The 72,089-nt window shown below is 43.6% G+C and overlaps 1 protein-coding gene across 1 annotated transcript; it reads right to left on the bottom strand.

The window, feature by feature from the left end:
• Positions 1-36,762: 36,762 nt before the first annotated feature.
• On the bottom strand, positions 36,763-70,996 carry UACA (uveal autoantigen with coiled-coil domains and ankyrin repeats). The gene is made up of 19 exons (XM_052808078.1): positions 70,847-70,996; positions 55,252-55,385; positions 54,662-54,750; positions 53,432-53,496; positions 52,439-52,496; positions 51,859-51,929; positions 51,646-51,752; positions 50,513-50,694; positions 50,026-50,063; positions 49,532-49,600; positions 48,257-48,364; positions 47,164-47,196; positions 46,585-46,683; positions 46,346-46,382; positions 45,369-45,421; positions 41,251-43,941; positions 40,458-40,610; positions 39,413-39,478; positions 36,763-38,671 (listed from the first exon to the last, which is right to left on the bottom strand). Exons 1-19 carry the CDS (start codon positions 70,901-70,903, stop codon positions 38,600-38,602), a joined length of 4,182 nt encoding a protein of 1,393 aa, XP_052664038.1. The 5' UTR covers positions 70,904-70,996; the 3' UTR covers positions 36,763-38,599.
• Positions 70,997-72,089: the final 1,093 nt, after the last annotated feature.

Genomic DNA, 72,089 nt, shown 5'->3' with positions numbered 1-72,089 from the left:
AAACACCTTTGCACCAGACCCACTGCCCTGAGCAGGCACAGGCTGGAGCATCCCATGGGACATGTGTAGGAGATGCAGCCCCTGGAGACCTCAGGAAGGGCTTCACTTTGGTCCTTCCTGCAGGGAAGGCATGTGCACAGGTCAGCAGAGTTTCTTTTGTTTCAGCATTCACATAAAGCAAATTCAAAAGGGAGAACAAAAGGCAGAGGGGATCTGGGGCTACGAGGAGCTCACCCAAAGAGCCGAGGAAACGGCGCTGGTGCTTTGAACCTCAGCATCACCCACACACCTACCCCAGTGCACGCCTGAACTGGCAGCTCAAAGGTGCAAGGGGTGCAGCACGTGAGCATGCCAGGAGGCTCATTACCCCTGCCTCTGCCTGCCAGCCCCGTCTGGCTTTGTGAACAGGAGAGAGGCTTCCCACAGGCATCCAGCAGCTGACCCAAACCCTGCAGGAAATGGAGCACATCAGGCTGAGATTAACCCCAAACAATCAAATGGGTTGGTTATTTGCAGCACTTGCTTCTATCTGATGGAAACTCAGATTCGGGAGCAACTTTCTCTCCTTGCTACATGCCCGAGCAATACAAGAGTATTACACTTTCCTCTAAGAGCCTTGTGGTAAGGCTGGAGGAGGAGCTTGACTCCCTGAGTGCTCCTCCTGGCATCCCATCTCCTGCTCTTCTGCAGCTCTCTGCTTTCCACTTGCTTTGCTCTCTTCCTCCCTTCCACGCAGCCTGGGCACCCGTGCAGGGAGCGCAGAGGGTCGATCGATGCTAAACAGGATGGCAGCTGCAATGTCTGGCTGCCTCACCAGCCCCCAGCAGCAGGGCAAGCCCAGCTCAGCCCATCCGTCTGGCGCTGGGGCATATGCAGACACGGAGAGCAGCAAACACACACGTCCCAGCTGCGAGGGGACTGAGCCCAGCGGGCCGGAGAGCTGAGCTCCCCGCTGCCCACCAAGCCTGAGCCTTGAGCTCACACCGGCTCGGAGCCAGGTGCCTGCCTTGCTGCACCATCCGTGCAGACGTGCATGTCAGCAGTGCTCTTGCGTGCGTTTTATTTTGCTTTTTAAACATGTCAAAGCAGACTGTTTCCCTCCCATTGCTCTCAGATGTGGTTGAATTGTTTTCGCCAAAACTTCCCAAATACAAAGTTTCAACCTAAAGCAGACATTGCCCACAGAAAGTTTTCCCCCCAAGCTAACTGCAAAGTTATAAGCAAATAAAACTGGATTTAATAATGGGAAATATTCATCATTCTTGTGCATACGCCTCTGAAGTAAAACCACCCTCGTAGAAGACATCCTTCTCGAGTAAAGCAGAGTTTGTGCTGGATGCTCACTGCGTTTTGGACCAAAGCACAGGGAAGACTGGGTTTATTTTCCCTTCATGTGGGCACAATCTCATAGCACTATTCGGATCGCCTTTCCTTATAGTCTTAAAAATTATCAAGGAGCTGCTTTGTTGCAGCCCTTTTTCAAGAGGTCCCCAAGCCAGCCTCTCCCCCAAGACAGCAGAGTCCTCAGGTCTGCCAGCATTTAAAATCCCACCAGTCAGTTCACGGGCACAGAAGGATCCTATTCTATTTTTCAGTCAAAACCAGTAATGAGATGTATAAGGACACCTTAAAGCAGCTGCAGGAGGGCTGTGGGAGAGTAGCGCTCCAGGGCAGCACGGCTGCTGGGAGCCCTCACCATCGCACACACGCGAGGGACAGTTTTGGAGCCTGCGAACACACGTTGTGTCTACTCAGCAGCATCCTCCACTTGCTCTCATCACCCCTCCACGAGACGAGATGGTAGCGTGGAAATTATCAACAGCTGTACAGGCAGAGACCATCCTTGGCACATCCAATTTGCCATCTCCTCATCATTGCTTCCACAGCAAGCAAAGTTTTAATTTGATGTGGTCCTCAACACCTCAGAGCTCTTTGTTCTTCAAATCTAGAAACTAATTAAACCTGACCGAGAAAGGTTTTCAGATTCTGTGTCTTTTTTTTTTTTATTGGAAATCATGAGAGAAATACCATTGAGCATAAAAATACAATACAGTCTCAACAGCAATGTAAACATTGCAAGGAAAGCTTCTCACGACATGGAGTCGTCAGACCTTTACTTAATGCTCATAATGAAATTGCTTTGAATTACACGGCCTCCTTAATGCAAAGCTCCCACGAGAGCAGGGCGCAGCGCCTGAGCCCCGGCGGGCAGGATCAGGCAGCAACATGTGTTTGGAACGAGAGACTCCGGGTTGGGGGTTTGGATCTGCAGTAATTTGTTATGGGACATTGCGCAAGCTACATCGGGCGTGTTTTTCTTTTTCCAGAGGGGACATAAAGCAACCCCTGCTGCTGGTGCTCTGGGAAGGGCAGCCCGAGGTGTGTATAGCCCCGCAGAGCGGGCTGGGCTCAGCGAGGCGGAGGTGCTTTCCAGGCTGCATCAATGCCCGCCCATCCCCATGCCCCTCCATGCCACCCAGGCACAGAGGCTGGGGTTTATTTGAGGTTTCACAGCTGGAGGTTTTCACCAGTGCATGAGGCTTACTGAGGGGTTTTGAAAGAGGAAAAATAAGCAGGAAGATGTAAGTCCACCTCAATCAAGTGTAGTGCACAGACAGATCTCTCCCAGGACGTAAGAAGGGAGGAAAACCAACAATGCTCCAGGTTATTTTTCTCTCCCGGGGATCTGGAGCAACAGAGAGGACCACAACAAGCCGAAACAGCATTGCACACACCAGGTTCATTCCAAATTTGGGACTGAAACAGCAGTTTGCCTCGTCCACGTACAACCTGTGCCTGTTTACCCTGCGCCCTTGGGCCACGGAGCAGTGAGACCGAGGTGAGCAACTGCCTGATCTGCTGGAGATGACACCGGCTGCAGGTCCTCGCCCCCCACACAGACCTAGTCGGGGAGGGGACATCACGAGGTGCAAGGTTCAGCCATGAGGGCACATCCCCACTGACCGTCCCAAACAGCCAGCACTTGCCAAGAGCCCTTTGAAGACACCCAGGTAAGTAACATCCCTGGGCTCCTTTCAGCCCAAAACCAACACCAGAGATGAGAAGACCTCAGCCTGACATGGGGACAATCTCATACAGTTTCATGCGAGAGGACACACATGCCCAGGACAGCATGCACACGCATGCCCAGGAGGGCATGCACCCCAGCTATGGTGAGGAGGAGGAGCAGGTGTCTGGCTGAGAAAGGACAGAAAACACTGCAATTCTGGTTCTCAAACATAGTTTGTCTCATTCTTTCACAATCGCATCCGCCACGCGCTTGTACTCTGCCATTTCAGGGACAGGTGCCTGGGGGAAGGTCATGCTCCATAACCTGACATCAAGGTACCTCCCAAGCCGGGGAATTTATTATTCTCGCTGATAAGCTATGATCCCTTAAAGACACTTCCCTGTATCCTTCCATCTTACACAGCTCTTCTCTGCCAGCCTGGGAGGTGCTTTTAGATGCTGCCTCTAGTTTAAATGGAGGATCACACAGAGCGGGTGAAAACACAGCTATTTGGAAGTGACAAATCTCCCTTTTCCCCAGGAGCATCTGTAAAGCACAAGCCTCCAAGCAAAGCTCCTCTTCCCAGGAAAGGAAGAGAAGGAAAAGAGCAACGCTTCAAAAATCAGAGCTTCCTTTACAGGGATTAAAAAGGAAAAAGATGCAAAACATCCCATAAATTCCCACCTCTCCAAGGCAGAGCTGCAGAGGCAAGAGCACGCAGTCGTCTGACAAGGGCAGCACAGTACAGCACAGTCTTCCACGACTGTAATGCCTTCTCCCCGGAGATTTGAGATCAATTCATTTCCATACTGGAGACAGAGATCGTTTGTCAGCTTTAAGAGGGACAACGTCGTTCCCCCCGCTGTCGAGCCACAGCAAAGGCGGACAGCTTCATTTGAAAAGCAAGCATCCCTTCGGGTTTGCTATAAGTGCTCGCCACATCCCCACGCTCAGCCCTGCTGGTGGGAAGCGATGGAGGTGTTGAGCCCCACGGGGGGCTGGGGGCGGACCAGCAGCTTCCCCCAGCATGCTGCAAGGAAGGGCTGGAAGGTTGAAGGTAGACGAAAGGGCTGGAGGGAGGGGGATGAGCTGGCAGGGTGGGCTAGAGCACCTCCAGCATCCCTCCAGGTTACACTGCTCTGGCAGTTGTACTTAAGGGATAAGGCATGTGACGGCAAGGTCCTGTGGATGCTAGGGCCTCTGGTCCCTCGTTATGTCAAGGGTAATTGCAGGGATGGGTAACACAGAGACAAGCAGTCCGCCTGGCACTGCCGGAAACTATCGCCATGTTTCTGATACTCCGGCTGGGGGAGGCAGGAGGGAGGCTCACAGGCTCACCTCTGCTCCTTGTTCATTTTGCATGCTAAGTGACCTGCCGCAAAACAAGACCCAAGCCATGTAACCCAGCAGCCCATGGTAATGGGCTTCCCCATACCAAAGTTACTCATCTGAAGGACCTGAAAAATCTGAAGGCGAATGCACACAAAGAAAGAATATATTTGTAGAAAACAAGAAACCAAGCCTGTGAATAATGTATCAATCAACAATCTCTGCTTTTGGACTCAACAAGTACTATTCAAAGCACTCAGAAAAAAGTGATTCATCTCTGATGTTATTGTTAAAATCCACACCAATTTGTTTTTAATGGATATCAAGTGCTCTGATGAAGAGCATCAGGAATAAAAGTCTTTAAAAAATTAATATTTCTTTCTAAAGAGTAAGCTGATTTATTACACTTTAATCTTAAAAAAAAAAAAAATCAGAAAGCTTTCTGCATCCCTGCCAAAGCAGCTTCTGGAGTGGCGGTGGCTCGAAGCAGAGCTCCACCAGGCCAGGACGCCGGGCTCCACTGGCAGCACATCTGCTGCCAACGACAGAGCTCTATGGGGGTGGAGTCAGCCACAGGGCCCTGGGGACTACACAGGTACCTGTAGGGTGAAAGCACAGTGGAGGCAGTAGGCACGAAGAACTCAATTAACTGTCCATATGTACCCTAAGCATCCATGGCTGGTGTTTAGTTTAACTGCAGAGAGAGCAATAAACCTTCCTGGCCTCATAACGCATGCATTCAGTTCTCATCATAGTCAGCCTCACCAGCCTGACGGCTGTCCATGTGAAAAACAAGAAGGAAACCCAGCAAAACCCGGAGATGAGTATCAGGAATGCTGCTTACTGGGAGACACCTCTAAGGAGCTTGCACATGACTCGCTGGCAGCTACCGCCATGCCCTCCCAGCCCGGGGCAGCCTCCAGGTCCAAGCCTGTGCCTTGCAGGAGCTCCCCATTTCTGGGTACTCGTCCGTGTAAGGAGTGAGAGGGAGAAAGATGCCAGTTTGTGGTTGCCACGAGCCCTCAGTAACACCCACCTGCTTTGCCGACTGCCAAGCTCCCTGCTGAGCACCGCAGACAGCTTCTTTGCACGGCTCACAACACCGACCCACAGCAGAAAGGGGCCCACGGGCGTTCAGATCCACGAAGTGCTACACATCAGCAAAGGAGTGGGAAATCACTACGTCACTATCCAGGCATTAGGTCCAGGTTGAAGACTGCTCATCAACGTCAGAGAGAGTTTGTAATTAAAAGGCCAGATGATTTGGGAAGAACTGAGGTTAAGGTGATGCTAAGGTGACTTGCAGAAAGGATACCAATGCCTCTATTAAAGGCCTACAACATACCTAGAATGAACACATCCACCCCTGGAGAATGGGGCGGGATGCAGCGATACTCAGCACCGGGAACAGCTGGCATTGAACAGGATCCGCCACCGTTCAGAGCCCAAGAGCAGAAATGCCCTGCGAGTGAATCCCCAGGCATCAGGGGAACAGCAAAGAAAGGTCCCTGAGCACTGAAACAGAAGGTGCTACCACTTGTTCCCCAACACCACGTACAGGACTAAAAGACAAGTTGAGATATTACTCACTCACTCACGAGGAAGACTGAGACAGCTGAAGTGCTTCCCAGGTCCTGCTCCATAACATTGCCTGGGAAAGGAAGGCAGGGGAGAAGCCAGCACCCTTTGCCACGCTGTTTATCTCAGGCCACTAAACGGTAAACACAAAAATGCCCACACCTGATGAACGTGCTCCAGCACTTGCCCCTTTTTGTGCATCCCTGCCAGATCCCCCACGGTGCATCCTGCAGCTCTGCAACGGGCAGATGGGGCCTGGCTGTGCTGCCCTCACCGGTTCCCCTGCCCAAACCTCCACCAGCCCCAGCCGGCCCAGAGAGCAGCGAGGAGGGGGCTGGCAGAGGGGAAGAGCACTGCGTCACCCGTCCTGTTCCCCTGCAAAAACCCACACGAAGCTTAACCAAGCGTCTCCTCGCTGTGTCTGCAGGGCAGGCGGTGATAAATGGCTTTGTGCCTGTGCCCGGGAGACCTTGTCTGGCCCAGCTCAGATCTGGGGGGTGCTAAGCAGCAAGGGAGCTTCTGCAAGCTCTGCAGGCTGCTCACAAGCGCTGCGGCCCAGCTGATGTGGAGGGAGAGGAGGATTGCTCCTGCAAGTGCACCTGGTGGAATCGTGCTGCATGGTGCTGAGCACCAGCACAGCTTGGCACAGCTTGGCATGGCACAGCACAGCGTGACCAAGAACACCCGGAGTCTGGGAGCCAGGCCCCTGACAACAAGGCATTGCAGAAAGTCCTTTATTAACCTTGTCTGTGATCCTCAAGGCATCTGACAGCAAAGCAGCTCGCCCGTGTGTGTGTGCACAAGGAAGGGATGCCAGGGCAGCAATCTCGACGGTTGCACTCTTTCCTCCTCCCTGGCTCCCCCTCCCTGCACAGGCAGCACCAAATGCTAATGCAGATGCCAAAACCGTGTAAAATGCACGCTGAATTCTGGGGAATTAGGAAATTTCCATTTCAATTCAAATACAAATTAAACTCAAAGTTGTCATCAAAGAAAAGAAGAAGATGAGGATCAAAGTGATGCAACACTCTGGGAAAGGAAAAGATTAAAGAAAGTAAATTGAACAAGATTTTAAAGAGATATTAAAAGGTGTTAATGCAAGCTAATGCAGCTAATGAAGAGAAAGGGAGGCTATTCAATTAACATTTGCAGCAAGGAGAGGAGAGCTTTCTACACCTCCGCTATAACATCAAAGGGTGGATGCTACCTCTTATTAAAAGGGAACATAGAATATTTAAAAGGCAGAATAGATTAAAATAGATTTCAGATAATTATGTCTACCTCCATAATGGCAACAGTTTATCATTATATTCCAAAAACAAATCTAATAATATGTGCCACATACTGTGGTTAGAAACATTCTTTGAAGTGTTTCAGAAAAGCAGCAATTAAACTAAAGTACAGACGGGTCTGTGGTTTCTCTGGGTAATGGGAAACTTGAAATGTCCAGCTGAAGCTGGGAACTTCGCCCTTTGCCCAAGCTCATCCTCCCGGCCTCCCCCAGCCGAAACGGCAGGCCGCGGCTGGGCGAAGGGAAGGATGCTCCACACGAGAGGCACGAGCTGCGATATTCCCCGCAGAGAGGAGACTCGGTGAGCCCCGCTGCGTTATTAATAAGAGATGACGGTCGCACGCTGGCAGCCAGAGCGAGCGCATGCTCGCAGGGACCTTCAAGTGAAATTAAGAGACGTGTGCTATAGCCAAAAGGACCAACTGCTCAGCTTCCACCTTTGATCAGCACACCCTGCCGTCCTCCCCGGGCCAAGCGCTCGCCCTGGCACTGTCACAGCAACACCGCCTCTTTCCTCGGAGCTTCACCGAAAGGGGATGGGGAAGGCGGGGGGTGAAAACCCCAGCGAATGCAAACAGGCAGACAAAGGAGCCTGACAACCCACAAGAGCAAAATGACAAGCCAAAAGCCTCCTTCTAATCGACCCTCCAGGGTTTTGGTCCTGCTGGCAGTGAGGATGCACCGCACATCGGCACACCGCAGCGCCTGCCAGCCAGCTCTGCCACGGAGCCCAGCGCTTTAACGCGGCGGGGTTTAACATGGGAGATGTTGTTTGGTTGGTTTTAAGCAATAATTAAAGATAATTTTAGTATTTGCAAACGCCTCAAAACCAAACAATGAAGACCAAGTACAGTACTATCTCCCGGGATCGCGGTGGATGCTTATGCAGATTGATGTGTTTTTACCAGCAGGGATTGCTTGCGGAGCTCTGCACTGCCACCGGGATTTTATTGTCAGAAAACAAAAACAGGAAAAGAAGTGGAAAACCTGTGTCTTGGGAAGAGCAGAGGGATGCGATGCTCCCACTGTGCCAGGAAGCACCGAAGCACTCAGGACCCAACACAAGCACAGCCAGGGCAAGGCTGGAGACCATGTGCGGGAAATGGTGTTTTTGTTAGCTTCAAACTGGAATCTCATTTAGAGCGTATTTCTGCGCAGAAGATGGGCCCTGAACGGCCTGAAGCGATGCCCATGCCAAAGTCCTGTGTCCTCATGCCGTTTCTCAGGGCCAGATCCTTTCTTGCTTTTAAGACAGTTCTGCGTTCTCCCCCGGCAGCCCCTCGCTAACACAGACCAGCCCGTCCCTCCAGCATGCTCTCACAGCAGAGATGCTGCCAAGGCAGAAGCAAACACCAAAGCTTTTTGAAAGTTATTTTCCTTCTAGTTAAGGGGGAAAAAACCAGACACTGCATTAACCCCTGGGCAAGATGTCTGAGAATGAAAATCGATGTATTTTTAATTTCCTCCTGAGAAGCTCAGCACCATCCCTGGCTCCTGGGGGCCGGCGGGCTGCCTGCTCGCATATCCCTGGGTGCGAAAAAGCCAAAACCACCTGAACCAGCCAGGACTTGGGTGTTTCAGGAGACTCGGACAAAACTGTCAAATGCTGGAGCCATTGCTCGGTATCTTCAGAGATTCAGGGCATTTTCTCAAATTTGGCCAGAAAGAAAAGCAGGCAGCAAGGAAGGGTCCTCTTTTGTTCTGTTTTCGGGGTGGGGTTTTTTTGCTTCATTTGATACAGATAACAGAACAGCAGCATACGTCAACATGGAGGGAGGTACTGTAGGCAAATGCCACCCAGAGCTGGTGGTTTAAAGATGCTCTGCCCAGCTCGAATCTTGTTCTCACGCCTGATCTCTGGTAACATTGAGCAGCAGTTTGCCTGCTCACGCTGGGGGCACAGCCCCCCAAGCAGCACTACAGCTGCAGGAGCACATCGCCCACATGAAGGCGTTAAACATAAGGGAGTGAGATCTGACACTGCAGCGATGAACCAGCTCGTGCTGGTGGACGTCAGCACGGCTTGCGTCTCCTCCTCACCCTTCCCTGCTCTGAGCCGTACCCGGAGCCGCCCGGCCCCAAGGCTGCCAGAGGCACGCACAGCTCTCGGTCCCACAGGACACCCCCTTCCCTGAGAGAATTTCTTCTCTCTCCTGTCCTTGAACATTTGCCATTTGTTGATCTTGCCACTGAGATGATCTACTTTGTCGAAATCTCTTCTAGCCTTCTTGAGTAATACTCCTGCCCTGCAATTTCTGTCTGACTTTGAGCTGCCTCCATCCAACAGGGAGGAAGAAGAGGTGGAGTTGTGGTCCAGACTCGGTGGGAGCCGGGGACCTGCTCCTCACAGCAGGGTCACCACAGACTAGGCACAGACCACCACACTCTCCCCACGCCAGGCAGCGCTTTGGGCAGCGCTTTGGGCAGCTCCTGCATCTGCTCCTCCTCTCCCTCTCCTGCAAGGGGCAGGCCAGGGAGGTGGCTGAAGGGAAGGACCTTCCCCAGTCCTCCCAGCACTGCCCATCCTCATGGCATTGCTCGGATCCCAAGCGGTAAGGAATGGCTCCCGCCCTACGATGGGCTCCGCTGGTGGGAGGTGTCACTCCCCATCTCATCCCGCTCCCTTGCCCTTCTCAGGGCAGCCCAGGACCTGCCTCCGCACGTCACAGCCACTCGGCCACGGACGTGTCCCCGGAGCAAGAGCAAATCTTGCCCTTGAGCCATGGGAGCGTGATGAGATTAGGAAACCTCACCACTAACTCCAGCCAGGTGACATGGGTGGGAAATCCTCTCCAGTGCGTTTGATTTTTTGTTCCTTTCTCCCTGGAAATCACCACAAAGTCCAGCTGAAGCCCTGTGGGAGGGGTGTCTCGCCACCGCACAAGTGGGTGCTTGTGCAGATGGGGCTCTCCAGCAAAGCAAACCTTTACTTTGCAGTAATTGAGCATTTCGTTGAAATGGAATTAGTGAAACCCACAGGTTTCGGGATGGACCGCTCAGCCTGATGAGTGGAAGAAAGGCAGGATCTCTCCATCTAAGCAAGGGCATATAAAACACTGAATTAGCAGAGCTCATTATTTCAAGTGCCAGAGGATTTCACTGAGATGCAGCAGCTTAATAGCACAGCATTAGCCTGGTGACCCGCTCACCTCTGCCAAAGGAGTGTTCAATCCACTCCTTCTCTCCTATTAGGAGCAGCCCAAGTGGGTCTGGTTAATGACACACCTGCGGATGCCCCTGCCCACCCCTTGCTAACCAGCAGATCATCTGCAGAGCCTGTTCAAACACACAGAGTGGAGAACCTTCTCACCCCTGTTTAGAGAAAAACCCAGGTTTTGGGATTCTTTCACAGGCAAATGTCAGCTCTGATGAAACATTTAAATTTTCCCATGGGAGATGTCTAAACAAAACATTAACATTTTGACTTAAAATGTCATTTCACTCTAGTTCTTCAATTAAAAACAAAATGACATTTCAAGTCAAAACATCAATTTGAAACTTATTTTTTTTGTTTTACTTTAGAAACCAAAATTATATTTCAAAGAAGAGAGACAAGATGAAAGGCTTGATCAGGAGCACTGCTTTCTCCTAGGTTACCTGAGCAAACTCCCCAGGAAACCCAAATTCTGTGGACAACCAGTTTTAAGAAAGGTTTTTTCAGTAAAAAATTTTCTGCCGGGAAGATGCTAGTTCCCAAGCTAATTCACATCATCCCATGAAGGCAAAGGAAAGCTCACCAGGCCATCCAACGGGGCCAGGATTGTCCCCGTGTGTGTCAGGCTAAGCTCTCCATCCCACTCGATGCAAGGGCTGTGCGGCTGGGAGCAAGGCATTGCGTGCCCACAGGATGCTCCACCCTGCAGTCCCCTGCGCTGCCCACCCAGTGAGAGCCCCCACCCGCAGCAGCACTCAGCTGCGCCAATTTTCACCCTTGAGCCGCTGGAGACCGCGGGCAGCCTTGGCTCTTGGTCGAGGTGTTTGCTTGGCACCTAACACCGTGATCACGGTCAGATTTTTCCTCCGGTAGAAACAAAGTTGAACAAAAATTCCCTGAGCAATTTACTGGAGGAATTTAACATCCTTTCCTTGCCTGTTTTGTTCTATATATATAAAACATTATTTTATGCAGTACAAAAATACTTTGAAACCAATTTATCCTTAAGCGTTACAAGGCCTTTTTCTTCCAGCTGCAAAAACATCTGGGAGCAGGTTCAACTTTTCCCCCGAGAGAGCCGTGGCATTGCTACACGGTACCTCGTGGCAAATATATAAAGCAAGAGGAAGATTGCAGACTGCGTTACAGCGTCACAGGGAGTATCCTCTGCTGTAATTTAAATACCGAATAAGCAGTTACCAGAACAAGTAACTATATGTTAGAACCTGGTGAAATGTTCACAATAAACTTAAAACCATACAAAATTCTCTTGGTTTTGGCCCTTCGTCCAGACTCCAATCTCAGGTTATATCCGTCGCGGGGTGCGCAGGGGCTGGTTTGTGAGTGAACTCAGCCTGTTGGTTTTATTGTTGGATGAAGATCGTGAGAAATTCCACTTTGCAGTGTTTTCACAAGAAATTCAGTCACTGCAACCAAGTTTGCTTGGGGCTTTGGGCCTGCCAGAAAGTGGCAGACCCACAGCTGTGATCCCGCTCCCAAGCAGCAGCACGGCCGCCTCACTGGCTGGGCTTTCCTCTGCTCAGCAAAAACTGGCACCAATGCACAGCTCAGGATGACTCTAGGAAATGAGAGGGATGGAAGGATGGACTTTGGGAGCACCTCTGGGTCTTGCTGGGCCGCTGGTTTGGCTTATCTAGAGCTTTAGGATGAAAGAACACATTGATGCATAAAGACATGAAGTTGTACCGCACGACCTGAAAATCCCCAGTGCTTCCAGAGAAGAGACTGCACACCCTCGAGTCACGGGAATGAGCCTGCTGGGCAGGGAGAACGCACGAGTACTGAACAGGCTGCTCTTATTATTCCCATTGCAATGCACGTGGGGCAGGGGAAGCTCACGGGGCTCCCGCCGCAGCCCTCCTGCGCACATCAAACCGACAGCAAAGGCAGGGCCAGGCAGGATCTGCAGAGATGCTCCGTAGGCAACGCCAAGGAGAAGACCACACACAGAATTTGCTGCTTTGAGCAGAGGCCCCCATCCCAACATGCAGCGCAGGCAGTCCTGAGTGGAGGGTCTCAGCCAGGCTGAACACGCGTCAGGGCACGGGCTGGAGCCAGGGCTCCCCTCTGATCCCCACACAGCTGAGACGGGGTCAGTCTCTCTGGCCTTGATCACATATAATTATTTCTTGCAAAGCGTGACCTTTTCAAGCAGGAGACTGAAGTCATCTCAGGCTGGTACGCCCAGCCTCTGGCTGCCCCAGGTGCATGTGGCAACCTGTGGTTAGTCAGAAGATACCTACCTCCTTCTGCTCTCCCAGAAGCTGACCCAGATGGCTGCTCTGGCCCTCATGGATCTTACTGGACTGAGGTCCCTGGATATGACAACTGAGGAACACTTAGTCTGTGCATCCCGAGATGGAGGCAGACACAAGCTATTCAACACACGGAAAACTCAGATGTGCTGGGAATAACAGGTAGTGGGCATCTTGGTGCCTAGGGACCCTGCTGGCAGAAACACACATGCCAACTAGACTTTACGGTCCTCCAGGGTTAGATCACACATGAACGAGGACTTACATTTCAGATCTGGATGCTCACAGGAATAGTAAGGCAGTATTTAGATGCCCAAGTCATTTTGAGAAGGAATGTACATGGCTCCAAACAAGATCAGAGCTCTACTGTGGATACACACAAACATGTTTTTGCTCCAAGGAGATTACTTATAAGCCAAGGCTGGCAAAAGAGTAGAAAAAGCGGCCTAGGGTTATGGAGAAATTTGCTCGAAGCCACACCAAACCAGTGCCAGAGTGGAGAACAGCATCCAGGTCTCCAGCTCCCACCTCAGGCCGTCGACAACCGAACCACATCCAACAGCTTCCGAAGATGCAGCCAAACCAAACCACAGACTTGGGCAGCACTCACGTCTCGGTTTGTCTGAAGCAAACAAAAAGACGGTGAAAGTAAAATCCACCCTCTCCCTTTGGTCCCTCCCAAACCTTTCTGCCGAGGAGATACACCAGCAAGTCGAGCCCAGAGGAAGGGAGCACGGGCTCAAGCTAGCAGCACTCTGCCATGCTCCAGTCACTGCCTCCAACAATGCCTTTGGAGGCAGACGGCACCCCACATCCTGCTTCCCCATGAGACCTTCTGCACCGATCCAACACAGCTACAGCCCGCGTCCCACATCCCCAGCAACTGGCAGGGCAGATTGCCTGCTTGCAATGGCGGCTCTAGGAGCCTGGCGTTCACGTCCCTCCAGACAAGGCTGACGAGGCAGCTGAAGGACAGCGCGGGCTGACGGCTTCACCCAGCATCTCCTCCACAACTTGTCTCCACCACCACAGGCACTGGCAGCGAGGAGCTTTGCAGATTTCCTGCCATTACATGGTGTTCCTTCCCCATGCAGCGAAGGAACTGTCACTTTGCTCTAATTAGCCAATTAGGTCCCTAATTAGCTGATGTAATTACTCCGAGGAAGTGATTTCATTTAAGAAAAACCTTACTCCCGAAAGCAGACGGAGCCAGCCTGTCATCAGCAGGAGCGGCCGGTGACTCCTGACGGCGGTGCGGGGACGGTGCCCAGGCTGCACCGGCTGCCTGCCGGGGCCGGCGGAAGCAGCTCGGCGCGCGGGGAACAAACAAAGCGTCATCCCTGCAGCCGGAGCAGAGTCAGCACCGGGCGTGCTTCGAACCCACAAAGATAGCTTCCCATCAACAATTTGTTCTTTAGAAAGAGATCAGATAATCTAATCAGCGCGGCTCCATCTGTCGAAAGGACGAGGAGAAGAAAAAATAATACTGCTTATTTACATTTTTCCCCTTTCTTGATGTAACTTCTAGATCTAATCAGCACCAAGCTGTGCTTTAATTAGAAATATATAGCAGACATGCATTTCCCTGCAGCTCATTTGTTTCTTCAGCACAAAAAATCGTCAGTCAAGTGGACAAGGCGGCACTCAGCATCCTTGTACCTGGCCTGAGACGGGTCCTCCTGCTCCCGACGGGAGCTGGGGCCACCCCAGGGACAGCTGAGTCCCCACAGGGCTCCTTCCTGTGCCTCTCAGGAGCAGGAAGACGGAGGTGAGATGCTGGGAGGGACTCGGTCAGTTGAATAACTACCAGGCTTGCACCATGCTGTTCAGGGGGAGCTCTGGAGGAGATCGTGTTGCCATGACTTTGAAGCCTCAGATGAGCCCCACGTTTTGACTTGGCGTCTGCGTACCCCATGGCAGGCAAAGGAGCCCAAGAGCAAAGCATCCTCCCCAGAACAAGAAAAGCTATTTCTGTGTGACGACAGGAATAGCTGTTCTCTGCCGAATGTGACTCGACAAGCATAGTATCTTCCCCAGCCCTCCAGCAGCTTTAGCTGTAAAAGTCTATGCAGATATTGTGACCTTTTAAGAAGGCACAGATCTGTGAGGTTTAAATAGCACGCCACAAAGACTCCCAGGCAGAGCCTCTGCCAGACAACTCACATACAAAGCACTCACAGAAACAATTTCCAGGTCAGCAGAGATGAAGGAAGAAGAGTGACCCTCCAACAGAGAGGCACAGGGAGCGCGGATGAGCCAAGAGCCCCACAACCTCAGACAGATTGTACTGAAGGTGTTGCCGCCTGGAAGCAGAGTGACAAATAGCGTGAATCCAGGTTGTCAGTGTCACACAAATGGGCACAATCTAATTTGCTTCCGACAGTTTTGAGCTGCAAATTAGCAGCCAAAAGCTGTTAAGTGCTTGAATTCATCCACAGTAATCAAAAGAGGGATCGGGGACAGGGACGAGACACCCAGTCTGCTCCCCAAAGCTTCATATTAAGGCAAACAATAATGCATGTATGCAAGTCAGGTCATTAGAGGACAGAGATGTTTGCACTCCTCCTTTCCCACAGCCCTGCTGGTGGCTAAGCTTGAAAAATCCCCAAGATGGGCAAATGCTAACACACTAAACTGCGGTTTATGTCACCTAGAGCATTTTGCAAAGTCTCAGTGATCTGCAAATAATTAAAGGAGAAAGCAATCAATCTTGTTGTTCAAAACAGTGATTAGCCTGGGAGAACCCAGCATTGTAATTCTGTAGGCACCCAGGGGAAAGATGCTGCATGCATAATGATAGCTGCTAGTCCTCACAAGTTCAAGGACCACGGGGTGTTCTCTGGTTGTGATGGGAATTTCCTATCCGTCTCTGAGGCTGTGTCATCCTGTGTTTCACAAGCACTTTGCCAAAGGAACAGAGAAACAGCTTTGCCGCTTGTCAGGCACAGCCCAGCCCCAGTTGCCATGAGTACAAGTGCACTCGTACATGGCTTTTTCCAAGGGCATGACCCAGCTGTGATGCAGAGACTGAGATGCAGGAGGTACAATAGCCAAAGCATCACCAGGCCTCCAGACAGGCAACTGCTAAAAGCTGTCCACGTGTGTAGCGAGAGACAGCTCCGGGGAGAGGCCAGGAGAAGGCTTCACCTGGACAGGCGTGACTGGCAAGAGAAGTCCTGCCCCATTTCAGAAGAGCGTGCAGAGATGGAGTGCCTTTTTCACACAGGGGCTGAGATGAGCCCCAGTCCCGTGGATCCTACCTGCCAGACTGCCCTCCCTCAGGGCTTGCAGGATATTCAGGGACCGCGACAATTAAAGCTGTGTCCTGCCTTTGCCCCCCATGCGTGACCAAGGTGAAGCCTGCAGAGGCGCACAAGCACAGTCGAGGGCAGAAACCAACCACCAGCACTCACTCCACCTCTTCGAGGGCCTGGTTAGCCAACCTTCATCCAGCCTCATCCGTTGTTCAGCATTTCACTGCATGGCCAAAAACCCAGCAGATCCATGCACAAATACAACTCTACTTCTCCCTGATTACTCTGGGCAAAGAGAAATAAAAAACCCTCCGCAACCAGGAGAGACCAGCATACACACATATGTAGGTCTGCGTAGCACTTCCTACCCACCTTCTGTTGTGCATTTGGATGTCAGACTTTGCATCTGTGGCTAAAGCAACCCACAATGATTTAGAAGTGATTGCACAGCATTTTGTATGGGGTTAGGTGGAGATTTCTGTTTTGTGTATCATTACGGCAAGCAACAGCGGTTTCTCAGGCTCGGATCTAGCCTTACCACAAGGTGAAGAGGAAATTGCAATTATTTGTTGATGGTTTTTCAAAGCCCTCATCCAAGCACAATGCACACACAGCTCCCCTGAACCCATCACCAGGCAGCCTATAGACTTTCCAAAAGCTGCCAACAGAAGCTCGTTGTCTCTGCTCCACCGCTACTCACTTCACCATGTACCTGCTTCTCTCCAGCACAAGGAAACACCCCTGCCAAGCCAATTCCCAGGGTGGCTGTGGGAAGATGTGGCTTGGAAAAAAGTAGTATTTCAAAACCAAACATGAAAAAAAAAAAAAAAAAAAGGAAAAAAGATAGAAAACGTTTCCCTCAGCATCCCCACCTCCACAGCCCAGAGCCACTGTGACAGTCAGGAGGCACCAGCCTGGAGAAAGGAGGACTTCCCAGAGGAGATGAAGTTTTCTGTGCCCAGAACCAAACTCCACAGAAGTCATAAGGAATTTCTGCCAGCTTTTCTAGGGCAGAGACCAGGCTTTTCATCTGTCCCCAGCACACCAGTGTGCTGCCCCAGGAACAGAGCAGTAGATGCTACAGGAATACGTGCATAATTGCATTGAACTTGGAACCAGGTCTCACGCTTTCATGTCCCTGTGGGGACTTTCCTCACATACTACAGCATTTGCTGCTGCCAGAGTGTCCCTGTTAGGGCAGGAAATATGAATAAAGCAGGCAGCACAGGCAGAGATATCTCTGGCACAATGGAAAGAGTCTCCCCATGATGGGTTCCTTCCTTCTGCTCCACAAGGGGACAATAAGCCAAAAGAGATCTTTACCCAGAAGAAAGTTTTACTTCCTGAATGTCAAGACACAAGACCTGGATCAGATAAGGGCTTTGGTGTGCTGATGCTCAACACAGCCCACCTGGCCTCTAGAAGGACCTGCTGGTTGTTTCCAGCCAGCCCTGAAGGTAACACAGACAGAAGACTGCCAAAGCTGACCATTTAATGCAGGCAACCCAAGAACACGTGAGTTTTCCCTGGAGCGCAGTGCTTGTGGCTGAAACCCAGCAGCCCACCACGTGCACAGGGCTGTTAACACAGACGCATGCAGCGTCAGACCCAGCAAGCAATGCAGGAAACAGCTCTCAGGCAGCAGAGGTCCCAATGAGCAGAGACTATGAGTCAGCTCAAGCTCCACCACGAAGCTGTGGCCCAACCTCAGAGCTACTCAGCACTCTTTGCCCCGACAGTCCCTGGATCAGTCCAAAAGTTTGGGTGCAGAGGTAGGGTGCAGGCACTGGTTATCACACAGCTGCCTTCAGGGAGCATTGCTAACCTCTCACCAAAGCCAGACCCTGCTGCACAGGCACTTTGCAAACACTCCCAGCCAGGGCGGGCACCCGCTGCCCTGCATGAAATGCAAAGAGGGATTTGCATATGTGGCTGAAACTTGTGGAAGCAGCGCTGGTATTTTGCACGAGGCGATGAGAGGGGCCGTCCAAGCAAGAAGAGCTCAGTTACAATTAGGAAGACAATTTTCTGTAATGTTTTTATTGGGAGGGTTTCACATGCCAATGGTCTCCAGGGGCAGAATTCATGCCTGTGAGGTTTTGCTTCTCAGCCCATCCCTTTATGTGATACTTAGCTTAAGCTGTATCTGAAAGAATCAGTCTCTCTTATTATCAAAGCCACAAGCCATCTGGTTCCACTTTCCTAGGGAAAGGGAATGAGTGGAAATCTGGCTTCACTTGGGTTTTCCTTCCCTGGGTTATGGTTTGCTCTATGTTTAATGTTGTTACTGCAATATGATATTTGGGCAGTGGGTGGCCTGTTTCCCCCATTTGAAACTAATTTACAGCTTTGTCTGGCAAAATTGTTGCTTCCAATCAATTAGCACTGACACAGAAATTAAAGCATCCTGGGGTCTTGACACATAAGGAAGCAGGTCCTCATTTGTTGGAAGAAATTCTCTGTTCAGTGGGGAATCTGGTGGCTCACCCTTCCTCTGTGTCAGGCTGGATTTTTAAAGATCCAGACTGCATTTTTAAAAGAGATTTAATAGGCAAGATTGGGATCCATCATGGATGCTATTTTTGTTTTACAGCCATGACCTTGTTAAGGAGATGGACAAACAAGCCAAAAATGGAGTATTAATAAATAAAGCCTGAATCCATCAAAACATCCACTGCCACCTCAGTCATTTCTTCTCTGAAAACACACTGAAGAGTTGTCCAGCACCTTCCTCTCCACCATTTCCTACCAGCCTGCTCAAAGGACCAGCTCCCTTCCCATCAGATGCCACACACCCAATGCATATTTCAGTTTCTTTCCCAGGGCTTTGGCTTGGTGCTACCTGCAGATGGTACAAAGGGATTCACCATCCACCACTCCCCTGGGACAGCTATCTTCCTTCCAGAGCACTGGATATCGACGACGAGCTTCAATCCAAAGCAGGACTCCAAACCTCTGTGCAGGGTCTCAGCTCTAGACCCAGGAGCTGAGCACAGAGACTGAGTACCCAGGCCAGTGCTGAGCACCTGCAAACCTGGGCAATTCATGAGTTTGCTCTTTACTCCCTGCACAGGGGCATACAGCTGAGGTCCTGGGTTACACACATTACAGGACAAGGCTGAGATTAGGCTTGGTGACCCTGAGCAGGCTTGCTTTCTCACATCACTTCTACTAGTGCTATGACCCTCCTTACGTTGCTTCCTTTCCTGCACATGTTCGGATAGCTCCTTGAACAATCCCATCCCAATTCGAGGCAGGGCATCATGGACTATCCATCTGGTAACTGTATTTAGAGCCATGTCAGGAGCTCATGTCCTGGTCAGGCACATCTCCGGTCAAGGCTGAAGCTATCCAAGCAAAGGAGAGCCATCCAGGTCTGCTGCAGAGCCACGCTCAGCCCAGCCTGTGCTGCTGGGACAAGGACAGCATGGCAGCAGCCTCCATGCAGAGGAGCAGCACAACACCCAGGAATGCAGGGAGCTCTGAGAAACCAGCATCCCCCTGCCTTCACCATGAAACAGCCAGGACCTGCTATGGACCCTGTGGCTGGGGCTGCCTTTCTGCTGCAGCTGGAAGAGGGCACATACCACCATTTGCTACAGCCCCTTCTGGTGGCAATGTGCACTGTCAGGGCGTTGGGTGGAGGAAAACTTGGCCACAAGTGCTTTGCTGAACACCAGCCTTAACTTGAGCCCTTTGCTCTTCTGAACCCTCAGCCTTCCCTGCATGCAGGCTAGCACATGAGCCTGTGCACTGCTGCTTTGAGATGTTGCCATAATGGCACTAGCACTGCACAGACACCTCCTGCAATAGCTCAGCAGCAGCATCTCTTTCCCCAGACCCAGCAGCTGCTAAGAACTGGAGTTCCTAAACTTTCCTTGAGCATTTGGACCCTCAGCAGTGCTGCAGGAGCATGGATGGTTTAGAACAAGCAAACAAATAAACAAGCAAAATCTAACCTCTCTCCCAACAGGAAGAAAAATATTTTTCAAAGTATTGAAGTTTTTACAGCTGGTGAGAGACAGCAACAGGGAAGGCTGGAGGGCAGTCCTGGCCAGCAAATACTAGCCAGAGTAAGAGCATGGGAGAATACTGAACCAGATAGAAAGAAAGGAGATGAAGAAGTGGAGATAAAAACGAGATAGCTGACAGTCTGGTGCCTATGGAGAAGGGCACCAGGGCCTCGTAGCTGAAGATGCACCAGCTATAGCTGGGAAAATTCCCTGGCTTTGAAGACCATGTCTTCCTGGAGACAAACAGCTCTAATCCACACTCCTGAGTAATTCTCTCTTTGGCAACACATCATACCAGCATTGATTCAAACCTCAGGGCAGCTGTACTGGCTTTAATCTAGGTTTTATTTTTGTAAACTACAGTTTCAAGGAGAATGCTTGCAAAGTGGATCTGGGGATGGGTGGCAGGGAGCAGAGCCAGAATCACTAATGTCTGCAGTGGAAACACTTGAGCTTCTTCAAGTACAGGGACCAAATGTGAAAAGCTTTGATCCTAAAAAGCTAACAGCCCTGTCAGAGAGAAAAGGGGTCAACCTCTTCCACTTTTGCCAGGGCAGCTCCCTCTGCTGTCTTTGCTCACCAGCTGTTACCCAAAGATGCAGGTCAGTTCCAGATGGGCTCACAGCAGTATTTCATCAACATGTGGTCATTAGTCTCCTCTGTAAAGTTATCACCTATGAAGAAACTAGTCTCCACAGAAACCAAACTTGAAAAGGAAAATGCCATCCCTGCTACCCCATTCGGCAGCCAGCTGGATTGGCCACAGAAAATAAATTACATCCACAGGCTATCACAAAGCCAGATAAGAGTCAGTCCCTGTCTCTAACTAACATCCCTTTCACATGTGGCCAGCTCAGTAAGGATTCAGCAGATGTATCAGCATGGTGGAAACATGTGGCATGGCAGGAACATTGCCAACAAGCATGTTTGACTAAGAAAGCCAAGTCCACAGATGCTGGTTGGGTACTACGCACAACCAGTTCACCCAGTGCCACATGCAGCAGCCATTTGGACCCAGCTTCCTTCAAGGATGCTGCTCCTGGACATCAGTAGGAAGAGACCATGGTCTTGGGGGGCACGGCAGGAGGCTACACCTCTTTCAGAAGAGAAAGATGCATCCCAACTCTGTACAATCAATGCTTCCCTAAGAGATTGTGCTCAGCTGAGCAGGTCCACTGGTTCCAGTATGAACAGAGCTCTTATGCCAGGCTTGTGCTGGCAGCAGACATCCCCTTCAGCAGGAGAACCCAGGGATTTCTTTTATTAGAACCTGTAGTTGACCCCCAATTCTTACCACTACAAGTGCTTTTATCAGGAAAACAAACAGTCAATCTGACATCTTTGGAAATTAAGAGATCAAGTATTTCAACCTTGTGATAGCTATGAACCATGGCAGATATACTGCTGCTCTCCAGACATCCTTGTTTTATCAATGAAAGATTAATTCAATAGCCTGCCTGACTATCCTTAGGTTTTTTTAAACTGTGTTAAATGCTCTCAGATTGAGAGATTAATGAAAATGTCTTCAAGGATATTCAGAACCAGGGGAGATGCTCATGGAACAGCCAAAACACCAGACAGGATGGATAAGCGAGCTGGTGTGCAACCTCTGGCACATGAGGCCAATAGTGGATGTGCACCTCCTTTAGATATTCTTCTTTACAGGGCATTAAAGAGCAAACCTTGCTGCTTTCTTTGCATCCATCATCTTTCACTGCACAGACAGGGTCCAGGACCAGCCCTAACTAGTGCTAGAGCAGACACAATGCAGAAGAATGATGAAGCTATAAAGAATTTTTTATAAAAAGTGGGGGACCTTTTCCACATCTTAGTGTTGTTTTTAATGCTTCTCCTGCTTCAAGGTAATATTCTCAACAATCTAAAGCAGTAGGTTTTGTAACAGCTTTCCCTGAACTTTGGAACACTCTTGGTACAGATTTCTTCTCAATTTCCACTTACTTCTCAGTATTACCTTCGTATTACCTCTGTGCCACCGAGCACAGTATTCCCCCAAAAGAAGCATTTGGGCAGAAAGCGATGCAGTAGCAACCAGCTTGCTCTTGTCCATGTCTCTGGCACCATCTGCAGGTTGCAGTGCCATCCGCAGCCCAGGGCTCTTGCACCTCCCCTCCGCAAAGGGGCAAGCAAAGGGTGCATGGGAAGCAGAAGAATCTTCAAAATCGTGTGTTTAACCACAGAAGAATAGCACATGTCTGATAACTCAAAGCCCAGCCAGCACAGAGGAATGCTGCAATATGCAATGTAATAGTCTCTCCTATTAACATGAGAATCACTCCATTGAGTTCATTCAGGGAAGCAAAAGAAAACTAATAAGAGTATATATGAAAAGGGCAGCATGGTGCTTAGAGATGTCAGCAGAGAGCTCGCTCTCAGCATTAGCCAGTCCCAATTTCTATTACACTCAGTGTTTCACAAATCTCTAGTGTGTTTATCCTCCCAAGCCCCTGGAGAGACACAGCAGTGCTTTTATCATCAGCACACAGACAGAAAGCCGAAGCCAGGAGAGATTTGGGGACCAAACCAAAACCTGCCTGCAGTGAGACCAAAAAGCCAAGCATGTCTCCCAGCTTCTCAGCTTACCACACAGAAGTCCTTTGTGATAGCAGAACCAGGACTGCCCATGCAGATTTTGCAGCACAGGGTAAATAAACGTTTTCAAAGCTTGTGAGCTTATGATGACTCCTAGGAGCCGCCTTACAGGACTGTAGATCTGATCCCACGTGCTCTTCGGGACATGCCCAGCTCTCACTAGGGTTCAGTAGAAGTGCTCACAGGCCAAAGCAAGCCCACGACAGTATTTATATGTCAGGGCTGACAGATGCCCCACAAGGTTCAGTCAGCACCGGGAAGAAAGAATGTACCAATTTATAAAGTCTGAATTCTCCAAATCAAGCCCAGTACGCTTCCCCTGCCCCCCTCCCCCCCTCCCCAATACCACACTCTATTCTCATGTCCAAACTGCAAGTAAACAGGCCAAGTATTTATACATGGCAGGAAGAAAACATTTTGGGAGTGCCTGCCCACTATAACCCTCCCTTTGATCTGTCCACCAGCTGCACACCCCATGGCCAAGCCTCCGGGCAACAGGTGGACCCAAGCACATCACCACAGTCCAGGGGCCCCCAGGCCCACTCCATGCTCCCCTGACAGCTTTACCTGCTCCATGGCAGATGCAGGGTTCAGCCTCTTCCATGAAGATGGGATGAGCTTTCCAACACTGGCTAGAAGCATGTGTCACTCCCTCCACAAGCTGCCGGTTCACTCGCACCATCGCCTGTCATAGTCCCTGCTGACAAGCCACTTACCAGCAGTTATCAGGTTTTGGCTGGAGCTAAGGGAGTTTATTTCTCATTCTTTGGAAAATGAAACAGCTGTGATAGTTACGGGGAAGGAACTGTGGTGAAAAGCAACCACTGGCACAGGGATGAAGAATTCAGGAGGTCGGAAGTGCTGGAAACCCTGGTTTGCTCAGGAGATCAGTGCAGCAAGGCTGGTCTGATCCAGGGCACCTGGCTCCTTGCCCACCTTGCACAAGCAGGGAAACAGCCTAAGGATTTCCACCTCCCATGGGAAGCCCAGCTCCCTAGGCACTGAGCCAAACCCATTGTGGAAGGCAGATTTTTTACAGCGACTTGAACAGGCATCAGTTCAAGCTCCCATACCATGCACTTGGGTGGGAGTGGGCAAGGGGAATTCTTCTCACTCTTTGGCACAGCTGAGGCTGGCTTATCTAACAGCTCGATGTCAGTTAACCAGCACTTCCCATAAGGCAAAAACAAACAAGCAGACATGCTTCTGAAGAGCTTTTGGCTCTGATTTTATCATGGAATGTGCTGAAGGTTTAACATTTCGAGTTCTGCTTTTCTGAACACCTGTAAGTGTTTCCTTAGGTACATACTCAGCATAGCTTAGTACTGATGAAATTCCATATCTGAGACCTTCACCAAGCCATCCTGCTCAGCCATCCTGGGTCTCCACGACACGTATTGGCTTTAGCAGCATTTAAGTTATTATTCTGGTGCTGGATACCAGCCTTAGAAGAGGCAGAGCCCAAGCATGGAAATGGAAAAAGCCTTCATTCCACAGACTTTATCACCTAAGAGATTTCAAACGTAACATTCCCAGCACAATGAGAAATGCCACAGGACTGGCATATTTCCTTCCTGAAGATTTTGCAAAATATACTTTTTTTTCTGCAGCAAAATCAAAGCCAGACTCAGCATCAAATGATTAAAGGTTAACTAAGACTTCAAACAAGTATCATACGATGGGTCATTCTCCTAAGAATTATGGAACATAAACTAGGCTTCGGTTTTAATATCTGCATTTAATTATGGCCATGTCTGAAGGCGATGAGCAGAAAAATACAAGCTTTGTTACAGATGTGCAATTCGCCCTGGAAATTCTTCGGAAAGAAAAATATTGCTGCACCTGTTAGGTGCAAAATGCTAATGATTTCTCAGCACTACAGGGAAAGTGTCCTGAGTTTAGGGCAAAATGAAACTGGAATAATTTTAAAATAAGCAGAAGATTCCACTTAAATACACTACTTTTTTATTCTATAGGAAACAAGGTCCACTGGCTTAGGATGTGAGAATGCAAACATAAAACAGGTTAGAAGGAAACTTCATAAAGCATGCTGCACTGCAGCTAGGTTTCTCCTCAAGAAACGTGGCCTCTAGAAAACACGAGCAACTAACACAGCAAATAGGAAAGCAACACACCCCACACTGGAAACCAGCATCTGCTTCCAGGCACATCCTTTTCACACTTCTCTCCATCCCTCACTGAAGCCTAATCACAGCAGCCTTTTAATTAAAAGAGGTGGCTCAATGCACCTTTTTCCTATTGATCTGGAGTCAACAAGAAACCATAAACCAAGAAATTAAAATAATAATTTATAGCCTTTGGCCTGGCTGCCTGCTAGCTCTGTTTGCCATATTGTACACAATAGTTTCCTGCCTCTGCCAGTATATAAACTTGATACAACTGCTCTGAAAAGAAAAAAAAAAAACCAAAAAACCCCCACCAAACCCCACACACACAACCCTATAAGGCTTCCTCTAAAAAACTAGCTCTGAGGATGGTTTTCAGCTCACCCTTTGTCTGATCTGGGGCCAATCCTTGGTTCCAATCATAACAGAAAACAGAAAAGATGAAAGGCCAAACTGTTTCTTTCCAGCTTGAGCCAGGTGTACAGCTGGCACCAGCAACCTTCGATGGTAACATGTTCCAGTGAAGACATGTTAAAGCAATAAAAAGAAAAATGAGTAACATGTGGCTAAAAACGTCTATTCATTTCACTTATTTTCTATAAATGAATTTTCCCAGGGCAGTGTTTTGGGGTTTCTTTTTAACAGTGTTCAGTTCCATAGGCATTACAGGGTTTCCAAGACAGTGTGATCCCTCTGAGAGGTTTGAAATGCCAGCAAGCATGTCTCTTATAAACTAATAGCCTATTATTTACAATTGTGAGTGGCTCAAATAGCTGATTTAAAACCTTCAAATGACAAAAATTCCTCTGAGGCAAGATGCCAAAGTTGAGCAAACAATTTGTACGGTATGTTAAGTGTAGGGGGAAGCCATAGAGCTTGCAATGAAGCCATGTCTTGTGTTTCCAATCAGAGGCAGGCAGGACTAAATGCATTACGGCAAGCTACTGAGTAGAACAACAAACCGGGGGGGGGGGGGGGGGGGAGAAGGGGGAAGCAAGGTTGGATTAAAATATTTTCTGTGGCTTGTTGAACAACATGACGTAGTTATTCCTTGGTATGGAGAGGATAGGTGCTTGCAAAGAGCACAGAGCCATCTGCTGCTCATCAGATTCCAAAGCAGATTACAGAATCCGGGTGTTTTGATTATTTAAATTTTTTTTTTTTTTTAAATCGCTTTTATTTCTGTTGCTCTGCCTATACAGCAACACCCACAAGGACAGCATGAGAAGATGTATTGAGGTCATCCCCCAGGTGACACTTCAGAGCAAGTTTCAAAGAACAGTTGATGTGATGGAGATAAATGGTAAAGTGGAATAGAATCACGCAGAGAGCTTTCCCCCCTAGCAGATTGTGCGAGGCTGCCCCAAGAGGGCTGGTTTTAGGTGTGCTGCTCCTCCAGACAAAGGACAGTGGTGAACCTCAGCTGTACTTCCAGAAGGCACCTGACGCCATACTCCAGAGAGCTACCTACTTTTGATGTTGCCTTTTCCATCAAGAATCCATAAAAGAAGAGAGAGCAGGGAGCAGGCATTAAAGTGGCTGTATCAGACTGCTCCTGGCACACACCGGAATCCTTCAGAGATCAGTCTGGGAGATCAACAGGAGTTAACAGAGAGCAGGTTGTTGAGAGCATACTCAAGACACTGAGGAGATGAAGTTGTGTCACTGCCAGTGCCCAGGGAGAACAAAGTTTCACAAGTCTGGAAGAGCCTCACCACCCAAAAAGCACTGGACTGCTATTCAGAAGCACAGAGATATAGAGACAGTAAGCACTGAGAATGCAGAACAGCATCTATGCTGAAGGACAATATTGGTATGAGACCAAAACAGGTACAAAGCTGGCCATGAAACAGTTCAGGCCAGAAGCGATGAGCACCAGAGCCACACAAGCAGCAAGGCTCTTCCTGAGACTGATTGACAAAGGCATCCAACCTGCTCCTGCTGCAAGGGAGATCATCACATTGCCAGGCATGCCAAAATCCACACCCCAGCAGGAGCCTGCACAAACTACTTGCAGTGGCAAAGGTGCTAGAAACTGCTCTTGCAAAGTGCCTCTCTTATAAGCTCTACCCACACAGGCAGTTACCCATGTGAAACATTCACATGAAAACTGCACATGGAACAGGGTCAGGGAGGCTTAATCAGAGCTTTAAGGAGTTTATTGAACAGAATTAGAGCCTTCAGCCTTGAGATCCTCCCAGCAGTATTTCCAGGGTTTGTGGGAGTCCAAATCCCCGTCTTGGGGAACGTGTCAGAGCATGCACAATTCAGCTGTTAGGTACATGCCAGATGTTAAAAACCATGAGTAATCCCAAAGCATAAGGTTTCTCGTAGGCCTGAGCAGCTCTGCTTCTGCCAAGTCAGTGCACAACTACCCCTTCTTTTTCAATGAAATCCAATCATATCAGGATAGGGCAAGCTCCCTTTATATTAGTATTAATTGCAATGTCCTCCCCTAAGCATAAGTACTCAGAAATCCTTCTTTCCCTAAATTGCTTATTTATGGAAATTCTCATTTTGAGGTAAGTTTTAGAAATACTTATTTCTTTTAAAAGAATGCATCTCCCACTTACTTTCCACCTTTCTCTTCGTGCCATGCAACATTTCCACAGCAAACATGGGAAGCTTTAAAGAAGTGCCCACACAAGTGCTCAGAGAAGAATTGTCTCTTCATAATATCTTTTGACCAGCTGTACAGAATATGCCGTACAGCAAGCATTTTTCTTCCTACATAAATACTTCTGCCTAAGAGCATTCATCTCCTATTCATCCATCCTGGATACTGGTAAAAGTCAGGACACCTGCCACCTTGTTATTTGTCCAATATTCATATCAGGCAATGCTTATAGCACTTCAAACCACCTGGCTTTTTTCAGAAGCTTCTAAGCTAGGAAACTGCCTGCACAGCCAGGCCTTCACTAGTCTGAGCTTCCCGTGACCCGCAGTTAATGAACATAAGCTTTTTTCCCTTTCCTCTTTCACAAACAGTATTAACATACGATTTTCAGGTTTGTTTTGATGGCCCAATAGTTTGGGGTATCCTATTAGATTATGGACTCAGTGGCAGCACAGGGTAGCAGTCCAGACTGCAGAAATCTGACAGTTTGAGCATTAACCTGTTCCAGAAGAGCATGGATGAGTCGCAGTCCTGCAGACAAGCTGCAGCTGGGCCAGATCCAGGCTTGCATAGGGAGCAACACAGGGCAGGGTGCTGTGCAGTTCAATACCTATCAGTTCCCTGGTATTGAGCCTCAGGGCATTCTACATTCAGCCACAAGACTACATATCAAACATTAGCCCACCTAAGAATTTAAAACTCTGTCTTACTGTCCAGCTCTGGACTATTTGTGGTGTTCATTTCTTCTTCTCCTATCCCTCCTGGAGCACATTCCCAGGCTTTCAGGACAGTTAAAAGACAGTCACATACATACTTTGTCCTGATGAGGCAACCCAGCTGACATATGTAACATATTCCTTCTTGTAGCCCAAGGAAAAGTCCATCTGCAGCATTTTTAACCTCTCCTGGGCATCTCTGTTTTCAACAGAAACACAAGAGCATCTCATGTCTGAGATGGGAATATACCAGATAAGCACATTCCTGGGTGTTTGGTATCAAGGTAGAGCCAGAATCCTCTCGCCAGTGTTCCCTCCCCCATAACACTTGTTATACAGCTTATATGACTTGCTTTATCAGTGCAGAGTCAACACTGTCAATTAGGAAAGTAAGCTGGCACAGAAAACCTCAGAGCCACAGGGCAGAACATCGTCTTTGCCAGAGCCTACAGGCACAAAAGCTCTGTAAGTACACTGCAATTACATGCATTTGAAACTAACAGCGGAAAGTATGCATCTTTCAGAGACAAATCTGATAAGAACCTTGACTGACAAGCAAGATGCCTTCTCCCCCCCAACGGTCCAGCAGTCACTTGCTGAAATAGCAGTTTTGCTACTCAGGGTCTACAGCCTCTTCTAGTTCTTCATCTTGCCTAGAAAACCATACAGCCTTCCTCCTCTCTCTCCCCAGCCTCCTCCTGGTCCCAGAAAGGATGCTGAGAAGCTAGCTCTCCATTAGCATAAGAAACTGCCATCTGAATAACCATGTGGCCAAACCCAGACCTACACAGAGAAAACATCATCTCCAAATCTCACCCAGCTTCAGGAAGAGAATAGGAATAAAAACAGCTTGCAACACAACAGCTAGAGATGCACTACACTGGAGACCCTTTTTTTAAAGTGTTTTAATTGCTTTTCAGCTCTGAGGTGTCTGGTACAGGATGAAAACATACCATAAGCATGTAGCCCAGAAGTGCTGATCCAGTATAAACTCCCTGAGCCAGTTCACACACATTCCAGCAGTGTTGGCACATCAACTTTGTCCTGGCAGGCTCTGTGCCAGATCAGGTAACCTCTGTCCTCAGCCTAGCTTTATCTGATTGCAGAGAAGAGGTTATGCCAGAGCAGGTACCATCTGTTATCCCACAGCTGGCACAAAACCCACAAAGCCAGCATGAGCTCCAGACTGCCTGTTCTAGCTAGTCTGACAAATACAGTGACAGGATCATGCTTGAGGTAGACAAATTTGTACTGCCAGGTGATCTGATGGCACACAGGCACATTGTTAATGATCACTAACCCAGTCAGAAACACTTGGAACACAGCCCACAGTGCAAAGCTATTGCTATGAATTCTGCCTAATCCCAAGAGACATCAATAACAAGCATGCACATCACTGAATGGTGGACCTCTCTGCTACAGAGCCAGAAGGCTAAGAGCGTGGTTAGATTTAAAAGGTAGGAAGACAAAGAAGAGCAGATCAGGTTGCCCTGACCAGAATGATGCCTCTCCCATGGGCTTCCCTTCCTTCCAGGCTAGCAAAGGACAACTGCCAAAAGTGGTTCTGAAGAGACTTTTCCTTGCTTGCTCTTGGCCAAGCGCATAACCATGCACCCCACATCAGCTGGCACTAGCTACCACCAGAACTCAGATTCTGGGGTACAGCAAAGCCTTTTGCGAAGGAGTCATTGCAATGTCCTTACCATTGTAGATGTCTGAGCAGGCTGGCATAGATTAAAAATAGACATCTCCTAAGCAGACACCCACATCACTGGGGTGGGGGTTTTTTTGTTCAGTTGTTCTTTTGGTTTGGGTTTGGTTTTGTTTGTTTTTTTTTTTTAAGGTCAACTCAATTAGAATGAATAAAAATACCCTTAAAAAACCCAGCAGATAGTCAGTGTTTTCAAAGGCACAAGAGCACTTTAGAAGCAGATTGGTTTATTTGTTCCATGTAATTTACTTTAAAATGTGTCCCTGGATTCCCCATCAATTGCATTTGAGATACTGCAAAGGTGACCTGGGAAGTTTTTAAATCACATGCTCTATCAGATGCCACAAGCAAGCCATCAGACAGCCAGAGTTTGGTGTGTGGATTAGGGGCATGGGGGTTGTGCTGATGTGTGTGGTGGGGGTGTTTAAATAATCTCACTTCAGCTTTCCAAGGTCACATTTCTGGCAAGGACAACAGTGAATGCCTGCAGCCAGCCTTGACTGTTTGAGATTCAGAGGAAGCATCTATAAAGTGGAACAAGACAGACATGTGCAATCTGAAGCTGGTGATCTGTTGAAGCGCAAATAATTTTAAAGCTCTACATCACCCTTCCTTTATCACCAAAGTTCTTAGCTCTAGAACAGCTCAAGAGAATAAGCAGATTAAATACTCTAACATTCACAAAGAAATTAATACTCAGCTGAAGCTCTCCCATGCAATGTCACATCTCTGTCCTCTCCCTTACCCCTCCAGCCTGATTCACTGTAACATCCCTTGTAAAGGGGCTTGTGAGCAGCACACAGCACTCCTCCATCAGGACTGAGCCATGGCATGGAGCACCTCCTCTGTCACATGGAAAAGCTGTCACTGATGTCCCAATGCAGCCCTTTCTCAGGATGGCAAGCTTTAGTCAGCCACAGCTGAAGAAGTCTTTCCCAACAGCACCTCCCATAGCAAAATCAAGAATTCAGATGCTAAGAAACAAGGTGAAAGCTCTTTTGTTCTGCTGCAGAGAGGAAGTTCTCTCAGCCATCGAGGCCCTCCTGAAGTTTCAGCCTTCCTGGGAAGGGCCAACCCCTGCACTGCCAACTGCCAGGACCCTGCTGCCAGCTCCTGCAGTCACCCTGCTCTTGCTGTTTACATACAGGTGGACAATCTGCTCCTGCTCCAGCAAACCAGGAGCAGCACAGGGAAATGCAGTAGGTCTGAGCAGCAAGACTTCATCCTTTCAGTCAGGGTAAATCTTTAAACAGAGTGCAGCAAAGTTAAGTCTCCTTCCTTAAGGACCCTCTTGGAGAGGTGAACAACTGTCTGTCCTTCCATCAGCAGCCCTCTCACTGTGGGTACACAGGGGAACAACTCTGGAATCTCAAGAGCCCTCTCCTGTGCACAGGGGAATTGTACCACCCTCCCTCAGCTCTTTTTATACCCTCATTCAGAAGAGAAAAATATAGCAGAAGACTGTCAGGATCCTTCAAAGCTTCCCAAATTAATGTATTTTTGCATTTCCCTCACTCTCCCCAGTTAAATCTGAAACCCTATGAGAACCCTGTTACCTTTTTTTCAGACCCTGCTCTGCCTCCACCCTAACCTCCTGCAAGTTTTTGCTTTTTACCAAAGAACTCCCTCTTAACACAGCGTGTCACTGCTTAAATGCTCACTGATTTTCTTTACCTTTTAGCAACAGTAGGATGTGAGAGACTTAACTGCCTGAGGCTGGGAGGAGACTGCTGGAATATGGGTTACCATATTTCTGCCTCAGATTTCTCATACAAAAATATCCATGAACACCAGAGGTCCCATGTTTTCCAAGTGCATCACACCCACTCCTTGTATGTGTGGAAGATAAACACAGCACCTCCAGAAAAACAGAAAAACCTCTGACAGCTTGAGAATGTCAGACTTAAGAGCTGAGATGAGTACACACAGTTGTCTTTTATTCAGATTTATAGAAATTTGACACCTCTATTGAGCTTCAGATCAGAGCAAGCTGCCAACAGTCCAGGATTCTTAAAAGGAGACAAGGTCATTTTCTTCAAGGCAGAAGACAACATGAATATCACCATTTGAAAATCCAAGTCCTTCTGCAGTCGATGCTGGAATTCCTAGCTCCTGTAAGGTCAGCATTTAAAGGTCTTGTACTTATCACTTACACTTTAAATTTGCACTTCTGCAGCCAAACACTTCCCCTTGCAATCCACTGCAAAAGCTTCAAATCTCCCGTCCATCCAGCAGCAAGTAATTGTTGTTCTAGATACCTGGTTTCTGTAGGGGCATACAAGATCTGAAAGCAGCTCCCTCTTTATCAGTATGCTTTCTCCCTGCTCTATTTCAAACTGTAATCTGCTCTTCAAATTTCTCACCCATTAGAAGGCATGATAAATGCACACCCTGCTGCAAGAAGCATTGCAGACATGAGGCAATTTGTGCACTGCAGAACTGCTGCAGTCAGAGAGGGGAGCTCTGTGCCTCATCAGACAGCACAGCCACTCAAGAACACATCTCCAAGTAATTAAGCTTGCCAGCTTTGTGCCTCAACCAAGCACACAGCATGATGCAGACTGATTTGTTCTGTAGCTGTTTTCAATATGTGTCATACTAGCATTAGAAAGTACTCATTCATATATCATTTCAGCATCCTCCTCTGAGCAGGAGCAGATATGCTGCAGTAATTTCACTTCAGATACGCAATATAAAAGGCAAAAGCTTAAGTACTTCCCTGTCTTACTGAAAGAAATTAAAGACTTCACTATTTCTCTATGTATTACTGGGTAAGACTCAGCTGAGTTTTACCATGTTTTTCCAGCTTTACCACACTAGTAGCAATGTTGCATTTTCTCACTAGACAAGCCAACACTGTGTCCTGCTCCAAGATATGCAGGCTGCCAACTTCTTAAATACAACTTGACAGGTTCTTGATATCTCCTAACTCAACCACTACCAACAGAAATCAGCACCTTCACAGGTTCAACTCAGCTGTGACTGCACAGAAGCAGTCAGAGCAGGAAAGGCCCACTATCTTTTAGTTCATTCTTGAGCTAAAACTAAAACTTTTCAAAATGTGATGAACTTGCAAGAGTCCACCCACAGACAGCTCTCTCCTTACTGTAGCTTTCAAGCCCAGAGGACAATGGCTCTCTCTGATTTTAGGCCATGCACTGGTAGCTTTAATATCATACCTCACCACCCATTCTGCCATTTCCAGTATATTCCTGTAACAGCTCACCAGCTGGAACATATTCCAGTTTCATAATTTCAAGACAGGCCCATAAACACTTAATGGGTATTTCTCAACCCATTTCTTTTAAAAACTTGTCCATTATTCTTGCTTCCACCAAGTACTCCTTTTAAGTCCTTGGATTCCTATACACACACACACACGCAAAAAAACCCCACACCAGCTTTGGCTGTTTCTCTGAAGCTCAAGCTATTTTCATATCCTGGAAGGGTTTTTATTCTGGTGTCACACAACTGGCACTTTTTTCCCTGCCCCCAAGTTTCTGTTCCTCCTTTTTCCTAGCTAATTTCTCATTGAGAAAAAGATGATCTATTTTACCTCTCTCATCCTTGCTTTCCCTCAAAAATTCCTTTGCTACTACTTTCAGAGGAATTTGCAAGTTGGACTACATCTGCATGGTCAGATCACCCTTTTTCATCGCTGTGATGTTTATAGACAACTTTTTAAAACCAAAGGCACAAGTATTCCTACCTATCAAGCCCCAGAGCTGCTTAAAGACAAAGTCACTTGTCCAAGTCTGTTGTGACCAGATCACACTACAACTTTACTTGATCTATACTCATCATCTGTAAGGTTATCCATTGGTACACAAGTCAGTATCTTACAACACCTAAACTCCAGCAAGTACTATGGCAAGACAAGACACCAACTAGAAGTGTCTCTGCACCCAAAGTAATTCTTATGCTACTACACCTGACCCTCAAGATGAGAGGAACCCTTAAAAAGATCCTGTCTTACTTTGAAGTACCACCATTAGATTACAAAACTCTAACTTGATGCCCTGCTGAGAATTTTTAAAGTCTTCTCCACTGTATTCTAAAAGCATATAAGCAAAAACCCCAACATTTAACGAAGTGTAAAACTAATTATGAAATAAAACTAGCTGTTCACAAAGTGGAAAAACATCACATTTTCATGTCCTATTTTCCTCTAAAATGTATTCCCTTCCCATCATCTAGCATACTTTGCAAATGTAAAAATAAATATTCTTCACAGCAGAGTGCTGGCTTGAAGGCTACGAGTCCAACAATAAAAAGCATCACAATTTAATGGCCCTTAAATGCTCAACATCTTTTTCACTTAATGTAAAATCCATCTGATCTAATAGCTGTGACTGAACTACATGTATGTTTTTTCTATTAAAAGTTAATTTTCTGAGTTGGCAGAGCAATACAAGCATTAGATTAAAAAAAGCAGTAATCTCTATAAACTTTCCAGGATTCAGAGATATTTCCAAGTCATCTACTCAAAACAAAAAAAGAAGTCACATACCTACTTTAAAAAGTGCTATTACATAATAGGAACATTGTGCCAACAATCAATTATAAGCTGCATTACCTTATTAATGTTGCTTTACCATTTCACGAAACAGATCACAAAACACCTCTTGTGAAGCACCCCTCAAACCTCTTAGATGCATTTCATTTACATTTGACATTTTTGTGACCTCCCATTTCTGCCTTTCACTTATCTGCAATGTTTATCCATGAATGTATAAGTATTGAAAGCTTCCTTCACTAGGCAGGTGATACCTCATGCTTGATTTTACCAAACACATGGATTATCACTGCCACGGGAACTTCACTGATAAACAGAAACAGCCCAGATTTTACCTTCACCTTCGTGAGGAAATTGAGCCAAAAAAAAAAAAAACATCCCAAACTTATACACAGCACTGCCAAGGGACTTGTTCATTCAGTTTTGAGCCTGGAGACATCCCCACTTGCACAGTATTTAAACAATCCACACCTATTAAAACTCAAAACATTAAGCTTACTATAAAATCATAGCATGCAAGAAAGTATCACCAATACCAAGGTAACAACAAGTCTGAGCTAGCATGTATTACATGAAATATTCAATTAGTGTTCCCAAGGAAATTCAAATTTAGTTTTTCATTTCTATGGCATTCCTTATTGTGCATTTATTTCTGAAGTAGGACCTTCTTCTGCCTACTGCCACCAAGCTGGCAAGAGCTCTGTGGGACTGCTCCTCCAAAAAGAAGCCATTTTCTGATGTCAACTGAAATGTTACTACAGAAGATGCACAATTGGGCTTGGTGGGTTTCTCTCCCCCAGCAAGTAGCAACTTCTCAGCTTAATTATCTCTTTTAGTATCATATTAACAGGAAATACAGAGGAGTATTAAGGAGACATTTTAAATAAGCAAAAACAAAAAAACCAAACCCAGGACACCCCCACAACTTCCAACCCCAGCCACCAATCCACATTTCGTAGAAAAGTGGTAATTTTAATTAGTCCTTTAAAAACAATGTATGTCCTGCAATGGATGAAGCCAGTAATCGTATTCATGCTTCAAGTAACATGACACTGGGCTGAAGCTGCAAAAGTGACCCTGAAGTCATTTAACATAGTGAGAAGCCTCAGATCTATGCCACTTTAATTCAGCTGCTGGAACAGCAGTTAGAACAATCAAGTCTCAACATAAGAACTTAAAGTGTACAACCTCAGCATTTCCAGGTATCTGTTCTGGTATGGGTCAAGGAGTAGAATAACAGTATTTTCAACTAGCAGCTTGCTTTTGAAGATGTTTCAAGGCTGGTGTTTAAGTGGCATGTTAATCTCCCCCACACCCCCAAAACAAAGATGGCAAAAGTAAAATACTCTAACAGAAAGAAATTACTTTGTCTACTAAAAAATAAAAGAGGATGTAAATATAATGGAAAAAGCTTTTAAATAACTAGCCTCACTCTGCAGAAAAAACATGGAGATCAAAATACCCATATAGTACACCTGAGAATATACAAAGTTATCAGAAAATTATCAGTGAAAAGCACTTCACGATACCCTGGAGATTAGCTGACTCAGTAAAGTTGACAGAACATATCTACTGGCAGAGGGAAGGTTTAGACATATCAAATCTTGAAACAGTTCTACTTAAGTGCCAGTTCCTCTTCAGAAAAAAAAAAAATCAAATGTATATATATTCATATACTGCCCCCCGCCAAGGTCAAATTAGAGATTTACAAGAACCCTAAAGAGAACTTCTGCTTACTAACTCAGAATACAAACATCCAAGGAAGAAACCATTGTTCCAGTCACTATTTAAATACAGTAAAGTTTCACTTATACTGTTGTCATGTTTAACACCTGCTTGCTGGCAGAGCATGGGAAACTGAAAAATCCTTAACTTAAGATAAGCACTACTTAGCAACAACTAAAACATCAGTGTGTTATCAACATTGTTCTCACACTAATCCAAAAACACACTGTACCAGCCACTAGGAAGAAAATTAACTCTACCCCAGCCAAAACCAGGGCAACTGTTCATAACTTCACAACCTTACTCGTTTCCACGTCCCACTGGCTGGACGAGATAATCCAAATAACCAAGAATTAAATTAAGCTAATGGTGAAATGAGAGAGTCCTTCACTTTCAAGCCACACCAGATGAATGGACTTTGGTAGCACCAAGAACTTATTCTGCAAGGATTGCTTAGCTTACCCTGCTACCTGATTTCATGCTATTAAGTGAATATATTTTCATTAAAAGCAGTAGTAAAACTTCACTGGCTCACCCCCAAACCTCATGAATAATGTAACAGACAGCTTGCCCTGTTTGGTGTAGGAGTGGCCAGAGTCAATTTACTCTGAAGAACTAACTGGTAGACGCTTTGAGTCTCAATCAATGTCACCAAAATTTTACCAACCATAAGCTCTGGAAATAGAAAAACCCAATAATCCCAGCAGACATCTAAAAACCAAATGTGTTACCTGATAATTTGAGAGCATTCAAGTGAGTTCAATATCCTTCACTACCCAGACTATTTTGCCAAACTATTTACATTTCTTTACCTTTTACAGAATTGACCACTGCAATAAAACAAAGAAGAAAACATTTTATTGATAATGTAATATGGGAGAAATTTAGAAAAACATACATAGAACTCCCTTAATAAGGAAACATACAATATCAAAATATGCCAGAGTTAGTATATCAAAACAAATTCTCTCTAATAAGAGTTTCAAGTAATGCAATCATAAAAGAATTTGGCTAAAAGGTAGCGTATATATACTGAGATGTTTTCTGTAATAGTCCTCTAAGAAATTAAAGGAAAGCAGCAGTAGATCTGTTTAACTACAGACACATATTTAGTAAATATATTAAGTGTATTTATATAATAAAAACTGCCCTGCACATTCATCACTATGTCTGTATCCTCCTCCATGTGGCAGTTGTCTCTTCAATTCTGTAACAAGACTCTGCCCAAAAAGGGACAAAAAAGGAAACAAACATAATACTACTAAAAAAACAACAACAAAAAAAAAGAGACCTAAGCCTGTGAGGTACAGCTTGTTGGGAAGCCCAGTTAACACGAAGCAGAGAACTCTGCACTCTGACTTAAGTCCTTATTTTTCAAGAACATGGAAGAGGAAGTTTGTCTTCTCTGCATCAGGTTGCCAGATTCCTACTTGCTAGTTGTAAGTAAATGCTTTCAACCAAGTAGACTGAAGTTAACACGGCTACTGATAGCACTTACACTGTTTGCTCTATTAAAGCAGCCACATATGTTATCAGGCTCATTTTTCAATTACTTCCTTTGAATAGTCCCAAATTTCATGTTTTCTTTCATAAAACTTACTTATGGGAACATCATCCTTCAGTTAAAAATGAAGCCCTGTCTTGTTTAATAGGTAGATTCCAAGCAAATAAAAATTCTCATTTCATTAATCCTTACTATTTGCAACTTTCCCCATAAATAAGATTATAGTACATAATTTACAGTTAAGAGGAAAATACCTTAAACTTCCATGAGATAGTGTTTGAAAATCCAATACCTGAATTATCTAGTGTACAGCTTAATGAGCTGCTCAGTCTACACCCATATGAGGTCTAATGAAGAATGGAATTATACAGAAGTAGGACTATTGCATTTAGATCAAAATGCTGCTCTACAAACCGTGACACTCCAGTCCCACTATTTCAGCCTACAGTAATCAATACTTCAAAGCATTAATGAAAAGCCTTGGGGGAGGGGGGAAGAAATGGCAAACATAGAAGTTAGTGTTTTGATGGAAAACCTAATTTTTAAGTCTTGCAAAAAGCAAAGGCACTACATCTTAAGCTTTTATTTAAATAAAGTCTGTAACTTGGCCAGCCAAGTTACAACATATACCCAAATACCTTTCATCTACCTTTGCAGCTGACTTACTAAGCATGTTGTAGTATGTCTTGATCAGCTTATATAACGAAATAGCCACTTTCTCATAATCGTTAAAGGAGATATACAGCTACAATACTTCGCCAAGCTCATTTGAACACAGTTTATTTTCAACCATACCATGAGAGTTTAAATTATAGGATAAACTGGAGTTTCTGGGTATAAGCCTTGCTTTAATAAGTGGTCAATCAGACATGAAAATAATTTAACTACTATGTCATCATTTTGACAGTCAGCTTGTATACCAATTTTAAAAGACGTTCTACATCTTTTATTAATCTAAATAAAGAAGTGTCAGATCTGAAACTCAGTAGCCCTACTTTACTGTTTTACAAGAAGAAAATATTTCAGCTTTGTAAGTTGTTTCATATTTGGAGGTTCTAATTGCAGCTATACTATCATAATTATATAAATCTCATTAAGGTTATCACTACCGTAATCACAGCACACCTACAAGATGCAGCAGCCTTCAAGAGCAATGGCACTAAAGCACGTCAGCAAACAAGTCCCTGTCTCATTCGAATGATCTGTAGTAAAGCAGCTTGGACATCTTCATCCATGTGACCCTAGAGCAAGCAAACACTTCGTTAAAAGAAAAATTAAAAATCCCATAAAGTGTCAGCCATCTATCACTAACATTAGGAGATTCTTCAAAATCACCCAGAAGTCTTAACCCATTGCTGTACTTTCACCACCCTCTGGGAAAGTCTCAAATACTTTAGGAATCCTGTTATTTTTTTCTCCTGAGAGAAAGAAGGGTCTGCCTCTCTGACATAGCAATTTCCTTTATGAAAATATGATGCGGGAAAAATTTACTGTTCCTATCCTCTGGACTCCACAGCCTGCTGCTGCAGTAATGGCCCATCTTTTGCATGCTCAAGTATTATCTGAAGTCATAAGACTTGAATTAGTTGATCAGCTCTTTGTTCAGTGGGAGCCACTGGATAAGTCTGCATTAAAGTTTCCAACTCCTACTCGACTTCTCTCTAACATTACCTGGGATGATGCAGAATTAGTAACATGCTCACATCACCAGACACCATCACCCTTCAAAGTAGGTTATTGTTACATATAGTTATGCATAGACAAATGGTAATAAGAAGATGGCACAATAAGACTACAGTTGTGGTGTATGTTTGCTTTTTTGTCGCATCAGTGCATTCTAAATTAAAACTCTCCACTTGAAAACAGGTACTTGATGCTAGTTTCAAGTTTGAGGTCTTCCAGTATGGCAGTTAGAAACATGTCTCAAGAATCTCTACATTGACATGACAGAGTAAAACAATGTGAACTTGGCACTATCATACCTGTACAGCACTAAGAAGATGTGTCCGATAAACTGAAACTACCTCTTGATGCTGCCTTTTAGCATCCTATAAAAAGAAGACAGGAAGAGGAGGTGAAGCCATCAAGTTTTTAACATCTACTCTTACCTATTTCCAACTTTGTGGGCTTGGTTTTGTTCCTTATAGGTTAGCCACAGCAGAATTTCAAGGTTAAATTTAGCTATATCCCCTCCATTAATCAAGAAAAAAAAAAAAATCACTGCTTCACTTTTTTTATTACTTAGTTGTAGCAAAGCAATTTTGCTGAAAGGCTGAAACAGGCTGATCTAGTGCGTCAGCCCAGGTGCTAAGATTAAAAACTTGTTTCATCAACAGCATTAGCTATTTGTTTAAAACCACCCAATTTAAGAATGCTTTGCCTTATAAAGGTCAACCTTGCAAATACTATTAAAGATGTATCCTACTTCTGTACAGATTTAGAAATAACTAACTTTGCTCACATACATAGCTTTCATTATGAGCTTTATTGAAGTCACAGGGGCTGCAAACATGTTTGTGCACAAAATTACAGCACTTACCATAAAGTGTTCCCCTTTACTGTTACTACTTCATGATAAGCAACACACTTCACAACATTTGCAGACAAAGGGACACAAAGTCAAATCCATTAAGAAAGGACCACCTCACTTGCTTTCAAAGTGAGAAAATAAGTGGCTGGTGGTTTTTTGTGAGAAAATATTAATGTGGAACTTGCATACAGAAATGGTCTTGGCATGAACTATAGCCGTATATCTCATAAGCACAAATTCTCTCTAAATTTTGTCCTTTTTATCTGGAAAAGTTCCCAAATGTTGCAATTCCAGTGTGCCGAAGGAAGCAGACAATTTTACAGAGAAGCAAGCAGTTCAGGGGGAAAAAAAAAAAAAATCATGAATACTCTACTTTAGAAGTCTAAGCCTACAGTCAACCCCAGTGCTCCAGTGGCCACATACGTATCTCCTTGTCTATACAAGAAACTGTAAGCAATGCTACTGCATTTCAGACAATACCTTGCATGACTACTTACAGCTAGCTGCTGTTGCAGTGTTTTCACTTGGTTCTGGAGCAGTTCAACCTGCTGGTTCTGCCTCTTTGAGGGAATCCCAGTGGTGTATGTAAGCTGAGACAAGCCATTAAGAGCTTGTTTTAACCGCTCTACATCATTAAGCAGCTCTGTTATCTTTAAAAAAAAAGCACACAAAAACTACATTTAAGGATGTCTCACCAAAAACTAATATTCTTTAACATTCTTTAAAGACTGATGAAGACCAGCAAGCACTGAAGGGTCTTCGTCCCAGCTCACCACGACGCTGGCTAAGAGACTTCACAAAGATAGATGACTTCACTTTCATGACATGCTATCACTGGTTCACATTCTGCTTCCTAGCCTTGAAATTTGTAAGGTATGGACCCTGGAGGTCAGCCAGCAAGGTAAATGACTTATGCTCAAAAGATATTCTAGGCCTAATTTCTACAAGGAACAATGAACCACCAGAAGGCAAGCCAGAGATGCTAAGTAAATACAGCTCCAATGGAAGTATGAGCTTATACCCCCAGAGTCTAAAACCCAGCTTGAAAGTTTTAAAGTTTAAATACAACATACAATGCCCCAAACATACAAGGAATTAAAAAAAAAAAAAAAAAAAACTTAGTGTAACACCAACAAAACCAGGACTTCATCTTAGCAGACTTAGGCCAGTCCTGGGTACCTAATGCACAGCACACAAAGTTGTGCTTGAATACTTAAGTAGCAATATTTGAAGTCTAGTTAATGCTCCTGACATTTTCAGTTTAGCAGTAAGGAACTGTCTGCATCCTACCTTGTTATCCTTGGCTTCCACCTGCTTTGCAGATTCCTGTATTCTCTTCTGCAAGTCAATAATTGTTGTCAATGACTTATCACACCTTTCTTTCTGGTCCTTAATTTCTTGCTCAATACTGCAACTCCGTAACTGAAGCAACTCCTTTTCATCCTTTAAAGAAAGCTCACTCTTTTTAGCTTGCAAAGCCTCCTCACATGCTTCCTCATACTTTTTATTCACACTGGACAAATTTTCAGCTATGCTATTAATCTGGGCCTCCAGAGTACTTTTCATGGATTTGTATTCTGATATGTCAATCACTTCTTTGCTCTCCAGGTCTGTTAAAGCTTGCTGAGTAAGCTGAATCTCAGACTGCAACTTCAAGATTTCTTCATTTTTAACTCGGTTTTCTTCTTCCTTTTCTTTCAAGGTGTTTTTGATTGCCACAATTTCTTGTTCTAGCATTTCCTTCATTTGTGTATATTCTACCAAAGGTATTGAAGACTTTTTTAGACCTGACAATTCCTGTTGTAGTTCTCCTACTTTTAGTGTTTCTTTGTCATAACATTCCTTCTTACTTCGGAGGGCTTCCTTTAGATCCTCTATAGTGTGACCAAGAGCCTTCTTCAAGGCTTCAATTTGTTCTACTGAAAGAGGCTGAGCCTGCATAGTTATGGGCTGCTGGGTACTCTCTTGCAGCTCATCTTTCTCCTCTTTTTCACCTGTGTATTTCTGCAGCAATTCTCTCAATTGTTCATTCAACTCCTCCATTTTGCTTGCAAACATTTTTTCCATTTCATGGGATTTCTCAGCAAGGATATAGTTCTGCTGCAAGTCATTTTGGATGGACAAAACACCATTTTTGAGCTTTTCATTCTCCTGTTTGCACTTCTTGTTTTCCTCCTCTCTTTCTCTGCACTTCTGCACCTGTTCCTGCAACTGTGCTCTTAATTCTTTCACTGTGGCTTCAAAGCTTTGTTCTCTGTCTTCAAAGGAGGCAACTGGGGCATATTTTGACTTAATGCATTCTTGAATTGTGTCAAGTTCCTTCTTTTGGGCTTCAATTTCTGCATGCAACTGTAAAATTTCTTCTTGACCCCTCTTATATTCAGCCATAATTGCAACATTGTTCTCCTGAAGTTCTTGCATGCCTTTATTTAAACTAGTCACTGTAGTTTCATGATCTTTTAAACTTATATACTCAGTTTGTAATTGATTCTGTAAGAGTGTCACCTTATTTTTCAAAGTTCCATTTTCTTCATTTACCCTCATGAATTCTTGCTTTCTCTCTTCAGTCTTTTCCTTCAGATCTGACAGCTCCCTATTAGTCTTTTCTAGTGTGTTATTCAAGACTGTTTTAATCTCTTCATGTGTTGTAGCCAACACATACTGATCCCTGAGAGTCTCTCTTATGACTGTATTTTCAGAGACTAGTTTGCACACTTTTGCTTGTTCATCATCATATTTTTTCTGAAGCTCAGCAAGCTGCTTTTCAAGTTCAATACCATTAGATTTTAAAGCTTCCACTTCTTTTTTGTGCTGCTCTGGAGACAGGTACACAGCTTGGAAGAGGCTGATATTCTCATTTAAATTATTGTTCTCTGCCAGCAACTTTTCAGTTTCTGCTTTGCTTTCATTGTACTTCTTTGTTATTTCAAAAAGCTTTTTGGTCAGGTCACCAACAGTCAGATCATTTGTTTTCTTCAATTCTTCGTGAATTTTTAAAGGCACATTCTGGCTTTTAATTTCAGTTTTTAGCATTTGGATTTGCTGTTTAAGCATCTTGTTATCAACCTGCAGTCTATCAAGTTCCTTCTGCAGAGTCTGATTTTTCTGTGATAATTCAGAAATTGTCTTCACAAGTTCCTCATTTTTTTTCTCAAACCCACTCCTCATTTGTTCATGGTCTTCTGGCTTTACATGCTGAGCAAGTTTAGCTTTCTGACTCTCAGATTCCCTCTTTAAAAGCAGAATCTCTGCCTGCAGTTTTTCATGCTCTCCTTCCATCTCTGCTAACTTCCTTGCTTTCTCATTCACTTCATTTGATAACAAACTCTTCATGTTTTCAAATTTCTCTGAAGTTACAGAGTGGGCTAACTTCACTGCTGTTTCTTTGAGCTGCCCTTCTAACTCTACAACATTTCTTCCCCTTTTATCTCGCTCCATCTCCAACTTAACAAGTTCCTTCTGCAACCTTTTATTTTCCTCCAGTAGCCTTCCTTCATCTCTCTTAAATTCTGCCACCAGCAATTCATTCTGCTTAATCTGGTTCCTTAGTTTTCCCACTTCAGCAGAGGCTCCTTCATACTTCGTTTTCATTTCTTTCAACTGATCCTTCAGCTCCTCTGTTAGCTTAGTGTTTCCCAAAGCAGCTTCATTAGTCAGGTGATCTTTCAGAGCAAGAAAGTGGGTCTGCATTTGCTTAACTTTGCCTTCAGAGTCAAACATTCTTTTCTGTACATCTTTTAAAGCATCTTCCAGTTGTTTTATCTGTCCATCAGATTCCGCCTTGGTTCTTTCACACTCTGATGCCAAAGCTGTACATTCAGATACCTTGTGAGACAGTTCTCTCTGCAATTTGGTAATTTCTTCTTTTGCTGCTCCATAGCAGGCCCTCATGTTGTCAAGTTCTTTCTTTAAAATTTCTTTCTCTGAACTGGATGATTCGTTAGGCAGGGAGAGCTCCAGGGGTCTCAGCATAGACCTAGACTGAAGATAAATTAGCACAAAAATGGATACATGTTAACAAGTTTGACAAGTCATAGGCATATGACTTATACACATAACTGTCTTAAACCTATGCTGATATGAGCATAACATTTGTGCAAGAGGTCTCTTATCTTAGAAACACACCAATCTATTCTTGCCCATATTACAGAACACATTATTTCAGCTTTTAACAGTAAAAAAAAAATCTTGAATATAGCTCTACATCACTGTTTCCCAATCATCAGACCCTAATGACATTAAAGTACAGGTATAGTATATTCATTTCCCTTGTTATTCATATTTAATCACTCATCTGCTAGTAGAAATTTAATTTCAGAGATTTCTTCCATCCCTCAAGCACATGAAAATAATTTTAAAAGAGTATGTCAGAGTATGTCATAGTTAACAGAACCTTCCCTCTGAAAAGGCTGAGGAAAACAGTCATTTAATTTACTGTCTGCTAAAAGATCTCTCAGAACAGCCAGTTTTGCCCTCCTGCTATGTGGTCTTCACTACCAACCTTCACCACCAGCCATGATGGCTATTACATGGCATAGGCTTGCTCCAATGATCTCATTCATGTTCCAAGGACCAGAAAGCAGTAGGTAGCTTCCAGATATGACTAGCTTAAAGCCACTTAATTCCCTCTTGGGACATGGTTTGGGTTTTTTTGATTGGTTAGCTTTTTGTGCCCAGCCACTCCCCCCCTTTTTTTGTTGTTTTTTTTTTTTTAATTGCACATCAACTCACTTTAAACTTCAACTAAGAATAAAAAAAATCCTAGGACCATTGGGATAAGGTTATGTAAAACATGGCAGAAGAGAGTGGATTTTTCTGCGTTAGCAGCAGAACATACAAAATACATGTATCAGTGAAATCTGGCAAGAAAGCATAGGATGTACGGATTTATTTCTAGCCATCACTCACTTCTAGAAGCATTACAGCTAAAATACTCAAGTGTAAGAACAGTTTGTCAATTAGGAGCAATCCCTATCGTATATGACTCACTGCAAGGGTCTGATGGACCTTGTCTATAATTGAATTGTTGCTTTAAAAGGTAGCTAGCTGTCAGCAAACAAAATTGACAGGAAATTATTGTATAGGTGGCAGAAAAATAAAGCCTTCTAAATTTTAGCTGAATTTGAAGTAGAAAAAAATTACGGAGATGAAAAACCAATTGCAGTTTACACTGACTGTTGATCCAGTAGTCTGTTGATTCAGTTTTAAGAATGCTCATTACAGATCAGACCATTCAGCATCCAACAATTTCACAGCATTTAACAGTCACACATGTAACTCTAGAGGGCACCAGCAGTTAAAAATAAACATAGCGAAGCAAGCAGTACTGAAAATGTTGCATTTAGAAGCAATGTCTAATATACATACATAACTATCTTAGAACTCTCCCAAGTGGTAAAATATTTTACCTGCGATTCCACAGCAAACACTTGGCCTTGTTTAAGTAATAAATCTTCTTTTCCTAGATTTTTCAAAGCAAACAGCATTTAGTCTCTGTTTAAAAACAGTCACACATAAATCACAAGAACTCTGATTTTCCTCCCTAATTTTATTCTGTTCAATGGGACTGTGCAAGGCTACAGGTGGTGTTTAAGTACTTGGTATTAAAACAACTCCCCCTTAATTAAGTCACATAGGAAGTCTGGACAAACTCCTCCTAAGGAAAAAATACCCCTACTATACCAGGCTAGGTAAATTGTTCTGCAAAACAGTCATGAAAGCCACCTTGAGCTAGCTGCATGTCTGCACATAAACACACCAAGGAAAAGCATCCCCTTGCACTCCAAATAAAAGATCCTTCCTGACAGGCAGCCGACCAGCTCTCACAACAGCTCATGACAGATAAACTAACATTTTAAGTTACACAAGTGCAAGACAGGCCTGTAACCACATCAGATGCAAAAGACTTCAGTTTCTGGAAACAGAATCATTTCTAATAGAAGTGTAAGCTGAGGTCTTGCCTGTTTAAAGCCGCTTTCAAACCTGCCTACACTCAAGCTTTCACAAGGACCATAGTTTTTTTGTCACATACACATGAGTGTTTAAGATACGAAGAATGGAAAGGGGAAGGCTCAATTTGAAGCACAGAGCTTGCTCAGCTCGTTTTTCACGTTATTAGAAGACATAGCAGAGTGGCAATGCACATTTCACAAGACCAGTCACTTGCAAGCAAGACTGATCAATAGTGCCCTAGCACTCGCATACAAACACAACTGCGATGAGCTGACTGTATTCTGAGGTTTGAAGTGTGGACACACACACATATTATGCTTGGCTATAGTTAAGATCAACAAAAAAAGAGAGAGATGCCAAAAAACCCACCCTTTGTCTATGTATTCTAACACTGCATCATGCATGGCAAGTTTTAAGAATTAAATACACTTACTGTTACCAAAGTTACTTCCAGATGCCACAAAGTCAACCTAAAACCAAACAGCAAGAAACACAAAAATAAAGCTGAAAATTAATTTCAAATTTTTACTATATGTTAAGCTAGGGATTAAAGGGCAGGGAAAACTTTTACAATGAGATAACCATTTAAGACCTTCAACAATTTAAAATTGCTTAAGTATTTACTACTGCAAGTATCAATTGCTATATTACATTTCAAATCAGTTAACATACTTCATAGTATTTGAGTTTAGCTTTGAGAGCTTCAATAGTTCTTAAGCTTTCTTCCTGCTGTTTTTCCTTGGTACTTAGGATTTTCTTCAACTCATCTTTCTGAAAGAGAAAGAGTACAAATAGGCAAAGCCACAAGAATGGCCAGATTTGTAAGGTCTTGAGCAACATTTTAAAAAAGTTTAGGGCAAACTTCAACCAAGATCAGCACCTAAATTTTTGGTTCTGAAGTTCTTCCACAACACTGCTCCTCTACAAGAAGAGTCTTGAAGAATGAGTCAAGGGAATATGCACCAACATAATTTGTTATTGTTTAATTTATTCACATTAGTCTTGCATTACTGAAAGTTACTAAAGAGATACTTATAATAAAGTCTACTTTAAAGGTGCCATAGGCATTACATATACTATTTGTAGTAACAGAAAAGCTATGCAGCTGTATAAACAGAGTACATATAAATGCTAAATGAAATATCTACTGCTAGCTAGCTTTTAACTATAGTTATAAATACCATTACTTAAATGTGATAGTCACTTCCCCTATTTGATAGTTCTGTTACACTTTAAGGTGATATATCGTACCTCATTTTCAAGATCATCTGCAAACATTTGCTCCTGCAAAAATAACAAAAAATTCCCCCACAAATCATTTTTTCAATAATGGTTAAGGGGCTTATACACAGTTCATCAGTGGACAAGTCTACCCCAGTTTCTAATGCTACATGCTTCTGACTGTTCCCCTTTCATTTACCTTCTAACCTCTGGCAAAATAAATAGATGAACAAAAGTTAAGGATGTTGGACAGAGCAATGTCTCTTGACATGCATACTAGGAAACTGGAATATCTTTTCAATTATCTAGATCATACACCTCTCAGGCAGAACAGTACAGTTTCTCAGTGTGGGAAGTAAGTATGACTGAGTGAGTCTGTGGGTTTTGTTTGTTTTATAAAAGCAACGCTTAAGACAGAAGTTCAGACAAGCCCATGATTCCAAGAAGAAATATTCTTTCTATCCATGTGCTACATTTAGGGGAAAGCTGCACACTTTTTAAATGTACCTCTACAAAAATACAGTGAAAGAACAAATGTGAGCTCCCACAAAGCAGAAAAAAAAAAAATCCTGTTTTTATTTTCTTCCTCAAACATACCAGTCATATTTAGACCTCTAAGAAGGAACTTTAAAAACAGAGTTTTAAATTTGGGTGAGAAACTCCTTATTGAAAACCTTTGTTTCTGTTTTTGCCAACTGAAGATTTTTCTCTGTGTTTCCACTTACAGTAACAGCTGGAAAATAAGCAGTGGTTATGATAAAGTAGTGACACACAACACCTACATTTAATTGTGCAGATGAAGTTTACTCTCCAAATTACAACGTGCCAGAACACCTTGTGGTTCACATTACATTGCGAAGTATAGCCATAAATGTTATTGCTCAAATTTATGAGTATCACTGCATGACATTGTAACAGGTCTCCTTGCATTTTGAGTATAATTACAAGACCAAAGGCTTTTGCAGCAGAAGAATATGACAGTGACACATACAGGAATAATTCACAGGAAAGCAGTGAAGACCGCATCTTAATTACACATGCTTTCCTTTCTACTTCAACCAGCCTGTCAGTGTCAGGTAGTTATTACAGCTTTCAAGTCAGGTTATTCCAATACTAGGTTTACCTCATTCAATTGTAGCTGTAGCCCGCTGATTCTATTCAGCAGCATCCTTTGCTCCTCTTGCACTTCTCTCATTCGATCTTTCAAATCTTGATTTTCTAGCTCCAATTCCTTAAAGTAAGTAAAAAATAAAGTTAAAAACCACACACCACCACACTACACACACACACACTGGGAAAACTAAAGAATCCGAACCAACAATTTTAACAGTCAAAGACAACAAGCCTTGCCTAACAAGTCCCCTAATGATTTTGTGGCCTTACTCCAGGTTTGTTTCATTCTGAAGGTTTATATAAGCACAAGATCCACAGTCTTCAACCTTTTCAGCTCTAGATAGTTCATTCTCTTGTAAGTGTACATACAGGTTTTGAAAGTATGAACAGAGTAAGATTACATTCAATGCTGACAGCACTCAAGAGGCTGCTTATCTGCTGTCTGTTAACAAGTAAAAATAACTAATGCTAAAACAGTTCCTGCAACTCAACCACTGCAGCCAAAGGTGTAATGAAAAAGCCTCACCAGCATGAAGCATAGCAACCTTTAAATGAGCTAACTGTTCCAGCAGCCACAAGAATCACTCTAGTAACATCTAATAAATCCAAGACATGAAAATTATAGGTCTTTGCACCATCAATCAGTCCAGTGCTCACATGCAAACAATAAAGCATGTTTAACTCTTGCCTGGTAATCGCTGCCTTAACCGTGGTAACTACTTTAGCTCAAACCAGAAGTTGCATTTAGAGATCTTTATCCTTTTATTACAGAGCATTTCAGAACGAAGGCCTTAATTTTTCAGTGGTTTGTTCCCCATAGCTTAAAACATCGTTTACCTTTTTGAAAACTGTAATGACAAAGTAACAAGATGAGAAAATTAATACAAGTTATTAGAACAGTTATGATACAAGCTGTTTTTAGCAAGACACTTAAACATCTCTCTTGAGAATGTTAAAAAAATAAATCTTCCTGGTTTGTGACCCTATGATTTTACTGCAGGCAAAAGTAGTAGACAGAAGGTTAAGAGATGGGCAGGGTTAAAACATGAAGAGACTTGCAACTATTTGTTACACAAACAAGTGCTTTTTTCCTGAAGTAGTTTACAGCTTATCTGCTTAATTGCCACATTACTTAAAACTTAATTGCATGACTGTAAACAGCAATATATATGACCTTTCTTAATGGCAATGCTAATGCTTACTTTACAAGCACATCTTGTCTTTAGTATGTCTGGTTTATTATGCATGTGGGAATATTCAAGTCATGGAAATCCTTCTTGCTTACCTGAGCATTATATTCCTTCTGATACAGCTTGACATTCACCTCCTCCTGCGCATGCAGCCGATTCCACTTCTGTAACATATTAGTAATCTGTTACTGCAACAGTAAAGTATTAATTTATATTCCTGTTGTGTTCTGCAGACATCCATTTCTGGGAACAGTGGGCTGCTCTCAGCCTCCATTTCAGCTTCCACTGGGGGGCAATACTACCAACACTCCCATTTTGACAGATTGCTTCTCAGCAAGAGGTCACTCATCTCATCCAGACAGCAAATGGGATGCTTGTCAAAACTCTAATCCTGAATATGCACATCATCGAATATTTTTCAAATAGAAATAGCCACACCATCTGACTAAAGGGAATCTTCTCAGCTACATATGAAGTTAAGAATTCAAAAAATACTGAACTAGTTTTGCATCATAGCACAGTCTTAATCCCTGTCTCAACAATACCAGCGATATACTGCCTTAGGAGATACTTAGTATAAGCAGCCTACCTTTTGTTCAGGTTGCCCTTTCTTCATGGTATCTCTTGCTAAAAAAGCACCACAAAAATAGGAATTTAAAAAATGCACTTCAAACTCATGCACCACATTCAGCTAATTCTAGCTATTTTCAATCTTGGGAGGACATTTCAAGAAATAGATTCACCATCCCTCCAGTTAATCAAATATGGAAACATTCACAAGTACAAAGTTTTTCTATAAATAAGGCTAAATAACTCCTATGATCAATACTGCAACACCAGGTTCAGCAGTGTTAATACCTTGAGTCATGAGAGCCTGCATTTACTTTAAAAGCTTTACTAAAACCGAACAAAACCCAAAAGCCTTCTTTCCCCTCCCAAACAGGCAGTTTATCACCTTTTTGTTTAAAGGACTACAGCTGCCCTCCAAAAAACAGTTCCTGAAGACATAGCAGTGGGAAGATACACAATTCAAATGTAAGAATAACAGCAAGCTGTTATAGCTGTGTTCTCCATACCTTTGCTGGAATCCTCAACGGCAGCTTTTATTAAAGCCAAAATGTCAATATTGTCACCAATTCTGGCATAGTAAGCACAGTCATGACCAAGGCCATCAGTCAAACTAACATCCGCACCATTTTTGAGCAAAACTTCTACTGCATCCTTGCAGCCATATTCACAGCCTAACATTAAGGCAGTCCTGAGGATGGGGAGAAAGACTGCATTCAGAGACTCAGGGATGTCACGCTTTAATGGAGCAATCACTTACAGAAATAACCCTTTGTACACTTAAGTCTAATCATGGAAACTTGAGTCAAGGAATCTTTCCTCTATCAAGAGAGCAAACTAAGCTTTAAAAAGTCATTTAGTCAACGTTTAAATATTTGTTAAAAAGCAAACAAAAACACTGTAATAGCAGTATTTTCATGAAACCCAGCATAAACCCACTGCCTCTGAGAGAACCACCCAATGTTTTGAAAACTCCTATGACTTCAGCTTCCTCTCTAGATACAAATCTCAACAGACACAACAAATACATGACAAGAAGTTTAGACAAAGTTTGGGGAGGCAAGTGCTTGGGAGCCCTGGCAATACCTTCCAAACACTTGCCAGCTTCAGAACATGCAATGCAAGTACCCATGCTTTGTCCCATAGCAGCCTCACATCCATTGGCCACCAGGTAGCCATCCTCCAAGAAATAACTGGCAGAAGTAGCAGCTACAAAGAGAAAACCCCTCCCCTGATCCCCTGCCATGAATATAGAAGCAAACTTCTCAAGGCCTTTAGGTCCCTTCAGAACTCCAACAGGACCTAAGTACTTCTTGGCAGTGTACCACTTTTGTCATGACCCATTTTGCATATTGATCCCAATGGGTGCAAGATCCAGCTTTGGACGTACAAACCCTTAAAGAACCAACTGCAGTTTCTCTGCTGGCAGTAACAAGCCTATATGTATTTTAGATGCAAGAACAAGCAGTAAAAAAAGGCCACACCTATCTGCGTTACTGAATTGGCACATCTGCTTCTGAACTAAATCCCACGTCTTTTTCCACTGAATTTAGTATATTTATTCTGTAGCCTGAAAGTCAAGGGACAGCTTTCTACCCTTTAAATGTCAGCAGGCATTCTGACAATCCTCTGCAAGTGTTACCTGTTTTGTTTGTCCCTAGCATTAACATCTGCTCCTCTGTCTATCAGAAGTTGACAAACCATCGGACGACACATCTGAGTGGCCAGCACTAGTGGTGTCCTCCCATCCTGAAGAGAAGAAAGGGGAAAGAAATAAGGAAAAGGAGAGAAAGCAGAGAAACCACAAGAACTCCAATAGGGTTTGTGCAGGAGAATGCTATAAGCAACAACTTACTCCATCTTTTGAATTCACCAAGGCCCCATGATCACACAGTAGTTGTATGCTAGAGGAACAGTCTGACATAGCTTTCAAGAGAAAAAGAGCAAGTTATACTGCTGAAAACAACCTTTGTGAAACCCCAAACACCTCCTTGAGTGTATTTGTTTCACAAAAATTCATGCAACTAAGTTAAAGCAAGACAAGGCTCTGTGACTTAGTTCTCACATGACCACCTCAAGAGTACATGAAAAATCAAACGCTACTGTTCAAGACACTGCATAGCATAATGAGGATGCAGACAACCGAGAGTAAAGGTATCTTAACCTACTAACACCATTGCTCTAAAACACTGCTCGTGATATTTGCTGAAGATTTTACTAGACAATTCATGCACATCAGAAGAGACTTTCAGACCTACAACCTCTGCTAAGACTGTTAACAAATTTGTTACTGATGACAAATGTCATGACAACATAAAACTTATTCTCCTACTACAGTCACCAAAATTAAAAGGAGAAGAATTTGGCCCATCTGAAAATCAATCCATTAAATCTAGATTTCATATTACAGTTATCAGAAAAGCAAAACCTTTTACCTGCATCATGAAGAGCAGTTCTTCCTTGAAGATCCACATTCTCTGTTGGACAATTGTACTGTTAAAATAAGTAACCCTGGTTATCAATCAGGATTCAGACTGCACTTACAAAACGTGAAATGTTTTGAGGGTTCAATTAAAACAAAAAAAATTGATTTAAGGAAAAAAAAAGTAAGTTTGTAGTTTCTAAATATAGTGACATACATGAAAGAGTGAGCTATGGGTACATGCACTTTAGTGCTCTAAACACACTGATCAAAAGTTGTAGACATAAATTAACACCGTGCAAAGAAAATGTGCAATTCACAGACTTTTCACAAACACTTTCAAATGTTTGTTCACTATGGCTAAGATTCTCCACTACTTGTCTCACTCCTTCACTACCAGTATCACTACTAGTTCTGGCACTCCACAGAAAATGTGCCATTTATGTCTGCATGGAGACATGCATCAAATAAACAGAAGATTAAAAGAACCCATTAAAAGTTAAAAAAAAATTCAAATGAGCATAAGCTGACCAGGAATAAAGAAAAAATAAATATCACACAAACCTAAGACGACCCCCAATATTGTTTCATTAATGAAAGATTATGGATATAAACACCCATCTTTTGAAGGAAACACTACTCTTGAGCAGACCTTTCAGTATTACTGTTTGTAAATGCAAATGTATTCAGAAAAGGAGCACTAGTCTTTAAAAGACACACAGCTCCATTGTCTTTAAGAGGTAGAAAACTACAACCTGATTTTATTGCCTACATGAAGAGACAAAGTGTTTATTTTATTTATTTTGGCACTCTTCCAGCCACAATCTCTTATTTAATATGAAAAGGTCTTTTCCCCATGACTATCTTATTTTTTTTAAAAAGAATGTAATTGTTTAAGAAAGGAGAGAAGTGGCATGTCCCAATTTTGAATCAGTATATTTAAGAGTACCTTTCTTCCTCTCAAGAATAAAAAAAGTGACAACAAACAAGTTGTATTTTTCAGTACCTGCAACAGCTTCTGCAAACACAAAGCATGTCCATATTTTGCAGCTAGGTGCAATGCGTTTCTACCTAAAAAGAAATATCATCAATTCAGGATCTATTTTGAACATGCATTAGAAATACCACACGCAACTTCAACACGCCTATGTTGTTCCTCAGAAAGTCTATTACTAATCATAAAACACTAATTCATAAGAACTTAATTTGTACTTCACTAAAGCATTGGCATAGTTTATTTCATCTGAAGAAAAAACTGTCATCGTCCTCCTCCACAATTCTATACACTTCATTACTGCTCATCACTAGATGTATGAAACTTCAAGATACATATGTGTCATTAGACTGCTAGACTGATTTCAGGACAAGAGACAGTTCAGATCAATATTCGCATGATTTTAGATACAACAGTCCCTGTCCCCCCCACCAATTCCATCAGTGCTATAACTAAGTCATCTCTCTTGTTTATACTTCACTATTTGTTACAGTCTCTTCTTATTTTAGAGAAGCTGCAACCAAGGGTTCAAGTTCACTACTGAAATTAATCTCAAAATACTGCAAATGACTCCACATAAGCATTTAAAAAAATAATCTGTCACATGAAAGGAGGAGGCTAGGTATTTCTGTAATGAAATTGAACACAAGAGAATATTCATTAACCATGTTAAATTATGAGGTAAACAGTCTGAGGCAAAATTAACAGCCATTTTTAACTACCTCTTCAACAAGACCTTCACACAAACTCTAATATCACACCTGCAAATCAAGAAGGTAGCGCAGACACGCTCTGAATTTTTGAGGGCTCAGTATGGGTGCACAAACACCTACTATATCATTTAATTTGAATCCTCATTGCATACAGTACTTTACAAGTCTCAGTGAAATACATTTAGTATTTAAATGAACACAAATTCATTTAAAACTGTTCTTACACTGTTATTCTCAACCAGAAATGCTAATCTCACCAGTGAGTCCAGAGCAGACTATATATACTGTTATAGCAGCACAAAACCAAAGTTCTTAAGTTCTTCTGCATTCATGAACTTACATGACAGGGCATGACCAGTTTCCTCACAAGTTCAGCAACAAGTCACACAGATAATCAATTTTTTTGCCAACTACAGGAAACTACAGAAAGGAGGAAGATCTATCTTGTAGTTCAGCTTAATTCTACTCCAAAATAAAAACCAAGCTGAGAACTTTTGCAAGTTGCACTTGGACATTTGAGGAAGCCTACCTGCAGCATCAGTGGCTGTGATATCAACTCCATGAATAAGGATGGTGTTCAAGCAATCCAGGTTTCCCTTTGATGCTACAACATGGAATCTAAAAATAGAAAATACCTTGCTTGAGCACAACTGTTTTATACACAAAAATGGTAGCATTAACCAGGAAAGTCAAAGCAAATAGCTGTATACTGAAAGTATTATACAATACAAATGCAGCTTTGGACAGCATCCAAATCCAGTTAAGAGTTTTGCAGATATTACTTTAAGGAACAAGACAATGATTACTTCAAGAAAGTTATTTACCTTCAATCAGTGAACCAGGTGAGAAACTAATACGCTTTCTATTTCTCTTTAATATTCAAATCTGGCAGGAGCAAGTATTTAAATACTGATCTGCACTTTGAAGTGAAGATTGTTTGAGAATTTCACATTCTAGCCATCTGGTACTCTAGTTTAGATGAAACTTGAATCTAACATGATGTATTACGTAGATTTGTATATTAAAAAAAAGAGTTTTTACAGCAGCAACAAGATTTAGGAATTGAGTAACTTTCAGTAGCTTTCCAACACCATTATTGGAGTACTGGAAGCTACTTACGCAGATCTCCCTTCCACATCCAGTTTAGTAGGACTGACTCCTTTTTTGGCAAGGATTGATGAAACCTTTTCCACATCGCCCCTTTCAGCTGCTTTCATTAACCTGTCATCATATTTGTTCCAGTCTGTGTTCAGCTGTAAGACAGAATTAGAAAAGCAAGTGACCTTATAGTACACTATCGATCCACTAAAGGAACTTCAATAAAAGGCTGAATCATATGCAATTGGGGGGATACAACAAAAAATATAATGGTTTCCAGAGCTGTACCTGTTAAGATGTTTAGAGTTATTTATGTATAACATCACTGTAGGATTTCAATCAGGCTGTTAGCATTGAATGTACAGTGCTCCAAGACAGTCTGGTTAAGTCACTTTGGTCCTAAAGGAGACCTTTAGGATCAAACCTCTTTGGTTTTCCTCATTCCGCTTTGTTCTAATAGAACTAAAACTAAAGCCACACACAGTAGATCCCATCCTCATTCTCAAATGAAGTTTTCAGACAGTTTCTCATATTAGACTGTCTTTAGAGGGGCTAGGAGGAGATGTCTACCTGCCATGTGAGGCTGCCCAGACAGCTATCTTTTCACTGTATCTTTACTTTCTCCTCTCTCATCATGGATACTTCCATCCTACCCCCCCCAAAAAACCAAACAAACCTATCTCTCCCCCCGAGTGGTTGATTAACAAGAATAACACAGCCCTATGTAGCAGTTTAACTAAGGATTTCACACAACAAAGGATAGGCTAGCATGTGTACTCATACACATACACACTTTATAGAAGAGCAACCTGTTATATCTCAAAAACCTCTCAGTGTGTCTAGAAGGGACTTGGAAGTCAAAGAGACAGGGAACCCCACACAAAATCAGCTATAGCTCTGCATTGTTGTCCTGGTAATTGTCAAAGTCTCAAAAGCTCAACTAAAGGAAGAGGTAAGAGTGTCCAAGGAGACCTGCAGTTCAGTCCTTCATTAATCGTATCAGAGAACATTTTTCCTAAAGCCTAGTTATCACGTTTTAATCTCTCCACCATGCACATTAAGAACTCCCCTTCTCCTTTTCTCTGCAGCAACTATATAATTGAAAAGCTGTCTCTCCTTAGTCTCATGCCCTTTAGGAAAAGCACATCAACTGCTCTTTCACATCAGCAAGGCAATTAACTCCATCAACTATATGAAAACTGGAGGGTTTCTTGTTCATCTTTATTGTCAATCATCTGAATTGTAATAGTCTAAATAAAACAATCAAGTGTTTCATTTCTATATATTAAATATCTGTACAAGCCTCAAAATTTACAAATTAATAAAAAAAGATGCAACACAAAGGAACATATAAGTGAGGAATTGCAAGTAACAGATCCCAAAATAGTACTGCTAACAATTTCCAATCTAAGTAATCATCTTCAGTATAAGCTTTCCAGTATTCGTTAAAATAATTATTTCATAAGGAAGCAGGCAGACAAAACACAGCCACTACTATTTTCCCCCTCCATCAACCTTTATATAAGTAAAGGTACCATAGAGAACTCAACAGGTGAGCTTTGCGAGATACTTAAACAGCACAATTATGAAATGTATGTAATCAACAGCAGACTTGTTTCCATTAATTCAGCAACACATGAAATACGTACTAAATTCAGCCCTCCCTAAACCAAGTTCACATTTATCAAGAACAGTTGAGCTTCCCAGCTTTACTGAAAGTTACACTGTTTTTCATGTCCAATGCATAACTAAAATTGATGAAAGAACATCAGAAAAGCAAAAAAAAAGCAGAGACCCTATATTCCCCTTATCAACACATACAAGTTGCTTTTCCTCAAAGCATTCTTTCATCCACTCACAGGGGTGCAGAGTTTGATGCTGCTTCCCACCCCACATAACCACAGGCTGCTGCCAAGGAAAGCATCCCTCCCCTCCCCAGCCACTCTCCCTCCGCTTTGTGAGCCTCAGGCAGGGGAGCATGCTCATCCTGCAGATGCCCAACAAGCTGATCCCTAAGAAAATATCCACAGAGAGAACTGCCATGGAACCAGCTCACTGGCCTGATCCACCTGCAGCCAGGTAACAAGGAAGGAAAGGCACTAGCACAGAGTCGGGGACGGCAGTGGATTTAGTATGACACTGCACCATAGCCCAACCCTGCACAGTACAAAACCAAATGCTGAAATGCTGCAAATCAACATAGGTACACACATGACATCAGTACAGAAACATAATTCCTTATTCAACTCACTGAATTTGGCCATTCTTAAAAATAGATCTGAACCAGCTCCATTATGTCCCAAGCAGTTTTCAGATTTTAACATCAAATGGATGTGCTAAAAATATGCACAGGACACAGTTTTTCCCAACTGTTCAAAGGGTCAAAATTTAGCTAAGTGTGATATTCAAGAGATTAACATCTATCGAGCTGTAGAAAGAAATTAAAAGTTTATAGCTTTAAAATTGCCTGCAACTACCAAAGCAATGTAGAGTGCAAAGAAAGTACAAGTCAGTTATAAATAGACCACCAAGCATTCCATCTCAGACATTCGTCACCCCCCACTTTTTCCTTGTTTACTTCAAATTTAGAATTTCAGGCCACAGGCCAAGCATCCCACCCCAAAACACAGAGCTTGTTCTCTTCGTTGCCAAACCATCCTTTCTGAATTGCTTTACACTTTTCAGGAAATTCTCTTCTGTGACAGAAACCTCACGGCCAAGTTAGACACTGATGATTTCATATTCAAGAAGCTTTTAACAGAAGGCAGCGGCTTATAAAGGAGTATTATATTAAAAATCTACATGGCAAAAGAATTTACTGATAACAGTGAGACATACACAGCCTGTAGGTACATGAAGTTACTTATCACTAGGGATCAGAAGCTCCACACCTCACTGAATAAAGCACATTAAAACTAGTAATTTCCAAAATAGAGCAGCCAAAAAGTAGCTGAGAACAAGTAGCTGAGAACATTTTTGCTTTTTTAAGTGAGAAAGCAACCTGTCAATCCCATATCCTTCATGTTGGGTTCATCACAATACACTCCTCCACCTCCTTAAAGCACCAAACCCATTATGCAAAAGTCTTAGCAGTCTTCATGTGAAAGCAAGAACAACAATAATAGGTAAAAACCAAAAGCTATGTACAATTCTCATGTTAAAAAAAAGTTACATTCTATCAAGACAGAACTACCTTCTCCTTAAGACTATCTTACTAGTAAAGACCAAATTTTTTCAAGATTTAATGTAATAAAGTCTGGAAGATCCCCAATGGAAAGAGCCAATGCCAATTAGCCAGTTCTCAAAGTGGCCAGAGCTGCAGCCAGCAAGGTCTTGCCTTGCACCAGAGCCAGGGTTTGCAAGGTAGAAGAGGAGATAAAGAACAAAACCAAAAATGCACTGCCACCACCCTGCATCTGTAGAATGATTTGTATAATGGAGTTGTAATCATGATTATCTTTATTCCCCATTCTCACGATAAACAAGATTACAGTAATCATAAAGTCTTAGCAAGTATTGTACTGAATAGGCTATTGCTAAAAGGGACACAAAGTAATAAAAAATAGACAACTAATGAAATTACAACTACTAGTGCTGCCCAGCTAAAGTGCAGTACTGATTTGTCAGTCAATTAAAACATCCATTAGCTTAAAAGCCAAGCCAGCCTGGTTGGCATAATGAAGTCATTGCATTGGTGACATTACTGTTCACAGCAAAAGCTGCACCCATTGCTGGGGGGAAAGACAATATTCCTCCACTGCTTGGCAAAGTTTCCTCTGATAAGCAACCTTATTATGCAACTTTTACATTTTATTTTCAAATACCTTAGAAACTGTACATACATAGAGGGAACAGAGCTTGATGCTAAGTTCTTTTGCTTATGACACATTTCACATCCTTAGAGGAAAGAGATCACATCTTGCATGTTTGCCACTGGGTTTAGATTGCCAAGTTTCATACTTGCTGCATATACCTACTAGCACAAACTCACTCAAATCTATAGAAAACCCTTCATCAGCCATTCCTTGTTCCCATTTCATAAATCTTCTGATTAATAAGTGCATTATTTAAAAAAAAAATTTTTTTTAACCCTGTGGTTATAACACTTAAGTAAATTGTATCCATTTCCTATGATGTACTATATTGTCACTTCAGGATTTCACATTTAAGGAAAATTCCTCACAGGAAGAGTTGTTAAAAGACAGATATAACACACATTAACTAAAAAGAAACTGTTACAAAACATTTACAAAATTCAAGCTTTTGCATTTTTGCAGTTGTAGATTTCATATCAATGGCAGTAATTTAAGATACCTACTGTGTTTTTAGCTGCACAAGAAAACCAACAAGTCATCATAGAACTTGCAGCTTCTTGCTGCCAGAAGCAATCAGTTTATCTTGCATCAAGTTACAAACCACTGCAGCTCACAAAGCAACAAGCCAGAGTTCAAACAGGCTGCTTCGAGAAACATATTCTCTCCACGACCCTGAATTCATCTTGCTCCATCCTTCACTTAGCTTGGATCCCCGAGTTATTCTCCCCATCTTCAGGATCATCTTCAGACTTCATAACTCTTAAAAAAATATGGGCTACCCCCAGTCAGAGGCTGCCCAGCTGGCGAAGCCCTTTGTGGAACCAGCCGCCTGCTCAGCCTGTCCCTCCCCAGCAATCCCCAAGAAAACCCTCCCAGAGCTTTTGTTTCTGTGTTGCAACAGACTGCCAGAGTGACTCAGACTCACAAGTAAATACTGCCCAGATCTGAAATATCTTGTAAACAATACGTAGACAGTCTCATCAACCCAGATCTATTTTCTGATAATCCAGTACTTGATAGCCAAGCGATAGAAAGCAATAGCTATTAATACATTCCCCAGATGCTCATGCCTTGACTAAGGCATGTTAGATTTAATGTTAACTAACAAGACAAGCATGCATGAAACTTTACTACTGTGTTATGTTCTGCAGACATGCAAACACTCACTTTAAAATAACAAACACATTAGTCAAATTAACTGTCCACTGACATTAATGAAGGTCATACTTATCACCACTAATAAAACAGAAGGACTGAAATACTCTCAGGAGTAATTTTTTCCCATTCCACCACATCACAAAGCTGAAACCAGACTCATGATCAGACTTCAGACAGTTACGACTGCAGAGCAGATGGAATGCATGATCCTATTTTGACAGAAATGTAACCGATTTTAAATTAGAAAACACACATGCCTCTGCTTTAAAAAAAAATCTCCTTTTACAGTGATGAAACCCATTCTGAATAGAACCTGGTTTCAGCTTACTGCTGCTGCCAGTCTGTCTCCCAAGATGTTAAACGAGGAGTCACAAAGGCTGTGAAAACATTAAATAGACAGCATAATGATTAACAGTAGGAAGATGTAGAGTCTCCTTTCACAAGTTTTAAATTTAAATGGAAACCTCCCAAGTGCCATATTTAGAGGACTAGGTCAACACGACAAGCAATGCACTGTTTTGTCTGCAGACAAGAAACACAGTGCATAGCCAGAAAAACCACATACACATACACCCCCGAAGGACACACACACGAGATCACAAATAACCTAATAAATGGACCTTCTCAATAAACAGATTTTTAAAATCACTTATTCATATTTGCACAAATTCACCCTTTCCCAGCAACTTCTGAACTATTCCACACCACTTGCTGTGAGCACCCAGCCCTTCGCCTTGCAGCACTAACATGTTTCTTGGAAGAACCTTCCAAGACTTCTCTGCAATTAGTGTCCACATGACAAAGCCACTCCAAAAGAGTACAGTGATTACCAGAATGACTATGTCATCTCAAGTTATCTTCTGACTATCTTCTGACCAGAACCAAGTCTGTCTCCTCAAGCTAAAAATGGCATTTGGGGAAAAAAAAAAAAAAAATACACTCCACAAGTGACAGCAACAGCAAAAATAAAACCACTTAACTGAAATCAGTTTGGTGAGAAACCATGTAGGTAGTAAGACGATGCCTTCCATAGTTTTTTATTTATCTCAAAGGTTTCACTTGTCTCCTTTTTTATCTGCCTGCAGACATTCCTCATGACTCATGAGCTGCACTCATCCTGCAGCCCCTTTATACTGAAGATCCTCCCAAGACAGTCTTGACCACAAGATTTAGGATTACTAAACCACATTCCCCAGAACTGCCCAGCTCAGACTAAGCACAGACAGCAGTTCTCGGGAAACACAGCTTTCATGGCTCCATCAGCACTGAGCAGCTTTGGTAAACACAGCCCGGCTACAGACTCACACCGATTAAATTCTTCTCCAGGGAAGCTGAATCTCAGAGAGCTCTAAGGGTGGAAACTAATGAAGCATGCTTGTGTTGCATTCTTTCAGTGTAACTGAAGTTTGGAATCTAATTCAGATTTGGTTTCTCAGAACAAAGACCATCAGAGAACCAGAACTGCACCAGCAGTGCAGATCCCTGGACATGCTAAATTACCAAGGATATCACAGGTGCCTACCTAGCTAAGGCCAATATTGCCCATTTTCTGGTAACACAGAGCACCTGTTTTACCTAAGCTCAGCCTGCCAGAAATCCTTCCCAGCTCCAGGTCTCAAAAAATACAGGAGTATCCCATCTCCACCATCTGACTAGGATCAAATACAGTACTTGTTCCTATCAGCTTGTATCTGGTGTGCTCTCAGTTTAAGGGCTTTATATTGAACAGATACATTAGGCATCTGCACACACTCTGCACATCCATCTGCTATTATAACACCTTCAGGAGTGGCGCAGAGATACACATACACACCAGCACGCTCAGAAAAAGAACATAAACTGAACAAGCACAGAATACTTTTTTAAAAGCTCTCCTAGCTTTCATTCAATGATTTAAACTTACTGGGCTAGAGGGATTCTACCCACATGCTTAATAATTCAGAATGAATTGCTCTATTAACTTAGCCAGTTTTTCCTCAAGCCCAGGTAAGCTTTTAGCATCCTCAACACCCTTTGGTAAGGGACTGTACAACTTAACTACATGTTGCATGAACAATTACCTACTTCTATTCTCTCTGAACCTGAAAACCCTTATCTTACCAGGTATTTAGCAGATCAGAAGTCAAGCCACTAACTGAGAACAGTAAACAGCACAGTTCAGAGTCAAAGTTTATAGTAGAGTCTAGAACTACAACCTTCAAAAACAAGCCTGTTCCTCACCTGCCATTACAATTAAGTATTTAAAGATGAGAGCTGCAAGAGCATTAATGACTGCCACTGGAGATATTTACAGTCAGGACATATTTGGTACCAAGACTAATTACTCTCATTTTTCTTAGCAAAGGAAGACAGGATGTTCTAGTGTTACCGCGAGCAGTGGAAAAGGCACACCGCTGCTGGCAACAAAAGCCATGGGGTGCTATCAGCAAGGGTAGTTCTGATAGGCTGAAAGAAATAAATATGTATTTGTACACTGCTGACAACCAGAGAAGCAATTAGCAAAGTTAATGTTTAAAGTTTAATATAGTTATAGGATATATATTTATCAATAAATAAACATAGCACCATACTTAGGGAGTCTGAGCTTGAAGCTACTGGACATCATCTCCCTCTCAACCAAAAGAAAAGCGGGTAGAGTCCATGAAGCTGTGCACAGTATTACTGCACACCCTGCCACCCAAGTGTCCCTACTGAGGAACCTGGAACAAAGTGCTTTATCAGAGATCCCAAGACACAAGAGGACAGAATAATACTGGGGTTATGGGGACCCAAACAGGACAGACAAATTAATATCCCAACCCTGAAGGCCTTTGGAAAGCAATCCATAATACCCTTCAATCCCAGCAGCTCTTCTGCTGAGATTTTTCTCAACCCAAATATTCTCCAGAGTGAAGTCCTAGCAGCCAGAAGGGAACTCACAAGACTTTTCATGCCAGCAAGAAGAGATTTCTGGTCATCAGTCTGAGCACAGTCAACAATGTACAATTCCCATTTGAGAATGCACTGACTGTTTTTAAAAAGACAATACAGGGCCAGGGACACAAGAAATATTGGCCTTAATATTGCAATGAAAAAAATTGTGACGAGTTAACTTGTTGCTGAAATAGTATTGCTCAGGAAACTTCCACCTAAACTCAGAATTGCTCATCCAGAGTCTCCAAACACTTTTGCCTACATAGCTGCAGAACACAGACTACATAAACAGCTTATTTATACAGAGCATAGACAATCTTTAGCAGTCACCTAACTCACTTCAGAAACACCAGCTGTAATTCAAAGCAGTTCTTAAACCTTTCAGCCTGAAAGCTGACATAAACCTGTGAAACTGAACACAGCTCCTCATTACTGCTGGGCTAGGCAGATAATCCTATTAACGAAAAAAAACCAAACGGGACACATCCTCCTCTAATGCCATTAGCAGGTGACATAAGCACATAAAACACACTGAGAGTAAAGAGCTCTGGTAAAACACTGCCATCACCCCTTACAGCAAGTGCTCACAAATATATGAATGGTCCTAAAAATTATGTAGGCAAAACCAGTAACATCATACTTTTATGGAAACAGTTATAAAACTACTAAAGCTGCAGTTTCTCAAGTCTGTGAAGGCCATTAGATAGAAAAATTCTTGTCAAAGAAGGACCAAGAATTATTAATTTTAGGCCTATCTTTGTCACAAGATATTAATTTTTCCCATTTAGGTGTCCTGCAGAGAAAGACAGGCACTCACTGACAAAGGGGAGTTACTTGAAAAAGGTACATTTGTCACATAAGCCGAGCACAGATGAGAAGGGCAGGCTCAGCACATCTATCAGCCCGCACATTTAATTTTCCTGCTCATTCTACAGAGGTCAGAGTACATTTGTGATCAAAAACTAACGTCTGAACAGACACACCCTGTGATTTTATATTGCACAAAATGACAATTGCTTTTGAAGTAATTTATTTAAAAACTGCACAAACTGGCAAAATGAAAGGATAAGTTAGACTACTGAAACTATTTTTTAAAGATATTCACCAGGCTTAACTTCCCACTACAGTACAGATGCACATCAGCCAATACCCATCTATCTCACAGACTTTGGCTTATCTGCAGTTGCCTAGAAAAATACTGCAGATACCAGGTTTGAGCAAGGGTTAGCTCAAATGGGGGGGGAGGGGGGAATGGCATTTTATATTTTATAAGCATATCTTGCTTATCAGGATATGTCTGTATTCACATACAAATGTTTTGGAGTTTAAAACTGCCAGAGTAAGATGTACTGTTTAGTCTACATAAGGGAAAAAACAGACACAGCTTGAACACAGGGTTCTTGTTTCACCCAGCACCTTATGTTATCACCTCATTTACCACAATTTCTCCATCCATGGAAAATTATCAAATGCTACAGAGTGGGCAAGGCTTAGTCTAAACAGTGTTCAAAAATAACAGCCTTCCTAGGACTGTTCTGGTTTTGCATTGCTCAAAATGCTTGTATCAAGAATTCGTATTAACAGTTATGCTGTTGCATGTCTTGTTTAAATGTAACTGCATCCTGTAATTAATATAGGTAAAAGTCTCCTAATAAACAGGTTAAAGCAAAACAAACAGTAACCATCTAAAACCCCACCATAAACATTTCTGATTTTACCCTATTCTTACAGCATTTTCCTTCCTACTACAAGTTAGTACATCCCATCAAGATCAAATTACTAAGTATCAAGAAAGTATTCAAATCTAGTTCTAGCCATCTGTGACATGTCAAATAGTCCTCTCAAAACCATCATAAGGGCTCTAAATCTGTGTCAAATAGTACATTTCTATCTACAAGGAGCAACATGTATGTACCTAACAGCATAGCCAGTTTCCCTTTTCAGCATGGCTGGGGTAGGGTGAAAAACCACTAGCATCAACTACAACAGCACACAAGCTACAGTGGAAGTGTCAAAGAACTCTGCATACAACTCCTGAAGGATGCAAAGTCTGCTAAGATTTAAAAAAATGAAAAATATTTTCAAGTTTGTTTTTAAACACAACTTCCTCATGTCTCTTTGCCAACATACAACTCAAGTACACTGTATTGATAAAACATCTTCAACTTCTCAGCCCTAAGATACAGATCAACTTGGACACTAATAAAAGTGATCAAAACTACTTACGCACTCCAAAAACAAACCAGTGTTTTTGCAGCTGCATTTTAAAACAGCCTGTTAAGTATATTTTATGGTAACTGGGGCCAGACTTACACAAGTCAAAGAACATTACACCCTTTTACAGCAATGAGAGCATCACGGCTTTCACCACAAAAATAATGGGGAGCCCTAGAAGCCTAGGTCCTGCTGCAGCCCAGCTTAGCCCCTGCAAGTGCCCAACAATTACAGAGTGCCCAGGAGAAAGTATTTCCCCTTTAAATGGGGAGAAAGCAGCAGCAAGGTCAGAGTCCAGCTGCCTTTGCCATTAAAAGCTGCATATCACACCACCTTCCTCAAGGCAAACCATTAGTTTGAAATCACAAGCTCTCAGGCAAGGACCAATTGATTTGTGTACTTCCATTTATTAATAATAAAGCATCAGAAAATATTAGGGGGTGATGAAACACGACATGACTATTACATTCATCATCCAGGGAAGCAGCCTGAAGCACATATGCATGAAGAAAGGAATACCATGTTACAGTCCCGAATCGATCCTGTTCAGTCATTAAGTAACGAAAATATGGAGACAACATCAGTCTCTCAGCTGTTATAAGCATTTGCTTGCTAATAAATATTAATATTGAAATACTGACAAAGCACTACGTAAGTTGTATCTGAGCAAAAGGTCAGATGAACTTAAAACAGATAACCAAACAGCCTTATCTGCATAATTATGTCTGCAAATCAACTAAGGATATTTAACTTGCACACAGGCACTCATTGTACCTCCATTTTTTTAAATATTTAATTGCTACATTCCAAAATGATAAAGCATTCAAAAATACTCCTTTTTAAGGAGCCTGAAAATTACAATGCACCTGTAAACAGGCTGCACCACAAAGCTTTTGCTGAACCACAAATTGCCTGTCTTGACTAACCTTGTGTTTCTTCAACATCAACCACAAACATCACACAAACAAGCATCCAACTCTAATTAACTAAATGCAAATGAATCACAAGGGGTTTTTTTCCAAGGAACATACACATTAGCACAAGCCTTAATAAAGCTTCCTGGAACCCAAACATACTCTAAAGAATAACTACAGTCAGTCTAGGATTTGACATTTGAATATTATAGTGTTGTTGATTCTTGGCCATGCTGCCTGAAGATGGCATTGTAAAGTCACCTTAGGTTGCCCACGACAGATACAAGGGAGATAGGGCAGAGGGAATGGTAACTTTGCTCCGGCCAACAGCAGCAATGCTGGAAAAATTCTGCTGATAGGTCATAGCACCGTGATCAGCCTGACTGACAAACACTGTTTTGTCTTTGTACAGAGCAGAGTCATGACAAAATGCCATGAAAATCTTGTTCGTTTACAAACAGATGTGTGCCACCAGCAGCACAAGTTTTTTTCTTTTAAGAAGTTCAACACAAAAGTGATCATGAATCTTTGGTTAAAATTAGGTTACCAAACATCTATTTTTTACTTCATTTCTTCAGTTATTAATGTGCATTCTACAGCACACTGGTGCGACAAATAATTTTTAACAAAGTTATTCTGCTGTACATACAAAGATAGTGTTGTTGATTAATTAGCAAATTCAGACAACAAACAGTATTCTTCCATTCCCTTAATAAAAGTGATCAGATCAGAACAAGAGGTAGTACCTCCCCTCTCTGCTGCTGACAGGGCAGTAGTAGTTGTTTAATTGTGTACTGAGTCAACCCACAAAGTTCCACTATTTACATAGAGAAAAAGTCATCCATTTAACTGAACTGGACAGTCTCCACATGAAAAAAAGTGTGAACACAACCTTAAACAAGTTCAGCTGTCACTAACTACAGCACTTGTACAGGTATTAATTTAATAATCACAGATCATCATACCAGGGCAAGTACTCAGGTGTTTACCTTTGTTTGTTGCACAATGGTTTCCGCTAATTATATATGATGTTCAGTTTCTCTTGATTAAAAAAAATCCAACATCATTTTTCCCAGAGGGTAAAGGATTGACAGTTTTCACATGGTTTTACATCTGCTCATTCTCATTACTTGCAGGTGCTCCAGGCAGTGCTGCTGATTTCTGAAGTGCATGCATACCTCAGACCATCTCTGCCTTTAATGTCCTATCTTAGGATGCAAACAACTCCAAAGAAATGCAGACCTGCCACTGCTCAGTGATACAGCTTCAGCTGTGCTCAAAGCACTACCAAGAATCCCATGTTTCACAGTAAGTAGCCATCCTCTGGCAAGCAGTCCAGAAGCCCCCTTTCCTAAATTCCAGACTTCATTATAAAGGACAGAAAAGTGAAAACCCCCACATTAACAAGATAATGCACCTCAAATTTAACAGAACACCTCCACAGCTATTTCCCAAATGTTAAAGAAATAAGTAGGCAACCTTTCCCCTCCCAGGCCAAGAGTTAGAATCTTACCAGTGAAAGTCAATTAGCAAAGGTCTGAAACAAAAATAACTGTAGAACAATAAACCAATCTTTCCCCAAACATCTTCTCAAGAAAGACCAACCAGTGAGCACTTTATATTTGCTTCTTGTACATACAGCTACAGAAAGAATTTCCAACTTTACTGGAAGAACACATTTCCTAAACACAAACATACACTTATTATATCAGCATGTATTTTGGAATCTCAGAAATACTATCAGTGCATGCTGCTGTGGTCACCCCAATAGGACTGACTATATTAATTAAAATCTATCTTCTAAATGTTGGTGAATGAGGCATCATTTCTGACTGAAAGTGAGGAGCATGCCCTCAAGGCTTTGTGCTCCACAGAAACTGGTGCTAAAGTTTCCAGCCTACACTGCTGCAAGTGATAAGCATGTGTCTCGCTATTCAGAGCACTTAAGTTACTGAACAGGCTGCTTAGATTATTTTCCAAGCACCATCAGCCAGCTGGAGTTGGCAAAACTAGATAAATCCATTTTCAGACAAAACATTCTGGATAATTGTGGGACTGGTAACAACTATCATTTTTTCATTCTGCTGCTTTTCATGGCTTCCCTCCATCACAAGACTGGTAATAAAGCCATTTCCAAAAGATCACCATCAGAAGACAGAGGGCATGCAACTATTACCTTGACCTGGAGGAAAATTTTCAGAAGCATGATGAAGGGATTAAGTTTCTCTCCACCCCCCAGGAAATAGCACTGGGTGGGAACAGGAGAGAGGGCTGAAGTTTCTCAAACAGGCAACTCTTTTTACACTTGTTTCAAGCAGGATCTATAAAGCTCACACTGGCAGGATTCCCACCCACTTCCCCTCCTTCCCTAGCAGTTAGAAACAGAGACACAGCTTTACCCAACCACCCCCCCCTTCAGCTTCACTATTAACACCCACCCATGCAGCTGAATTTTTTTTCCCCATATAGAAGGTTATAAGTTGGTGTTTGATTAGCCGGTGGAGTGATCATGTAACCAAAATATGTAATAAACAGAGAAAATAAGTCCACCATGGGTACAAACGCCAGTTTTTAAAAGATCTCACTGAAAGTAATTTCCCTTCATATCTTTTAGAATAACTTCAGCTCTTAAAAGTATTAAGACTGCTCAAACCTACTTTGAAAGGAAGGTTTATTGAGCCTTCACCTATGGAAGTGAAAAATCTCCACGTCTATTCAAAAGCAAACATGAATGCTGTAAGTGTTTGTTGACATTTAATTATTGTAGGCTTATTTTGAAATAACAAACAGTTCTGAAGTATAGGACAACTAATGAATAACATAAACCAGTGCCAGCCCACACATTACAAATTATCATAACAGAATTCTGAATCGCTCCTTTGCACAGTGGAATGTTCAGCACAGTGATGCACTTCCACACGGAACTGTCATTTCATCAGATGAGTTTGGTCAGCAGTTTACAAGCCTGAATATCGACATATCTTTCAAATGAGCTATTATTTTCAAGTAATAGCTTCAGATCCAAGACAAATGTGCAGGAGTACTTTAGAGATGGCTAATACCTTAAAAGACAACTGATAAAAGTCAGTGTATCATATTAACCTGCCCTTTTCCACTATTCCATGTAGCCAGCAGCAAGTTTAGCAAATCAGCACAGGAAGACAGCAATAAGCTTAGGAGTACAACTGCCACAGTAGACTCCCAGGGAAGCATTTACTGAATGGTCACAATTAAAGATGATTTACCACACGACGCAATTTCCAAATATAGCTTTGTTCAGTTACAAAGACCCCTCTCATCAAAAGTCATCTGCAGAGATGAATGAAGTAAAAATGAAAACCAATAAAGCCACTTAAAGCCAGTTAACACCAGCCTCAATTTTGGAAGCCACAGAGAACAAGACAATTGCACCATCACAAAGGCACCTCATTTCCAGAGGTTGTAACAACCCCAGGCCCAGTATTCCCAGACTAGATGATCAGAAATCACAACTGTGTAAAGTCACTAGCCACTTTGAAAGCTTTTTGTCCACTTTCTAAGCAAATCCTCCTTCTGTGCACTAGGATAAGTGCTCCGATGTTGCCACAGAAATTACTAATGTTGAACAAGCTACTAACAATGCCATGCACGCAGATCTCGGCAAGCCCCAGGGCAGGTTGCCAGTCAAAGCTCAGCACTGGCTCCCAAGGCTCTTACAGAGAATTAAAAAAAAAAAAAAGTGTTAATTTCTGCTGAGGCCAGAAAGCAAAACTGAAGGCAGAGGTAACATGCATTTGCATGCTTGTTTTCCGAGCTGCAGGTCATCTAGGGCAGCCTGAACAAGAGGCTGGGTGGGTGCCAGATATAGTGCATATTCTCATCCCGCTTTTCCCCACGCCAGCACTCAGAGATCCTCTCTCCGCTGTGCCTCCTCCCCACACACAGACCACCCCGGGGGCTCACTGCCTGCCCTTCAAGCCCTTGCACTCAAACCCCAAGGAACCTCCACTCCTCCAGCAGATCTCCAGCTCACTGAAGCCCAACTCCCCCAAGTGCCAGGGTGCTGCCCCTCCATGTCTCCCCCAGAGAGCTCACTCCCCACAGATCCCAGAGACTCTCTTCCCCCCAAGTCACCCCAACTCTTCCACGCTCTCTGCCCCCAGCAAAGCCTCGGCTCCCCACGGAGCCGGGACTCCCTCTGCTCTGCCCCCACGCAATGCCCCGCTGTCCGGCCCCTTCTGCTCCTCTCACCCCAGACCCCAGGCACCCCACACATCCACAGCCCTCCTGCCCCCTCCCCCAGTCCCCAGAACTCCCCCCCCTCAGCTCCCCAGCCTCACCCCCAAGCAGAGCGCACCCTCCTCCCCGGAGCTCGCCGCCCCAGCGCACCTCCCCGCGGAGCTGCATGCCCACCGCCCGCCCGCGGAGCTCAGCCCCACCGCTCCGTCCCCAGGTAACCCCACGGGGCTCAGCTCCCAAAGCACCAGAGCCCAGCAGCCCCCAGCCCCATCTCCCCTCACAGGAGCTCCCGGGCCCTCAGCCCGCCAGCGCAGGCTCCGATCCCTGGGGGGGGGGGGGGCTCTCCCTCCCCTCTGCCCCCGGCCCAGCCCTGCCGGCACCCACCGCGCTGCCCCCGATGACCGCTTCGTGCTTCTTCAGGCGGGACTTGAGGCTCTTCATGGCGCGGCCCCGGGCGGGCGGGCGCGGCACCGGCCCCCCGACGCGCACCCGCCGCCGCCACGGCCGGGACGAGCTGGTCCCCGCCCGCCGCGGCACCCCTAGCCCGCCGCCCCGCCCACCCCGGAGTCGCAGCCAATCGCCACCCGCCCGCGCGGGAGCCGCGGCCAATCACCAGGTGGAACAAGGGGAGGAACTTCCTCATTTTAAAGGCCGCCTGAGGGGGTGTGGGTGGGAGCGGCATGGCGGAGGCGGAGTTTTACCTCGTGCGGAGCCGCCCGCCCGCCAGGGGGCGCGCCGCAGGCGGGGCAGAGGCACGCGCCAGGCGGTGCGCCGCTCTGGCGCCAGGGCAGCCCCTCAGGGACACCACTGAGAGGGCGGTCGGGCCTTGCTGTGCTGTGGGGCTCGGGATGCGGCCAGGCTGCCCCGGCGTCTGTGCCTGCTCCACGGGAAGAGACCGCCTCCATCCCTCCGGGTTGCCGGGCTGGGGAGGGAGAACAGAGCTCCCAGGCCTGGTGGCGGAAGGGAGAGGGTAGGAGCCTGGCACACGTGCTTGCCAGGAGCAGAAAATGCAAACCGATTGCTATCCTTGCAAACGTCTTCCTTCTTAATAAACGAGGCGTTTATTCACAAGAGATCTTGAAAGCTGAGTAGAGGCAGCATTTAAAACAACGTAATTAACTCCCTGCTTCTGCGTAAGGAATGTCTGAGGGTGGCAGTTTGCTTGTTTTGGTCACAGCTTTGTTCAGAACGAAGTCTATTTAACATCTTTTCATCACATTACTCACAGCCCTGTCACACACAGTGGCACAGCACCGGGAAGTTTAAGGTCATGCACAGTTTTGAGGCTACTTAATTACAACCCATGGATTGTCTTTAAAACCTTGCTTATTACAGCTGGATAGGAGCTATTCAATCAATATATCTCTCTAACATAGAGCTCTTGGTAAATGTCACTGCTTTTTCATCAATTCAGGCAAACTGTGGATTCAAACACTTAGGTTTCTCTATAGGTGGCCTGTTTAGAGGGAAAGATACTTGGTGTCTTTAAATACATACTGTCATTTTGTGCACATCAGGGTTGCTGGAAGGTACCACCATGCTCTGAAATTAAAACCTTCGCCAGCAGAGTCTAATCCCAAGCCTAACCTCATCGAAAAGGGATTAAATCCAGATCTGAACTCTTCGG

Source organism: Harpia harpyja, chromosome 14 (assembly GCF_026419915.1).
Source record: "Harpia harpyja isolate bHarHar1 chromosome 14, bHarHar1 primary haplotype, whole genome shotgun sequence".
Classification (NCBI taxonomy): domain Eukaryota; kingdom Metazoa; phylum Chordata; class Aves; order Accipitriformes; family Accipitridae; genus Harpia; species Harpia harpyja.
Note: the sequence above shows the minus strand (reverse complement) of the source record. Positions and strands in the feature narration are given on the sequence as shown.

Coding starts and splice junctions, on each gene's coding strand:
- UACA (XM_052808078.1), bottom strand. CDS start 70,903: ATGAAGAGCCTCAAGTCCCGCCTGAAGAAGCACGAAGCGGTCATCGGG. Junction 50,695..51,645: donor GCTAGGGACAAACAAAACAG/GTAACACTTGCA, acceptor CCCCATCCTCAG/GACTGCCTTAATGTTAGGCT. Junction 49,601..50,025: donor AAGGGCAACCTGAACAAAAG/GTAGGCTGCTTA, acceptor AATATGTTACAG/AAGTGGAATCGGCTGCATGC.